General features: G+C 52.7%; 4 protein-coding genes across 12 annotated transcripts; all 4 read right to left on the minus strand.

The window, feature by feature from the left end:
• Positions 1 to 3,150: 3,150 nt before the first annotated feature.
• EIF4E2 (eukaryotic translation initiation factor 4E family member 2) lies at positions 3,151 to 32,332 on the minus strand. Of its 7 annotated transcripts, none has more exons than XM_027118316.1 (8): positions 32,204 to 32,321; positions 25,015 to 25,129; positions 23,923 to 24,057; positions 19,534 to 19,638; positions 17,927 to 18,079; positions 17,691 to 17,827; positions 8,465 to 8,544; positions 3,151 to 5,751 (listed from the first exon to the last, which is right to left on the minus strand). In XM_027118316.1, the coding sequence occupies exons 1-7, from the start codon at positions 32,221 to 32,223 to the stop codon at positions 8,475 to 8,477; spliced, it is 735 nt and encodes a 244-aa protein (XP_026974117.1). In that variant the 5' UTR covers positions 32,224 to 32,321; the 3' UTR covers positions 3,151 to 5,751; positions 8,465 to 8,474. The 7 variants fall into 7 exon arrangements, with proteins under 7 accessions (XP_026974117.1, XP_026974132.1, XP_026974141.1 ...); XM_027118331.1 differs by lacking the exon at positions 8,465 to 8,544 and adding an exon at positions 10,887 to 10,965; XM_027118340.1 differs by lacking the exon at positions 8,465 to 8,544.
• A 1,713-nt stretch (positions 32,333 to 34,045) lies between these two features.
• On the minus strand, positions 34,046 to 39,609 carry CHRNG (cholinergic receptor nicotinic gamma subunit). Of its 2 annotated transcripts, XM_027114342.1 has the most exons (12): positions 39,506 to 39,609; positions 39,169 to 39,308; positions 38,913 to 38,957; positions 38,633 to 38,742; positions 37,942 to 38,097; positions 37,075 to 37,172; positions 36,548 to 36,748; positions 36,258 to 36,372; positions 35,926 to 36,040; positions 34,991 to 35,207; positions 34,647 to 34,780; positions 34,046 to 34,363 (listed from the first exon to the last, which is right to left on the minus strand). In XM_027114342.1, the coding sequence occupies exons 1-12, from the start codon at positions 39,558 to 39,560 to the stop codon at positions 34,190 to 34,192; spliced, it is 1,560 nt and encodes a 519-aa protein (XP_026970143.1). In that variant the 5' UTR covers positions 39,561 to 39,609; the 3' UTR covers positions 34,046 to 34,189. The 2 variants fall into 2 exon arrangements, with proteins under 2 accessions (XP_026970143.1, XP_026970152.1); XM_027114351.1 differs by lacking the exon at positions 37,942 to 38,097 and having other exon boundaries at positions 34,190 to 34,363; positions 39,506 to 39,560.
• Positions 39,610 to 44,112: 4,503 nt separating this feature from the next.
• CHRND (cholinergic receptor nicotinic delta subunit) lies at positions 44,113 to 51,040 on the minus strand. Of its 2 annotated transcripts, XM_027114364.1 has the most exons (12): positions 50,939 to 51,040; positions 50,555 to 50,700; positions 50,097 to 50,141; positions 49,584 to 49,693; positions 49,262 to 49,417; positions 48,935 to 49,044; positions 47,941 to 48,141; positions 46,760 to 46,871; positions 46,567 to 46,681; positions 45,448 to 45,652; positions 45,240 to 45,358; positions 44,113 to 44,559 (listed from the first exon to the last, which is right to left on the minus strand). In XM_027114364.1, the coding sequence occupies exons 1-12, from the start codon at positions 50,988 to 50,990 to the stop codon at positions 44,377 to 44,379; spliced, it is 1,554 nt and encodes a 517-aa protein (XP_026970165.1). In that variant the 5' UTR covers positions 50,991 to 51,040; the 3' UTR covers positions 44,113 to 44,376. The 2 variants fall into 2 exon arrangements, with proteins under 2 accessions (XP_026970165.1, XP_026970173.1); XM_027114372.1 differs by lacking the exon at positions 50,097 to 50,141 and having other exon boundaries at positions 44,370 to 44,559.
• A 572-nt stretch (positions 51,041 to 51,612) lies between these two features.
• On the minus strand, positions 51,613 to 56,695 carry PRSS56 (serine protease 56). Its single transcript, XM_027114382.1, has 13 exons — positions 56,596 to 56,695; positions 55,841 to 55,948; positions 55,370 to 55,423; positions 55,064 to 55,253; positions 54,598 to 54,697; positions 54,351 to 54,510; positions 53,991 to 54,133; positions 53,582 to 53,744; positions 53,210 to 53,386; positions 52,960 to 53,124; positions 52,818 to 52,880; positions 52,358 to 52,464; positions 51,613 to 52,008 (listed from the first exon to the last, which is right to left on the minus strand). The coding sequence occupies exons 1-13, from the start codon at positions 56,693 to 56,695 to the stop codon at positions 51,811 to 51,813; spliced, it is 1,728 nt and encodes a 575-aa protein (XP_026970183.1). The 3' UTR covers positions 51,613 to 51,810.
• Positions 56,696 to 68,121: the final 11,426 nt, after the last annotated feature.

Genomic DNA, 68,121 nt, shown 5'->3' on the forward strand with positions numbered 1-68,121 from the left:
TATAGCCAAAGGGCCCGGGTGCGCTCTGGAGACCATCATTCTTATCCATCCAAGTAACTGCAGACTGGGCGAGCCCTCCCTCCCCTGCCCTAGAAGGTTTAGGAGCTCAGGACTCAACTGACCCAAGGTCAAACCCCATCTCTGCCCTTGCATGACATGCGTGACTTTCTGCAAGTTGCTGTCTTTCTGCCTGTTTCTTCATCTGCAAAATGGGGACCATAATAACCTACCCATAGGGCTGCTGTGAGACTAAGTTAACTATACACATAAAGCTATCACAGCACCTGGCACTGAGAGCGTTTAATAACTGGTACAATTTTCTACATGTGATACCAATCTCACCCAGAGGGAACACCTCCAGCATAAAGCCCACCGGTCGTCTCACGTCTGCATTTTCAAAGTCTGGGTGCATGAAGGTTACCAGCCCCACTGGACTGGGCCCACACTGACTACATTTGAACTGCAGATCCTCCGGGAGGCCTTCCTTCCTCCCTGGCCCCCCAGGACGCTAGAGCTCCAGTCAGTTCTCCCACCACACTCTGCACACCTCACTTGCTCCAGCCTGAGCTCCTCAAGGGTACAGCCCCAGACTGCCTATTCATCTATCACCATAGCCGCAACACTGCCCAACCACTGCCCCCCACCCCCGCCCCGGGAGGTGAGTGTTTGTTGGATGAATATTCTGAGGACAGCAGAAGCCTCCTGTGGGCTCTGTTCTCTTGGAGCTGACACATCAGCTAGCTGTACTTCTATGAATTGTTGGAACGGAGATGGGTTATGTGTCCAAGATATTTGAGCTTGAGTCAAAATGATCTTGGAGGTGAGCTCAGTGTAACGGTCACATGGAACTAAGCTTGGGGGGATGTGACACTTAACACCAAACAGGACTGTAGCCAAGGGGAAGTGGACCCCATGCGCAGAGATATGAGATGAGAAATACCAACATTGGGGAAATCCAGGTGGCCAAAGCTCAAAGAAAAGAAACAGGCCTGGATTCGTTCCATTGCCCTTTGGCAAACCGTGAAAGTCGATGCATACTCGGGATGTGGATTTGCATTCCTTGCCCATAATGCTTTTCCCATCGTGACCATCTGTGGACTAATGGAATGCCTTATTCACCAGCATGGTATTCCACATGTTACTTTTAATCGAGAAACTCATTTCACAGCAAATGAGGTGAGGCAGTGGACTTGTGACCCCATGACCCACAGGTTTTACCTCCTTCACTACCTTTACATCCTTCACTACCCAGTGGCAGAAGCAACTGGGTAAACAGATTTGGAATGGCCCGTTGAAGACTCAGTTACGGCGCCACGTGTCCTGAAAGGACAGAGGTGTCTTAGAGGTTGCAGTATATGCTTGCACGAGTCTCTCCCATAACCAGAATCCATGTGCCCAGGAATCAAGGAATAGAGGTGGGAGAGGTTCCTCTCACCAGTCCCCTCAACAAGGAGGTCTGCGCCTACCAGGGGACACAGAAATGGCTCCATTGGACTGCAAGTTGCCGCTCACCCGGCTATTTTGGGCTGTTCAGGACACAGAACCAACAAGCGAATAAGGGGATTATTCTACTGCCTGGGGAGCGTCCTCAAAGGGAAACCTGGGCGCTGCTACACAGAAGGGGTAGGGAGGACTGGCCGGAAGCCAGAGAGGCCTCTAGGGCCTCTTAGAAATAGCAAGAATGAATGGAAAACTGTAGTAAATAAAGGCTGGATGATTAACTCAGATCTTTCAGGAATAAAGGTTTGGATCAACCATACCAAATCAAGAATCCTGACCAGCTGAGATCCTCGCTGAGAGCGAAGGAAATAGACTCCGCAGTGGAAAAGGAAGTTGTAAATAAGTATCGGCTCCAGCCTCATGATAGTTACAGACTCTATACATAGTCTGGCTTGCTATGTGTAAACACACACATAATTTTCCTCTTTCCTCGTTATTTCATGCAAGTTTGGGGGAAGTTTTTCCCCTTTAGTTTCATTGTTCTAGGTTCTATTCAGATGAGCTTGTGACTGAACTGGAGGAATCAGCGTAGCCCACAGACCCACGCTCACTGCTGAGCATTATATTTCCTGTTTGGGGAGCGGCTAAGACCGTCTTACAATTAGTTAGCTGTAAGTTGGGCAGAAACCGAGTTGCTTTTGTAATACTACTAAAGTCCAAATATGTGTAGAAGGGTATGGATGGATGCTGAGTGGCTAAAGGGGAGGACTGTACCAATGATTAAGCCCTTACCTCTGTTTCACACTCACTGTTTTTAACTGTTTTTGTGATACTGGGCATAGAACTGGACACAATTCTACTTTGCCAGCTGGCAGACCATTGGATTCCCCCAACACGGTGCACTTCAGTGCTGGAGGAAGGAAAAGGGACGAGCTCCAGCCTCGTGGAGCTCTGCAACAGCAGCGTGTTCCCACAGCTGAAGCCAGCTGCCGCTCCCAACAAGCTCAGCCCCGCTTCCCTCCGCCCTCAGACACCAGCACCAGGTGAGCAGCTTCCATCCTCAGAGGCACCTCCTCCTGGAGTCGCTACTGCCTTGGTTTTTTAGTGTCTCCTTTAGGCCTTTTTAACGACTGAGTCAACAATTCTACCATGTTGTTAAAATAACATGCATGTTTTCTGTCTCCACTTGGACTGTGACTGATATACATGGAAAGGGAATTTCTATATATTGAAATGAAGTCTCAAAACTACAGTTTTAAATCTTCCATCAACAGTCACTGAGGCTCTGCATTAAGTTTCATTCTCCCGTGCTGTTTCACATGGGCACTGGTCATTGGAATGCCCCACATGTCCATTTTTGGGCTAAATAAAACATTCCAAGCTAAGGCCTGGGGTGATTTCTTACTTCCAAATCTAAACCTTCCTTTGAACCCCCTTCCACTCCAATATTCCTCATCCCGAATTTAGAAGAATTACAATTAACAACTATTTTGATATTAAAAACGTAAATTGCTATGGCAACGATTAATGTCAATTAGAGGACAGTTTTATGATACACTTATGTCAATGATACTGCAGCATCCGGACTATCCCACATTATTTTGTTCTGGAACGCGTTTAAAATGAAGACCCACGCACCAAAGGGCAGAAGCAGTAGTAACAAACTACCCGTGTCCCCATTTCCACTGCATTCAAGAGTCCACAACCAGGTTCTTGATGTTCTCCATTTATTACTGCAGTACACAACTGCTCTGAAAGTGCAGCACTGACTCACTCCTGTCACAGCTTCTGCGCCTCCACTGGCTAATACCTGGAAATTCATTCTTGGATTATCGTGGACCACAAGCTTCTCTCTGGGTGGGAAATTATTGTCACTGCCAACATCACAGGGAAACACACACAGGGATAAGAGGGATAAGATGTGAATAGAGGGATGTGAATAGAGGGATAAGATGAGAAGAGCCCTGGAGAGGAGTGGGGACCAGTTTCTGAGGGGTCCTGGAAACAGCCTGCCTGTGCAAAGGGGACAGTGACGCCCCACCTCCCAGCAGCAACCTGATACGTCTGCTAGGTTGGCTCTGGCACACCTTTTCCCCTTCGTCTTTACAACTGGTGATACCGTAACCGTGTCCTATCTCAGTGTAGCAGAGGCGCATGGAGTCAAAAAGAATTGAAAAGATCTCGCAAGCTAACGTGGAAAACAGGTGGTCTGGAAAAACTGACTCTTCAATCCCCGATTTAAAGCTGTTAGGCAGACCTGGAGAGCTCTAGGGGTAAGATGCTGCCTAGCAGAAACAACTCTTGTTCTAGCCAGTATGTGTTTGATGGGAAAAAAATAGCTTGAATACTGCAAAGAAAAGGTTGGTGGGGGAGGCATGTGCAGCTCTAGGAAACACAAGAGATTAAAACATCTGAACAAATGAGATCAAAAAAAAAAAGTAAACAGAAATATGGACAATACACCATAGCACTCGGCCTGACGAAACCCTCACTCACGAACACGTTATACACATATGCACCCACACTCACACACTAATAATAGTCAGGCAGATGCCCAAAGGAGGGCAAATCCAAACATCTGCTCTCTTTGGAATTTTTATGGCAAATCTGAGTTTAGGCAAAAGTGAAGACCTCTCTGGGTCTAAACTCAGAAGGCCGCCTTTGCTCCCCATTGTAGCCAATGTTGCTCCTATATTTGTCTGAGCCCTTCACAACTGTCCGGGCACTAGAATTTAGTCTTCATATTCCTGGAGTTTAAGTCACTGCTAGATCTTATCTAACTTCACCTGTAATGGAAGCACCTCCCTTTTGGCTCTACACTCCCCTGTTCTTTCAGGAAAAAACATCCCAAGACAGTGGTAATTCCAGGGTGTTCAGGAGTTGGAAAGTAGGAAGACAGTAATATAAATACAATAAGGAAATGCCTGTTACTCTCATATGATTTCTCTGAGACCAGGTGGCTAAGGCCCCCTGGCCTGCAAGGACAGGTTTTAGGAGAGGCCTTAATTTAAGGTACTGCGATCTCTGCTCACAAGAGCCAAGTAAGCCAGTGATCCTTGGAGGCTGCCGTAGGACTGGTCCTCGGTACTTATTTCAACCCTAGGTGCTCTTTGACCTCTCTGATTTCAGTCCTTCTGGAGTCAGATCACCCAGCTTCTCTGATGTGTGCCTGGTCATTTTCAGAGCCTGGCGGCAGCAGCTGCAAGGTTTCTGTCCGGGCATCCTGGATCAGCACGCATCTGCTAACACGTACACCAGGTGATGAGGACTGAAAGTAGGTTTCTCCAACCACTGAAGACAGGTATAGCCGTGCAAAGAAAGCCATCCATCATGGTCAACTTTTCTTCAGATGTCCCAGTTTCCAGATCATAGAATTCACCATATTGTGTTAACACCTGGCAACAACCAGCTTTTGCTTCCCTTCCTCAATCAGAGGCATGCAAGAACCCACAGAAACAGGCTGGACACACAGGCCCTGCTCATATGCGGGAAAACGGTTTCAGAAACTGCCCTCAGCTCCTAATCCTGTACTTGGAAGCTCTGTTATAACCTAGCTCCTCATTAAACTGGATTCTGCTCTGGTTTAATTTATGAAGTCATACCTTCTAAGTCGCCTCAGTGAAACCAGTGTAGCCCACTGGATTAAACTTCTAAGTGCAGCAGTGCCTAAAAGGAAAGAGTCCCACAGGAGGGAAGACTGGAGGGCATAAGGCAGGAGACAATACAAAATCAGTAACACATTTTCTGAAAGTGGTGGGCTTGGGGGAAGAGGGGCGTGAAATAAACAAAACGTCCCAATAATTTAATGGCAGGTCTAGAAGACAGCATTTATAGCTATTCCGGGACTCTCCAACAAAAAGCTTTTCCTGGATGCACAGACATTCATAATACTGATCACGCTCAGTTGACAGCTCTGGCTTGTACACGTGGTCACGACGCCCTTTGTACAGCAGAGGAGAGCACGACAGGGTGCCCGGGAGGCATCTGGACAGCACACAGAAAAAGGAAAGGCTGAACTCCCCCAACAGAACCCCATTAAAAAAAAAGTTTGTCTATTACAAAGTCACGTTTTCCATTTTTTCCGCTTTATAAAGTCAGCGATGCTGGAGGGTGTCTAGCGGAATCCGTCCTCCAGGAATGAGTGCAAAAGGGGAGCACGAGGCTCAGGGACGTCCCCTCAGTGAGCAGATGGAAGGGCCAGCCGGAGACCTCCCATCCGTTTCAGACAAACACACACATACAGAAAAGGATTATTGCCAGCTTGTGTACTTTCACAATGTGATTTTTGTATTTCGAAAGCTTGAATTGTCCCTGAAAGAAAAAAAATGGGAGAAAAGAGAGCATTCAATACACAGGTCATCTCTAGGCAACACACACACACACACACACACACACACACACACACACACACACACACACACACACACACACACACACACACACACACACACACACAGGGAAACCTGGCCTCGGCAGCTCTCGGGCCCTCCTGACACCCCAGGACCTTCCTTCCTTGCTCATCTAATGCCAACACAGCAACCTGCCTCCCGAGTCCCTTCAGCCACTTGGACTCAACTGGTTGCAATTACAAGAGGTCAGAAACAACCCAAACGCGTGTGAACAGGGGACTAAATATTAAAGGGATACTGTGCAGCTTAAAAAAAATGAAAGGAAAAGAAACTCTCTACTAATATAGAAAGATCGCCAAGAGAAACTGAAAACGTTAAGGTGCAGAACAGTGCGTGGACTTGATATGCTGCCTCCTGTGTGAGTGAGGAAATAAGGCTCATATCTGCCTCAAGGAAGTCATACGTAATAAAACGCTGTTACCTGGGGCAGTGTGGTGGCAGGGGGGACACTGGAAGCTGGGCAGATGGAGAAAGAGTGGGACGCAAACCTCTTTCTCTCTTACACACAAACACACACTCACGCACATGCATTTTTAAAAAAAAATTGAACGACAGATTGTATTACATATTCAAAAAAATCAACCAAAAATCCCTTGGTTCAAAACTTATAGCTGCTTATGAAAGGATATTCTAAGAGGTGAAACCTGAGTACACTTTACTTTAGAAACTTAGCACGTGCACACACGCGTGCGTGTGTGTGTGTGTGTGTGTAACAGATCTTGTGATGTCTTCTTAGTTGCCTCCTACTGGATGCAGACAGGTTCGGCCGCCCACTAGTGCCTCTCCTGTTCCAGCCTAGAAATCCAACAACACCTTAGCAGTTCGCGTCGCCATTTTAATCCCCAATCTCAGGGCTGGAAGGGGCTTTAGCGGTCACTGCATCTACTGCTCTGGCCCAGTGCTTCAGACTTAAACTCGTCTGAAATTTTGAGACAGAAAAATTCTCATTAACCTGATTTTGGAATGATTTCTTCCATTTAATTTTAATGGAACATTCTAGAAGCTTTGGTTTTAACTGACCTGTCTTAAAATTGCTACAATTGATTGGGTATCTGGCAATTGGTCCAGAATGAATTAATACTGACGAAGGAATATGCAGTTTTCTCCTGCTGCTGGCTAACAGATTCTCCTCCACGATGGTGGCAGGCTGACAGTAACTCACAGCCCTCACTACACAGACAGTAACTGCAGACAAGCACACAGAGAGGGAAACTGGATGGAGCTGGCGTGGGTGAACTCTGGCTGGGAAGAAACTGATGTTATCTCAAAAGCCCACTGGTATTTTTGTAACTGACATACATGACCATGCAGCTCAATGATCAATGCTATTGAGAATTTCAATGACTTCCATCTAAGGAGTTGAAGACTGAACACAAAGAGAACTTAGTGGGGTAATCATCTTTTTAAAGGGCCTTTCAAAAGGGCAGACCCCACTGAGGGGCCGCAAGACGCTAACAAAGAATAAGAATGCATCTGATCATAAGACAGAGAAAAGCAGGCGTTAACTGAGGTGTGCTATTTGAGTCCCCTTAGGGACGCTGTGCTGTGACAGTCTGCACAACGGAGGACACCTCTAATAACAAAGAAGTGGTTAGGAAGAAGGATTTGCTGCTTCCTTCTTCCCCTTTGATGCCATCTCTGTCCCTACAGATCAACTGGATCACAAAAGTCTACCAGCAGGGAGACTAGAAAGCCAGGGGTGCGGGAAGGTAGAGTCAGAGAATCTTCTGACTGTGGGAGAATTATCTGTCTTATCTGGAGTAAGAGAGATGGCAGGCAAATATCTGGACTCAGCCCTTTCTGCTGTTTAGTGATGTAAAGAAGAGAATCTTTAGGATTAATCATCACCATACGCAGGCCACCTACGTTCTGGAGAACTCCTGCACTGTGCTGGGGCTGGGCCAGAACAAACCCTCCCGGTGGCAGGTAAGCTGAAGGGCTCTATAGCACCTTCCCACTAAGATACGTAATATTGATTCTAATTCTGTTGCCACAGATCTCTTCATAGTCAGAAATCTCTAAAAAGTCAGAATCATTCTAAGGTTTATTTGTAAAATGGAAATGGGGAGTGACAGAGTAACAGAGCCAGGAGAATCCAGCTGAGTTTTTCCAAAAAGAGTCTGATATAAAGAAAAACAAAGAGCAATGAGGGTGGGCAACAGGCTCCTGACAATGACAGGCTGAAGCAGGCGGGTGGCAGCTGGCGGCTCAGGTCCAGCCTTTCTAAAAAAAAAAAAAAGTGGGTTGAGAAGAGCTTGGTGCCAAATTTAGTCTGAGGAATGTGTTCACCTCAAACCAGCTGGGAACTAATCCTCAGTTATGTCCCTCACCCCAGGCTGCAGGGCACAGAGAGATTAGGAGAAAGAGAGAAGGTAGACAGGAAGTGGCAGAGGCCACAATCAATTTTTCTTTTTTTTTTTTTCTTTTTAAAAGATTGGCTTCTCTTCTTTTAAAAGCAAACTAAAATTTAGACAATCTAGACTGAGCTCCGGAAAGCTAGACCCTCCAAGCACCTAGCAATGTGCAGACTATTGGGAAGGTTTTTGGGTTTGGGTTTGTTCAATGGCTTTCAATGATGTAACAGATCATTTAGAAGGAAATGATAACATCTTTACATCACGGTCTTCAGGGAATCATTCTCTGGCTATCCAGCTGTCCGGCCCAGGCCAGCTCTGGCTTCCTCCTCTCTCCCTCCCTGCAAAGCAAACAAAATTGCAAACCCCCTAGGTTTACTAGGGCAAACTTCAATCTCTCATCTCTACCGAGTGACCACACCAAGTTCATTCTCCATCAAGAGAGATCACTGCTTCTGTGCATGTCAGCCTAGACATGCAGGGACCCAGAATCTACCCCACCCCCCAACCGCCCCAAACCAGCAGCTAACTGGGACTTCTACTGAAGCCATGGTTAAAAGGGCAATGTTTATTTGTAATGGTAATAGAGGTCAAATGACATACTCCTAAAATATTAGCAGCCACATGTAACGTCACAAAACATCAGATAAATTGAGGAAAAGTATTTGTGGTTCAAGAATTATTTAAATAGCAGTTTTTAATTTCTTCATAGATAGTGATCTACTTGGAAGGGAGGAGAGGGAGGGAGGACAAGAAGGCTAAAGTTTGGGGCCTCTAGAACGTCAGCTCAAACCACCACAAGCTGGGTATGCGCATCTCCCTGGAACACCCCTTTTACCACTTACAAGGTTAAATCAATAAAGGTGAAATATGAAGTCTTTCTCAAGTCTGTTAGGACAATGAAGTGAGTTGGGTTTTTTGTTTAGACTCTAATACTCCTCTCATTCTCCCAAGTCTGTGCTCCAAGGAGAACACCTAACCCATGAATGCTCCCTTCAATCTGCCCTATAAAAAAGATATTGGGCGGGGGGGCAACAAAAAGAACAAAGAGACTACAAAACAGCAATTATGCAACTTACGCAACTATATGACTTTTCAAAGCAATTCAAAGATCTTTTCCTGGGGAGTTTAGTGTTAGCTGAGAGGAGAGGGAATAATTTTACGTCTTCCATTCTGTCTATTCCAGTTTCATTTTAAAGCTTTTTTTTTTATGGAACCTAAGATGCTGTTGAATTTTAAAGGCACCACCATTAAGAGGTAAATGCTGCCAATTAAACTACGACAAAAACTTTTCTTATCACATTCACTGTAAGCACCCCAATTTTAGGGACATTAAAAGCAAAAGAAAAGGAACCTTAGAATTAACTATGGTAATGCTGTTACAACACGTCCACTATAGCACCAGAGGCCTCTGGGAATGTAACTGGTTTATTTTGAGTATCTGCTGCTTTCCAGCCTACACATCAATGTATCAGTATTAGAGCTGATACATGGTTTTCATCCATCTCAGAATTCTATATCGACTATACAGAGAAACTCTTTAAATTGCAATTTTGAAAATCTAATGTTATCATCTAGAAGCTGAATTTATAATAAAGGAATTAAACTATTGAAAAAACAGATATGAGTGGCATGAGTGTATAGGAATTCTGGGACTGTTTATTACTCAGACCCCTGGCCACCCGCTTCTGTCCCTCACAGTGTCATGCCATCTCTTTAGCCCATTTGAGGAATGTAGGTCTCCTTTTCCTGAAAAAGCCTCCCTTCCTTCCCGGGAGAGGGGAGTTCTGAAGCAGCTACTACAGCTGACATGTTCTTTTCCATTTTAGAAATTCTCCTTTTCTTAGGGATGGGTTTGGGGCGGGGACAGTTACTGTCCAGGAATGTGCTCTCGGGTCAGGCACGTGGAGATACCGTCCTTTTATCCATTCCTCTCATCCAGAGTAAATTTACCCAATTCAACTCCTTCTGCTAAAGATACAGACATGGACTTGGAACTCCCTTAACTGAAATACAAATATTCTTAAAGTGAATGCTTCAGTTGACCCAGCCTTCGATATCCTAGGGTCTCTCTCTGCCAGCAAACACGTGGTGGTCTAGCCACAATACAACCTGGAACTGTGCCTCCTACACAGCCCTGACATCTACCCCCAGTTCACTTTAAACGCTGAAACTCAGAAGTTCCATCACTTGTTTCCTCACAACTGACAAATACCACCAGCAAACGAGACATACCTCTCACCTAACCCATACTGTGGCCTGTGGAACTGTCCTATTAGTCACAGGACACTGTCAGATGGCTTAAAAATGGCCACGTCCAGGCAAAAGAAAATGGATCTCTGGGCCATTTCTAATCATGGAATGTTGGCATCCAAAGACACCAGAGACATGTCAGTCCGTGGAAACTCATTTTCCAAATCAGAAACAGAAGTGTAGCGAGGCTCATCGACCTGCCCAGGGCTTCACCAGGAGACATGTGACCCAGGCAGGGTAAGTCAGTGGCTTTGGACTCAGCGGTTTCCTCTGAGACTGTGGCATCAGTCCATGAGGAGGGGCTGAAGCAGGCTCGATGCAGGCAGAGGCAAGCCTGGGGACAAGTGGGGAGAGGGCATCCCCTTGGGAAGAGGGTCCTATGGTTGAGAGGTATGTCACAAGGTTACAGAGAAGGTAGACAAGGCCCTACCCTGAGTGTGAGAGACAGAGGGGGAGCGTCCGATCAGCGGCCGCTGCTGTTCACCAGGCCATGAAACTCCTCCCAGGCCCTGGCAAACCAGAGACAAAAAACACAATAGTACATTCAGATCAAAGGCTTTTTAACAAAGAGAGAACAGACAAGATAAACCCACACCCCATTTCAGATACCCTCAAGGTCAAGTGGAGCCCACCGATACCTGGAAGCACAGCAGTGAGGTTCCCCTCCTAGAGTTTCCTCTCAGCTTAGCGGGGTGGCCGGCACCTTTCAGGGGCAGCTGGCTCGTCTCCTGGCTAAGTCTGGCCCTTACTACTCCCTAGAGGATTTGCACGTTCTTCTAGCCACTCCTTCAACAAGTCTACAGGGGAGACCAGTGAGGTCAGAGCTAAGCTCACCCACCATGGGAGACACCTCCAATTCACTGAGGCGAAGGGCAGCCGTGCTTTCTGCCTTGGGGATGTGAGGACAGGTGGCAGAAACTATCTTTCTTCATCAGGCCTCACCCTGACGGTAAAGGCAGGTACCCAACAGCATTACAATGTCCAAAGACGCAATGAGGAAATTACACCACTTCATCTGCTTTCGTATTTCCAACCTTCTGACCCTTCTAAACTCAGACCCAAATTCTTATCAGGTTACGTGTTTCTGATAATACCCAAGTAACTATTATCTTAAAATTAAGTTGTATTATGTCACAGCAGCTCAAAATTTCCAAGGGCCAATGCTCAACCCAACTTTAATGCTTATTAACTTAATTTAGAAATTGGAGTTAGAAAGGGATAAGAAATGTGACTGAGGGTAGAGTCTCTTGGAATGATGCTCCACAAAGACCAGGGCCTTGGTGACTGCTGGCCAAAAACCAGGAGAAAGCTAGATTCCCTGTGTATCTGGAAGCCCTAACGCACCTCAAGTTTTCTGAGAGGAGCTTATGTCCTTCCTGTTTGCCTTAACCATTTTTCAGCCACTTAGGGACAAAGTGTCAGGTAACTTCCCTGGGAATTATATATAAAATGGGTAATTTGGTGCCTTTAAATCTAAAACTCCTTACTGTCAATTATTCCATTCTTGGTTTAAAGGGGTGATATACCCATGGTGACAACATATAGGGTTTAATGTGCTAAATTATTAGCTCACTGCAGGTTTAATATTACGACCACTAAAATATATTTTATCAGTAGGTCTCCTACAGATAGCTTTTCTTTTTTTAAATAGGAAGGGATTAAATACAGAGACCTGGCACAACAAATTCATTCTTCCAGGCAATATTCACATCAGTTTCATTAGTATTTCCCTCTTGTAAACAGCAGCATTTATAAGTTAATGATGTATCTCTCGGAATAAGAGATTGATCTGAAGTTAATGGTTTCTTCAGAGAGAGTACTGCCAAAATACTGATACAGGTACGTTAACTGAAGGAAAATGGAAGAGCACCCAATAAGCATGCCAGTCTTTATCAATTCACAAACTCAGTTTCCACAGAAAGACATCTGCTTCACAGCTCCTTCTGGAGAGATGGTAATGTGATGAACTTTGAGAGTCCACGAGTGATGTCAGAAGGTCATTTCACTCTTCACAAATGGAGATAAGGAGAAAGCAAACTCTGACGCTTGGGCAACGACCCAGGAAACCCCTCTCTTGCTCTAAAGGTGAGACTTAAATTCTATTTAAGCAATTTAGGTGTCAACAAGAAATTACATGGCTGTGTTGAAGCTTCACCTCATTTATCCTTTTGTTTCCAGAAAGCCCTACACTAGTCCAAACAGAAGTTCTGTGTCAAGAACCTTCAGAAATATGGATGTCAGAGTCCCCTCTAATCCAGTTTAGTATTAAACTGCCCTCCCATTTTCTTCAGCAGTATTTTCTTCATATGTAAAAACTTCAACATGAAGAATGTGGGCAAAGAAGTTTCCTCATATGGATTCAGTGGAGATAAGATAGCTGGTCAGAGTCACTGGTACAATCGCTGGTTCTCACAGGCCAATGCTTGACTAAGAGGCAAATCAAACGCCTAAAACTAGGTGCGAATGTTCTAGCTATTTTCCATCTGGCATCCCAGGCATACTAGTAATATTAAAACTTGTTTCTTTTAAAGGTAAAGAAAGAACAAGTTAAATGTTAAAACTGTCATGTAAATTGAATTTCTTAAAAACATATTCTTTTTTAAATTACCGTGAGATTAATATAGCCTGCAGGGCATTCTAAACAGATTCAAATGACAGGATAACCATGAGTCCTTTAAAGACCACCTTTTGCCAGCTCACTTACCAGAAAGCAAACTCTGAGAGCAGAGATCTCATTTCTGTGTAACTCTGTACTTGCCCCTACTCTGGCCCAAATCTCAGTTCACAGCCTTGCACTCAGCTGGCCCTCATACTCATGGACGAACTTGGCCTCCTGCTAGTCTGGGCTTTACCTTGAACATCAGCATGGGGGAACATTTCACAAATGCAAAGTCCAGCAATTATGCTGGTATGACCCAGTGCCACCTGGCTATGATTTAGCCATGGCAAGAGAAGGGATGGTTGCTTCTTGCCTACGAAGTTCAATGTTTAAATACAATGAAATCTAGATGTGGTGAAGTCCCCGTGATTCGACCCATTTCTCCTCTAGAATAAATGAATAAAGAGAAGTCACCTACCCTCAGCTCTCTCTGCAGAGGGGCCTGGTCAGTCTTCCCAACACTGTGGCCCACTGAGTGCAGCTGGCCCTGTCTTCCCTCTCCCATTCCAGGCCAGAGGCACGAAGGGACTCAAGAGACTACTCCAAAGAGAAATTTCCTCACAAGAGGCACTGCTGCTCTATATGGCTCTGCGCCCCAAGTCTTATCCTGTGGTCCCGTGATTCTGGGTTGCAAGTCTGGCTGTGTTATGAGATTGTCCTCAAAGTGGCGGATACAGTGAATCACTTGATGCCTGCAAGGACCCAAATCTCTGAAATCTCAGCTATGATTGGCCTCATTAGAAAGAGCCACACCCCTGAGCTAACACTCAACTGAACCAGTTTCACAGTGGGACCCACGCACCCTTAAGGGGCTAACTGTTGGCAATAAGCAAGGGTACGAGGCAGCAGGCAGCATCCCCTCTGCAGCAAAGCAGCTCGTCACGCCCTGTGCACAGCATCAGCCTCTCGGGAGTGCAGCAGGAAAAGGCCACAAGCAGTGTGATCAGGGGAAGCCTGGGAAAACCAGATAGTTGAAAAAGGACACCGGAGACTGGACTGAAACAGAGCAAGGTGGAGGTACGCTTGACTGAGAAATCTAACCCACCCCTAAAGAATTCCCCTCACCATTTCCAGGAGCCCTAATCTCCAGAGCAGCTGGGAGAGAACTGCGGCTCTTTCCTCCTCATTTCCCCGAATTCTCAAGTCCAAGCAGCTCCAGTTCCTTGGCTCAAACAGAGCCACACCTGTGGGAGAGCCACAAGGAGCAGAGCAAAGCAGAACAGTTCCGGTTTCTGCTCAGATGTGGCAAGGATCACAGGGGTCTCACGGTCAGTTTGGTGCTTTCTCATCAACTCTTACTTTGGAAGGTGACATCAAGCTCATCCCCTGGACCAGTTACATTAGCTGAAATTAACGTCAATACATGTAACATTATAGTGGAAGGCAAGAGGGAAAGGGCCATAGAAGGTAATTCTTTGACAAACGCTGAAAACAGAGAGAACAGGCATTTCCATACATCAACAAGTCTCCATCTTCTAGGTCCTTCACCCAATTTGGGGTACGTAACAGAAAAAAGCAACGACACCACACCTCCAGGAGGCTGAGCCCAAGGCGCTCTAGTCCCAGTGTGTGTTCTGTGGGATCCCAGGCCACGTGGAGCCCGATGGTCAGTGAGGATGGTATAGCTCAGGGCGCTGCCGCCATAATGGAAGCGCACAGCCACTCTGGCAAACTCCACGTTACGCCCACAGCCACCTTCACAGGCGCGATCAGGCAACCTGGCCTAGTGCGGGCAAGTGTTTCACTTCTGGTTTTGGTGGTAGCTCCTCAGAAAGCCTAAAGTAACGTAAGGCTTGCTGAAATTCTACATGCAGGTTAGGGGCCTGAAGGCCGAGCTGCAGCACATACATGCCAAGCCACGAAGCACATGAGGGGCTGGTATGTGCTGTGTGTGGTCAGATGCCCTAAGGAGCACACTCAAGCAGGACAAAGACATCTCCCCACCCCAGGTCCTGATGCACAACAACCCTGGGGACTGGGAGGAAGGGAAGGGCTAGAACCTTGAGACCGTGCAAGCAGGGCGAGCTCAAAGAGGAAGATGATCTGGCTCTAAGGGGACAGCAGAAGGGAGAAGGCTGGCAAAGAGCTTGTGGCTTGGGCGGCTTTAGCACAGTGAGTAAACCCCATTAACACAAAGCAAGAAGCTCTATACGTACAGCCGCACACAGACGGAAGCAGGGCTTTACCTCCAAGCAAGAGATTTCTTTGAAGTAAGACATACAAAGTCAGCAAAGCAAAGGCCAAGGATCCCCCTTTCCAACCGTACGGACTTTCAAGCTGAATTCTAAGTCAGAAATCACTCTGTTCTGGTCATCGGCATGACTAGATGGAAACTAAAATTCAAATACCAAAAAAATGGGGTCTCATTTTGAGAGCTAGATATCACCTCATTATGTCGGACCTCAGCAGAACTGGAACAAAATACCATGTGACGTTATACAATGGGCTTATGGAAATGAGGCTGCGTTCCCCGGATGGCCCTCCGCGGAGAAGTCTGTGCCATTCCTTAATATGGTGACAGTCAGTCTGAAAGGCCACTTCTTTGATGCACCATAAAGAGCAAGAGCATGAGACAAGCTAGTTTAGCACCATTTATTAAGTGATCTCAGCTGTTGTTGTAGCTGCTGCGTGTCAGCCTGTTCTTAAAACATAAAATGCTCTTCCGGTTCCTCTTGTCCGGGACAGAAGGGTCTTCCAGGTAGCGCGCCAACAGAGCAAGAGACTCCGACGATGCCAGCTTCAGTGACGGTGCCATCCAGAGAGGGAGAGGGTCACGGCACATTCAACCGCGGCTTCCAGAGGTTTTGAAAAAGGAGCCTTTGGGGGCCCAGCCTGCCTGGCATTCTAGTGAAAGTGCAAAATGTTGGCACATTGGGAGAGAAAGAGAGGGAGACGCGAGGAAAAGTAGCATCTAGGTATCAAGGAGGGCTTTCTGGTCCCTGCAGCTGCAGGGCTGGAGTACTAGGCAGGCCTCTGGATAAGGCAGCAAGCAGCAGGCTAAGGCAATAAGCCCCAAGGCTCTCCTAGACTCTAAGGACTTGTACGTGTTTCTACAAAAGTCAGGAAGAACTGCTTCAGGGTATTAGAGCGGGAGAACAGTGGAGAGGGGAGAGCTGAAAAATACCTCTTTCCCTTTCCTATCCAGGTGAAAAGGTTGCTTCTGGGGGGGATGGGGGTGGAGAGCATTTGGGAACCTTGAATGTAAGAGTCCTAGAAAAGGTAGGTGTGGGTCTCTCCAGCCTAGACTGAGTCTGGCTGGAGGGCAGAAACTACCTGTATTCCAGAACAAAGAATAGGAAAAATCTGCCTAGAGAAAAACAATGCTGACCCAGGGACTGCCAAGGCAAGCAATCAGGGTCATGGCTAGCTAATAACTGTTGGTGGCGACAATGAGCCACACCCAGCCATGTGATACAGACCACCTCCTACAGCAGCATTCCCAATTAAAAACTGGCGCTTAGCTAGTTTAAGCCAGTTCCACCCACAATACGATCTGTAAATTCAGGGGAAAAAGATTCCCAAATGGTCTGCCTGCTGAACACCATGGCTGGGCTCATTACTAGTAATGTTTTTAATAAGCAGGATGATGATATTATTACTAATGATGACGATGAGAGCAATAATACTTGGCCCTGTAAGAGCATTCTCCATCTGAGGACCTTCAATTACAAAGATTAAATCAGCCTCAAACAACCCTGTTGGGTAAAGCGCTTTTATCCATTTTACCGATGGGGAAACTGAAGCAGAGTGGCAGAGAGACTTTCCAAAGGCACACACTGATATCAGAGTCAAAGGAGAGAACTAAGCCTCCAAGTCCTGACTCCTAGCTGGCTCGCTCTCCCTCCAGTTGTGAGGAAAATCTAACAGCCACTCCCCACAACATTTTCATAATAACCTGGATTTATTTATGACATTCAATCACTGAAGGAGCAACCCTAGCCAGTGATTCTCATTTGTGGACGTCCAGCTCCACTTCCTTGAGTCTTAGGTAGACTGCAAAGCTAATTTCTCCTTTGGCATCCATGCTCCCCTTAGATTCTACTCCCACAAACACGCTACTCTGCTTCCTCTACGAGTTCAGCTCTACACACAAGGAAATGGAGTCATCACTCCTGATACGAAGTCGATTTCCCAGGACAAAGAAAACAGACTGAAGCTAACAGGTTAAAAAGACATGCAAAAGTGGAGTCAGGGGCAGACAGGGAGGAGGGCCTTACTGTTCAGTGAAATTATCTTAAAAATCAGCAAGAAAAAGAAGAGCACTTTGTCTTTCATTCTACGACAGTGGTTAGTGCATGAAAGACAAGACAGCCTGTGTGAGTAAGGCAAGCCCAGGCAGTGCAACTGGGATTCTGCAGAAGGGCTCTCTCTCATGACAAGCACCCCACAGTGTAGGCGGACAGGGGACCTTGCCAGCAAAGAACTGCTACAGGTGGCCAGAAGCACTAGGGGAAGACTGGTCTGTCCCTTCTCCTGAAGTCAGTCTCTGTACGACCACATTCCTCTGGGCCCAACTAAGGACCTACGTTTGCTAAACTTAGGGACACGCCCCCCGCAAGCCCCCACAACACATACTTGATGCTGTCGGTGTGGGTTTTGTACTCCATAATGGTGTTGGGAGGTAGGTTAAGCACTCGCCGAAGCGTATCCCGGATGCGGGCTGTGGTGGCTTGGTCGCTGGCAGTCTTATTCCATATTGAAATAATGTCCTCCTACAGGAGGAACGACAGAAGGAATCATCAAAGCAAATCGGAGGCAGTGAGAAGAGTAAAGGCAACATGAGGAGCAGACCTGCCCGTAGGGTGGCTTACCTGAAACCGGACAGAGACCACAGCCCCACAGATCTCCTCCCCAACCATGAACTGTTCCCCCAACATGGCCAGGATGAGATTCTCCCAGCAACGGGATGCCAAGCCCTTCCGCAGCCGAATAATCCACTTGCCACCATTTTTATTTGCATCATCCTGTGAAAAGAGAGAAAGCATTTAAAGTTAAAATATGGTTTCACTGCTCTTTTGCTTTAGGGCCAACGATCCCTTGATCACTAAGAAGTCTTGTTGCTTCCCAATTACTCAACTCTATAGGAAAAAATGGCCAAACGGACCCTTTAAAAATAATCCTCTCTTGGGAATTCCCTGGCGGTCCAGTGGTTAGGGCTTCGCACTTTCACTGCCGGGGCCCCAGGTTTGATCCCTGGTGGGGGAACTAAGATCCCGCAAGCCGCGGCGTAGCCAAAATGATAATATACGCCAAAATGATAATAATAATCATCATCATCCTTTTTCAGAACTACATCAAAATGAAATGTCAGATTTCAAACAGATTTCCTTACTTCATTCGCCAGAAGTTTATCAAGAGTTACCATGTCCCAAATACAGACATGAAGCCACAGTCTCTACCTAGATCCAGTCTAGTGAAGAAGATAGACAAGAAAATTAATTCCAGCAGTACAGTTTGACAAGTACTGCTGTAACACAGATATGCATAGGAAGTTCAGAAAGAACATGACAGAAACACCCAAGAAGAGGAAACCGTTTAAGCCGGGTCTTGAGGGACACAGGAGTTAGCCAGGTAAAGCAGGTGAAGGGCTCTGCCGGCATTGGGAAGAACACGGCAGTGTGCAAACTCTGATTGTGAGACAGAGGTGCAAAGAGGAAGGTCTAGCTACAGTGAAGGGAGGACTTAGAGATGATGGGTGACAAGTCCTGAAAGGTAATTAGGTGCAAGATCGTGTGTGCGATGGAGAGCTGCATAAGATTTTTAACTGGGGTATGTGTGGGTGATCCCGTTTGTCTTCTAGAAAAACACCCTGGCATCAGAATAGAGAAGATGGGTTACAGCAAAGAGATCATAGAGCTCAGCTCTGGGTCTCCAGTTGCTGCCCATAAGCTTATTTTTACTCACTTTAATCATATGTACCCTATGGTAATATATTACACACACACAAAACCAGTTCCATGGGAAGAGTAATTTTTAAAAATCCTTTAATGTTGTTATAATACCATTTTAGTGATAAAACAATCTTTGAAAACCATCCACACAGACAAACAATGGAATCAGTGCCTTTTCCTAGAGGTCCCATTTCCAACGGACCAAATAGTGACGCAGCTTTCAGAGAAGACTTTAAAATACTTCTTTAGAATTAAAATAAATTTTTAAAAAATTTTTGGCAGCACCGTAAGGCATGCAGGATCTTTGTTGCCCGACCACGGATCGAACCTGCACCGCCTGCAGTGGAAGCGCACAGTCTTAACCACTGGACTGCCAGGAAGTCCCGAGAAAACTATAAAATACTTTTAATTTTGACATGGCTTTAAAAAAAAATTTAAAAATTAAAAAAAAAACCAACCAACCAAACAAAAAACCCCTAAAACAAAAAACTTGATCAGAAAAGCAGTCTGAGGCTTTCAGTCCTCACCTCCCACATGGGTTTAATTCCTTCTTTGAAGAGATGGAAGTCACTGTGGCCTGTCAGGTCCCCGGGACGTACCATGTGGCTGTAAAACCTCCAGAACTGCTCCACCTGCAGTGAGAAGACAGCAGAGTGAAAAGAGGTTTCTTGTGCTTCTCTGAATGAATGTGAGATTTATTTAAGAGAAGAGCATAAACACGGAAGACACTCTGCTAGAGGCTCTAATTTCTGGAGGTTAGGTTTTCATTTGGGGGACTGTGTGGGAAGGAGGGCATGTTAGAGGAAAGCATACTGTATATTTTGATAAAAGAATAATGTAATATTGTTGATACAAGAATAAACTCTTTAGGTGAGAAATGCCAGCCTCAGCTAGGAGCCTTAGTTGGTCAATGTCAATACATACTCTCCTGCAGAAATCACAGGATAATCATCACATGGTGTAAGAGGACCTTGTTTTTACACAATAAAAACCACTTAAGTCTTGAGACAGATTAAATGCCACATAACCTCAGTCTGAATGTATTTCTTTAGAACCAAATCACTTAAAAAAAAAAACAGTATTATTAACTGTGTGAGTTAACTAGTCATTGTGCTGTACATTACACGCTCATGACTTATATTTAAGCACTTATATTTAAGTGCATGACTGCACTTTTTTTTTTTTTTTTTTTGCGGTACGAGGGCCTCTCACTGCTGTGGCCTCTCCCGTTGTGGAGCACAGGCTCCAGATGCGCAGGCTCAGAGGCCATGGCTCACGGGCCCAGCCGCTCCGCGGCATGTGGGATCTTCCCGCACCGGGGCATGAACCCGCGTCCCCTGTATCGACAGGCGGACTCTCAACCACTGTGCCACCAGGGAAGCCCTGTAACTGCACTTCTTTTTTTTTTTTTTGCGTTATGTGGGCCTCTCACTGTTGTGGCCTCTCCCGCTGCGGAGCACAGGCTCTAGGCGCGCAGGCTCAGCGGCCAAGGCTCACGGGCCCAGCGCATGTGGGATCCTCCCGGACCGGGGCACGAACCCGTGTCCCCTGCATCGGCAGGCGGACGCCCAACCACTGCGCCACCAGGGAAGCCCAAACTGCACTTCTTGATCGAGGATGTTAACCATCAAGTATAGCATTAGCTACAATGAAATACATTTTATTTGTTTAGTTACTGACCATTAAGTGACAGAATCAACCACATGCACTACTCCATACCATGGTGCCCTTGCTAAGGCCAGGACGGTCCAAAAACCAAGCAGGACTTAGCCTTTCACTTAGGGTTTAAGTCCCATTTCTTAGCTAGAGATTTTCTCTTTGCTCCTCCTTCACAGTCCTGTTAGAAAATCAGACATATTTCTCTATAAAATGTATGCTTATTTATATTCAGCATGCCATTTCTGTTTCTCTCACTAGTGATTTGATAGGAGAGATTACTTCCCTATTCCTCTGCAATTCATGGAGAATAGCTACAAAGTACTGGCCAGTGAAGTGCACACTTTAGGAGGAAAGAGAAAATGTGGAACAGTCTGAAGAAACAGTTGGTATTTGCCAAGACACTGCTGGCTCTAAATTAAACATGAAGCAAGACTCCATAATGCGCAGCTGAAAATGGGTACCAAGCAGACAGAGACTCAGGTCATACTCCCAGATATGGATAGCAACTGAGGAGAAACAGACCTCAGACTGTGTGAAATGGCTGTGCCTTCCATTCGTCTAGAGAGCAGGAACACGGGAAATGTCTCAGGTTACAAAGAAATTAGGAATGAATGCCATCTGTAGGACTTCAATGCAGTGTTTCATCTCAGCCACTGCCATGCTTAATTACACGCAGTGATTTGGGACAGTGAGTGGTCATATGCATACAATGAGCAATAATCTTTTCCGACCCTAACACAGTGCAAAGAAATGAAGTATGCCTACTAGAAACCATGGCTCATTGTGAATGAGGACTTGAGGGGGTGCTGGGGACAAAGTACACCAACCATTCTCAATCCTCCAATTGAGCATTGCTTTATTAACCGTTTGGTCTCCACCAATCTTAAAGCCATCCTATATAATCTCATAGCCAGAATCCTATATCCAAACCATAAGAGAGATGAAATAGTAAGCAGATCGAGAAATAGTATTAAACTTTTATCTTTTTTCCTTCTCTTAAGGCAATTTTCATTTTTGGAACTCCCAACTGAAACCAAAAAAGTAAACATTTAGACTCAGAATACGAAGTGCAGAAAAGACCTCAGAAATCATCTCAACTACCTTCTTCATTTTATAATTGAGGAAACGGTTTCAGAACTCGCTCTAGCCCACAAAGTCAAGCAGGAGAACAGATGGCACTTGTGATCCCCACGTCCAATGCTTACCTTGAAGTTACCTTAACTTCAAGAACTTTTTAAATGTTGTCAAACACTAGGATTGAGGACAAATGGGAAATACTGCTTTGGCATCACTGGTTTTACAATGTAATTATTTCTTTGTGAGGAATTTAATATTGTGAGGCATCTCCCAATGCCTTGAATTACATGACACTGGTGAGTATAAAGAAGCATTAACCCAAGATGATGCTGATGACAAACTGTTCAACTCAGTGTATACGCCCAAAGAAAAGAAAACAAAAACCCTCCTTGAGCAAGTTGGGTAAATTCATATATACCTTTCTTAAGAGGGAAAGAAAAATGCTAGAATAGTTATAATTATGCTAAAATAACTGAACAAATTCCTGAACGAAAACTTCCTCCCCAGTTCAGTTTCTTCTCTGATCCTCTGAGTGCTTAACCAGTTGTTTACAACATAATGGCTGCCATTTAACCTGTAATGTCTAGCAAGCCATCAAAATTTCTGTGGCTTCAGGAATGTTAAGGACTACGTGGATATTTTTAAGTTTAATTCTACTGTTTTCTCTGCCAAGAATTCCTTCCTCTTCTTATCACATGTTCAAATTCTTTAAATTCAATCTCAAACCCATCTCCTCCCAAAGAGGCTTTCTCCAAGCTGAAATTAATTCCTTCCCTCTGCACTCCAAGTGCACTCTAGCCATGCCTTTCTTACAGCACTTCCCACTGCCTCCCTGTACTGGAAATTCCTGGGCATGTCTTATTTCCCTAAGGGCAAGGTTTTTTATTCATTTTAGAACCCTATTAGTGCCTTGAATTCATTCAACATTTCTTGAACCAAGTATGTACCAGTGCGCAAGCTATTTTTAATAATTCAAAAGCCTAAATTTACTGGTGGTAAGAGAGCACAGGCCAACTAAAACAAGATCTTTGCTTTTGGCTGAAATTATATCAACTCAGCATAGTAATCAGATGATCTGATTATCAGTTATATATGCATATCTGATTAATAATAAACAGATAAATATAGCTGCTTCTAGTAAACAAACATTTTAAAAAACTGGAGCCTCTTGGCATGCATTTTGGTATATGGAAGAGTAAAAGAGTATAGGCTTTGGAAGGTGGTTTTTACAGCCTACCCAACTTGAGTTTCAATACTGGTTCCTTCACTTAAGTAAATTATCACAGACTTGAGACTTCAGATCAGATACTTAACCAAGCCTCATTTTTCTTATTTGTAAAATATGGATAACATCACTGACCTCATAGGGCTATCATAACGATCGAAGGAAATCACACGAAGTGCCTATTATTGTGTCCTTCCTCTTTACTAATTTATTGTAAAATTTATTTTCTATTATAGTTTTCTTTTCCAGTGTCTGCATTTTAAACAGGACAAATACCTCAATAATTTCAAGAAAATAACAAATCCTGCATTTGATTCGGCCCAGAGATTGACTGTACTGCACCTACAAAATATATAATAATCTTCACTGAATAAGACTGGTTTTAGTTGCAGACAGCTTCTCAGGGTACACAACTCTAGCTACCTGTGAGGGAGATAAGACAGAGTGTGGGCTCTCTGTACTGACAGTACCCACAAAAAATAGACTTCCTTTTCTTTCTGAACACAGAAAAAAGATGCTACTTTATGCATAATCACTAACATATCCGGAACCCTAATGGGAGATTATTAAACACAAAAACTCTAATTTTATTCTCAACTTTATTGTCAAGCTTCATGAGAACAGACACCACGTACTATAAAATTTTGTATCCCTCATGACACTTTGTGCACAGTAAGGACTCAATAAATATCTACTTAAACAAGCCTGTATTTCTGTATTGTCCCCTTCTGACCAGTTCCACAATTCACATACTTACTGATACTGACGTATGTCACCTATGGACGTGTAATGAGAAATCTAAGAACGAGCCAATTTGACTTCAGAGACTCAGGTCAGTCAACTAAGGAAACCAGAATCCTAAGTATGTTACCAGGAGGGTATATATACACAACGATGTAAACACAGGCATGAATGTACTACCAAGGCTCGCTACATTAAACCACCCAGTACTCACAGAGGCAAAGGTGCCAATCTGTTTGATATTCTGTTCGTAGCTCTGTGAGCTGGTGGGACGGCCAGGGGTTCTCCTGGAGTACCAGAAAGTGTAGTTATACTGCAGGGGGTGCTCTGCTGGCCCAGGGACAACAGCCTGTGAATTAAAGAAGGTGTGTTAATCTGGGCATTTTTCACATGCTCTGAGACTGAGAAAACATTTTACAGTGTCACCCCTTACCACCTCCACACTTAAAAAGGATACATCCTCAATTACCTACAGTGGGCTCAAGATTCTGCTGACACAGTAAGTTAGTGGTTAACTGATTCTAAGTTCCTGTTAACATTTTCTCTGGTCTTAATGCTTTCGTAACTTTCTAATTCCTATCATAGATATTTATGTTTGTATCTTATCTCAACATATTCCCAGGCCAAGTCGGCCTCCTCTATGACACCCTATCACTTACTGGCTAATGACGCTGGGCAAGTTGCTTAACCAGTCTGTGCCTCAGCTGCTTATCTGCAAAGTGGGGAAAATAATAACTACCTCCTCATGGGGCTGCTGCGAGGATCAAATTAATTAACAGAGGTAAAGTGCTTAGCACCATGCCTGGCACAGAGTAAGTACTCAATAAATGACAGCTACTAGTATTACTGGTACTGTTAAGTGTAAACTCCTTCATCCACAGTCTCATTCACCTTTGTGTCCTCTTAGCACCTAAAATGCCTGCATCTGGAAGGTACTCAATATTGTGGGATAAATCAGCTCACACTATTACTAACTAAATAGTCAAAAATTCTAAGTGATGTGCAGGATTTGAAATACTGAGCAGCAGCTTCTGAAGCAATTAACATCCTTGTTAAACTCCAGGGTTTATCTCCCCTACCTCAGGCTAGGAGAATGTTGGAAAGCAAGGCAGCATCTCAAGATCGTGTGGCAAGGGAAAAGTTCTAAGTCCCAAAATGAACTCCAGTGATTCAACAACCTTTTTTGAGAACAAAATCAGATATTACAAAACAGGATGCCATCAAGTTAATCTGCATCTTCCAGATTTCCCAAGATAACCAAGTCTCAAGTCCAAAGGCAACCACATCTATGCAGCACAAAACTCACCTTCCTCTTGCTGCTGCTCTGACTCCTGTCTCGTTCCGTTTTTTCCTTCTCACCATCTTTCTGTGTGCTGTTTTCTTCATTCTGATCGTGGTCCCCACTGTCGTCATCTTTCAATCTAAATGGAAAGGCAAAACAATGTTACTCCATGACTGAGCTGATTCCTGCTTATCTAACAAAGCCACCAGGTCAAATGAACTACCAGGAAACCAACCCCAAGTCACTTAAAGATACAGGCAATGAGGTGCACATGAGATGAGAGACGGCAAAGAATGCAGAGTGGCAATTAGGAGGATTAAACAAAAATGAAACTGCCCATCAGCTAACTTGTGAATTCCAGAAAGCTCCACATTCTAGTTTTCTAAAAGGCTGTGCAAAGAAGCGAGAGGTAAACGGTGAAAGGGATTGTTTTCTTTGCCAAAAATAGTCAATAATGAGAAGAATTTCTGGATTAAATAACTGCTTTGGCATTTCAAATGAAGCTAAAAAACTTACTTTTCTTTCTTGCCACTTCTTCTAACCATCTTTCCTACCCCTCCCCATTGCTACTGCTTTAGCTTAGGCCGTCTTCCCCTGTCATCTCAATTACATCGCCACCAGCATGTTCCTTCTAAATGCAAATCTAATCATTTAACTTCCATGCTTAAAACTCTCAACTGTCCCTTGCCCTTTGATGTCCACCATGCAGGATAAAGTACAATGAAACATAAGATCCTCTAGAATCTGACTCCTGTCAACTGGCATCCTCCTTCCCTCCTCCCACCTCCCCAAGCAACCTATATTCCCACATCTGTGTTATTTGCAAACACTACCCCCTCAGCCTAAGGTACCATTCCTCCCACATCTGTTTTTCCTACTAGAGGGGGCCCTTAGAAGTGTCTTATTAATCTTTGTATCTTCAGCATCTAGGACAAGAAGATGCTGCCCTAACATGTAGCACCAGAAGATGCTGAATTGATGTTAAATGAAAAGAAAAAGAAAAGAAAGGAACGTCTTCTTGCCTTTTAAGTCAAATGTACTTTAGGTGCCACTCTTTCAGAAGCAGTGAAACCACCCTAAGTGTTGTGTAGTGGTTTGCTATGATTTCAAATCCACTTATTTATGACTTAAATGAAGGTATTTTAATCCACCTGCTTATGACAAAGACAAAAAAAAAGTTGTTTTTAGAAGTAAAGTTGTTTTAATAAAAGAATGAAGTGTGTTAGGATGTCATCTCATCTGCTGTCATTGTTAAGCACTAGCAGCTCACTTGCCGAGTGGCACCGCTGGGGCCTTATCAATAGGAACAAATAAAGAAGGAACTACAGTGAGGGGACACTTAGACTATAAATGCTGAGAGTTGTGTGAGGAATATCCAAGCGTCTCTGTCCGGGCAAAGCTATCCTTTGCTGATCCTGCTCTCTGAAGATCTCAAGCCACTCACTCCTGGTTGGCAGTGATGTTAAACCCTGCAGCAGTCTCAGGAAAAGAAGGGACATTAGTTCCTCCTGTGGTCGAGGTGACTCCTTTAGCAGTGGTGACAAACCATGTAGCGGCCCCACAGAGATCAGCCTGCCCGTCAACACCAGTGCTGTAGTTTCCTAGCGATGTGCTCCAGCAACAAGTGACTTTTATTTTTGAGCTGGCAGCTGGACTTCAGCTGCTGGTTGGCAAAGCCATCTCATCCAGTACCAATTCATATAAAGGTACAACTGAACTACATCTGGACTTTATTCATCTTCCCTTGCGTGGAACAACAGTGTGATTAACCTATCATTGGTCTGGAGTATGGTATGTTATTTCTTTATTAGCTTAATAAGGGGCATCTGCATGCTACTGGCTTATGAAATTACTGTAATTCCCACAATGAATCTGTGGTAAATAAACTACTGGCAAAGAAAACCTGTCTCTGAGCATAATTTGCCACCCCCCAAAACACAATACTAAGGCTTTCAGTGAACCTAAAGTTCACTAGATCCAGACAAAAAGATAAATGGAAGGTGAATTCACAAAGATAGTAAGAATGCTGTTTAGTCTAGAGCTGGACCATTAACTTCCAGATCTTTTCTGAAATCACTTTTCCGGCCGTATCCAGTCAAATGGAATCTGGCAATTCTCAGGGAAGGTACCAGAAGTGGTCAAATTGTAACTCAGATACAGGAATACCTCAGAGATATTGTGGGTTTGGTTCCGCAATAAAGCAAATATCACAATAAATTGAGTCATGCAAATTATTTGGTTTCTCAGTGCATATAAAAGTTATGTTTTCACTGTACTGTAGTCTATTAAGAGGGCAATAGCATTATGTCTTTAAAAAGTATGTATCTTAATTTAAAAATAGTTTATTGTGAAAAAATGCTAACCATCACTAATTACACAGGGTTGCAATAAACCTTCCATTTGTAAAAAAAAAAAAGAAAAAGAAAATAAGCGGTATTTGCAAAGTGCAGTAAAATGAGAGGTATGCCTGTATTACCTTATAGATGCAGAAACATGCTGCCAAGTTTTTTGCACTGTTTTTCTTTTTGCCCATGAATCCTCAGTGCCTACCACATAAAAAGTGCTCAAATGTTAAAATGGATGGGCTAGGCATGGGCTGGGGTGCCTGCTCTGCCCACTTCACAGCCCTAGCTGTAGGATATACTCCCGAGATCGTGCATGGTGCCATGACCATCCCCAACCCCACCCTGGCCAAGACATGACTGTGAAGGAAGGGCACCAGACTAAAGGGTGGCCCAGCCTGGCCAATAAACGATGCCTCAGGGGCTCGCTCAAAATTATGAGCCAATTCCTCCCTCGGCTTTTCATCCAGGAGATGAAAGATCATATGGATTCAGGAACTAGGGAGTCATATGAGTCTCATACAAGAAAAGCCATGAGGGAATAAAGACAACAAGCAAGAGCACAGAAAGTCAGTAGGGGCAAAGGGAATGAGCAGACGAGCAGAGAGTGGAAAGGAGAATGGTTCTGTCTGTGATGCTGCCATCTCTTTGGCTTGGTTCACCCTCCCTGGACTCCTGGGAGACCTAATGGTGCTTACAATGCCCCTTCCCCTTCATTAAACTTGAGTTGGTCTGGTTTCCTTTTCAAGAGGAACCTGTCTAGCATGCAAGTCCCACAACATTTACAAGCATACTGTGTGTTTAACAATACCTATGGAGGGCTTCCCTGGTGGTGCAGTGGTTAAGAGTCTGCCTGCCCATGCAGGCGACACGGGTTTGAGCCCTGGTCCGGGGGGATCCCACATGCCGCGGAGCAGCTGGGCCCGTGCGCCACAACTACTGAGCCTGCGCTCTAGAGCCCGCGGGTCACAACTACTGAGCCCGTGTGCCACAACTACTGAGCCTGCGTGCCTGGAGCCCACGCTCTGCAGCAAGAGAAGCCGCCGCCATGGGGGGCCCGCGCACTGCAACAGGGAGTGGCCCCTGCTCCCTGCAACTAGAGAAGGCCCACGCTCAGCAATGAAGACCCAACACAGCCAAAAATAAAATAAAACAAAAAATAAGAACACCTATGGAATACCTGACACGCAGTCTGACCTCAGCATGGTGCAACCAACTCCTTTCCCTCCAGTGGTCAGCCTACTTGCAGTCCCCAACCTCAGCCCTCTGTTGTGTTCATCACCTGGTCTCTGCTCAGAGAGCTCCTCTTCCCCTACTTAACTTGTCCATCAGGATTCAGACTAAGGACACTTTCTCTCTTTTTTAAAAATATTTATTTATTTATATTTTGGCTGCATTTGGTCTCCGTTGCTACCCACAGGCTTTCTCTAGTTGCAGCGAGCGGGGGCTACTCTTCGTTGCGGTGCGTGGGCTTCTCATTGCGGTGGCTTCTCTTGTTGCGGAGCACAAGCTCTAGGCGCACGGGCTTCAGTAGTTGTGGCACACGGGCTCAGTAGTTGTGGCTCACAGGCTCTAGAGCGCAGGCTCAGTAGTTGTGGGGCATGGGCTTAGTTGCTCCGTGGCATGTGGGACCTTCCGGGACCAGAGCTCAAACCTGTGTCCCCTGCATTGGCAGGCAGATTCTTAACCACTGAACCACCAGGGAAGTCCAGGACCACTTTCTCTTGAAAATATTTTCTGATCTCTCTCTAGGCTGAGTTGGGATTCCCTCTTCTGAACATCCCCATATAAACGTTTGTACTTGTCCCAGCTGTACTGTCATGGCCGGTTTTTTGTCTCCTGATTAGGAACATTTCATGAGTTTTTTAAAAATTGCTCAGGCCCAAGAGAGCTCCTAATTCTCTTCTTTAGGGCATACCACAGGGACTCACATCATTTCTCTCTTCTCAGTTCCCAACTCCCCACTATATCCTTTGGGGTCCTTTCCCTTCAATCTTGGTTAAAGAGGGGCACAGTCACCTCAGCATCTTACATTTTTCTAGCCCCAAGCGAAGCATATAAATGCCTTTCTTTTTAGTGCTTTTGCTGCTAACCACTAGGAAACAGAAAAATAACAAAAATAATTATGCCAGAGAAGAAACAATGCTACTGTGATCCCTGGACCCCACCTCCCGACTCCCTTCTAAGATAGTAAATGGAAACCCTAATGGACCTTCATCTTATGCTGTCATTTCTTGAGGGTGGAGCTAAGCAACCACTCTGCTCTCTGAGCCTACACTTAAGGCAAGGCATTCGCACCCTGTCTTCTGGAGGCTACTCTTACCAGCCTGAAGCTGGATGTGAAGCAAAGATACAATCCAGACAGAAAAATCAGTGCTCAATACACTTAGGCAGGCAATTAGCATCTGAAGCTGTCCAGGCTGAGTGGCACCTAATTAGCTCACCAAGCTTCTGCCCAGGTATGTCCTCATACTCTAACTAGACGATTCACTGCAGGTAGGAACTTGGTCTAATTCATCCTTACATGTCCAGCATCAGGCAGTGGCAGAAAGCAAACATGTTTAATGAATGGATTTCTAAGATCAAAGCAATACGAGGCAGACTAGGATGAATGTCGAATAAGTGGTTCGGACAATAATTAAGAATGGACCAAGGCTAAGAATAAAGAATAGGGACAAAATCAAATATGGCATCTAGATTTGAAAACCAAGCTCAACACCGTAGGGACTGAAGTATAGTGAAAGCATCTTAGGCTTTTATATATGAATAGGATCAATGGCAATGGTAGCTAATGACTTGATGGGGGGGTGGGGTGGCGGCTATTAGTTTAGGTCCATAGAAGGCCACACAGAAAAGGAGACTAGAGCTCCTCTTTAATCTGAGCCCGTCAGATTAGACTACAGTACTCAACTCCAGGCACTGGACTTTTAGGACTCTGGCAAACTGGAACATGTCCTTAGAAGCCATGTGGCGAAGAATGCAGAGACCAAATATGCAGCCGTGGTCTAAAAACTGCACACTTTTTTGCATGAAAAACAAAGGCAACAAAAACAAAACTAAGGGCTGGAGTGCTGTCTTCAATTGCTAATTTCGAATGAAAGACAGCTTTGTTTTTTTCCTGCATAGCTAGAAGACAGATGTTCAGTATAATGAATAGTTAACAATTAGAACTAATTAAAAATGGCCCAGGTTAATTTTCGTCAAGATGTGCTTGAACAAATGTTAAACAACAAATCCGGGTTCGAATCTCACCATATGGCCCTTCCCGTTGCTGTGGGCAAGTTATTTAATCTCAGAGTCTCATTTTCCTTATCTGTAAAAGGAGGTAACATGACCCCCTTACAGGGTTGTTAGAATTAGTAGAAATAATATGTGAAAAATAGCGAAATGCCCGTGGAAGCCATTACTGCCACGTTTAAATTAGCTACTGCGAACCTCCAAATGATCTGGGTAGGGCTGGGCCAGATTACGCATGAAGTACCTCCTTAAAGTAAAATTTTGATTTCTTCAGTTCGGCGGAGAAGGAGGTACAGGGTTGGCAGAAAGCTCCTCTGAGGCAGGACTTAGATCTTAAGTTAGGAGTTGCAGGGCTTACGACTGGGCAGGGGGTGGGGGGCGGGAGCAAACTCCCAAAGACTTTTTTCAAGTAGCAGAGCCCTCTCAGCAACCAGGAAGCATTCCTGAGGAGCTGCCAGGAGTGCGGGAGTCCAGGACCTTGGAATTTGCATACCAGCACTCAAGGTACTGGAAAAACTCCAATTTCCCATGGGCAACAGTGGGTCACAACCTAAACTAATAGTAATTCCACTTTACATTTATATCTTAAATGTAGTACTTTATATCTTAAAAAGATACTTTATATCTTAAAGTACCTTTAAGCATCACCGAATGTGATTTGATCCTTATCACACTCACTAAGGCAGCAGAGCACTAACAACTAATGCGGTTTGGGTAACAGAGGCTCAGAGACTGGGTAACTTTTCTAATGTCAAATAACTGGGAACTGGTGGGTCTGAGACTGGAAATCTAGGTCTTCGGAAAAGAAGACAGATTTACTGGACTACTAGAAGAAAAGCCAAAACATAATCTACCTCCAGATACAATCGCTGCAGGGAAATATGCAAAAATACTTTGCATTTCCTTTCTGCACCTCCCAATTGTTTGATGCTGGAACTAGAAATCAAACAGATAGGATACATACAGAACTGCAGGAGGAGGCAATAACAAGTATACCCGTTGGGCAAGAAACTGAGCAGCTCTTGGAGAGTGTGTTGGAAGAGGGGAAAAGGAGGGGGAAGAGAACGGAAGCAGGAAGGAGTCTCGGGAAGACGAGAATTCCGTAACTGAACAGCCACTGCGCTGAGCGCTGCAGCCACGTTACCTCATTGCATCTTCGCAACTCTACGACATGGGCTCTGTTACCGTCCGCACCTTGCGAATGAGAAAACTGAGACTCTGGAGAGATGACCTGCCTAGGCCAGAGGGAGTGTGTGAGAAAAGCTGGGCGCAGAAGCAGAGCAGCCAGGCTGCGGAAACACCCAAACCTCCGGTCTCCGCCCCTCCACGCAGCTGGCAACCCGCACCCGCCCGGCAGGGTGTCCGAAAATCTCCTTCCAGGCGGCACGGCCACCTCCTCCCGCCCGGACCCCGCACTTCGCTTTGGGTCCATATGACCCTGGGGTCCCTGAGACCCCTGCATCCCTCCTCCCCAAACCCCTCCTTCCCGCCGGCCGCCCAGGCCCGGCCGGCCCGCAGCCCTAACCAGGAAGGAAGGCCGGTGCCGCAGTTTGCGCCGCCGGCGGTCGCGGCGGGGGCGGACGCGAGGAACGGTTGGGGGAAGGGGCCTCGGGAGGCGGCCACGCGCCACTCACGCGTCGAACTTGTTGTTCATCCTCTCGCCGCCGCCGTCACCACTGCCTCACGGAGTGACTTCCGCTCCGCCAGGTCCTTCCGCCTAGGGTCCGACCACTTCCGGTTGCGCGGGGCGCAGCGGAACGTCGGCGAGCTGGCCGGGCGAGGGGCGGGTACGCCAGGACGCAGTAGTCGGGCGGTTGCGCTGAGCTGCTCAGGTTCGGTGGCCACGCGGGCTGCGGGCCTCGGCTCTGTCCCTGTTCTTGCCCGCCGCCCGCCCGCCCTGCCCAGGGGAGCGCGTGCTGACCCCCTCCCGCGGCTGGCTCCGAGTAGCTGACGGCGCAGACTCTGGATTCACGGCTCCCGACTCCGACCCCGGTGGGGCTGCACGGTCCTGGACTCTCTCTTAAGCTCCCTGAGGCTCTTTCTTCTTTGGTACTGGCCATACTATACTGTAGCACCCGCCTCTTCAGGTTGCCGTGTGGATTGAACGAGATAATCAGTTTCAGGCGCTAGACACAGTAACCTTTCATAAGTGGTGGCTATTGTTAATCTTTGCTTACTTGTGCCAGGAGCTACAGAGCTGATCTCCGCCTTCTGAGGCAGTCAGATTGAGAGAGTCACTCCAGGTGACTAAGCTAGTAGAGAGGCTTACAGGAACCAGAGATGATCCCACCGTCATTAAATTGCCTGACACTCCAAATACACAGCAGCGCGGGCGCCACACACACACACACACACACACACACACACACACACACACACACACAGTGGAATAAATGAAATGAACCTGCTGGTGATTGATCCCCAAAGCCAGCAACCCTGTACTTGGGGGAGGTCCTCTCCCCCGCAACAATGTACCATTGTCAGGTCTTTATGTGACACTTTAACATTTTTTAATCACTTTCACCCGCACCTTTGATCCTGTGATGAGGGGAGGTAGGAACTGATATCTGTGCCCATATTTACAGATGAGGAAACAGGCTCAGGGAGCACAAATGACTTGCCCAAGTTGTCTTGTCACCAACAAAATTCAGGCCCCAGTTACACTCTCAAAGCATGGCCTTACTCCCCGCCCCACCCCCACCCCGAAAGACCCCGGCCCTCGTGTCCTAAGTGGGGCAAAGGGAGCCTGGTCAGGGTCTCCTCCCAGCCTCCCTGCCTCCCTGCCTCGCTCTTCCTTGAGACCAGTGCAAATTCCCTGGCCTTTGAGAAGAGAAGGAAGAGGCATCCGTTTTCCAGGCCATAGAACTTTCTTAGAACTGTCTAAGATTGGGTCAGTGTTGGGAATTGTGGACTCCAACCCTTATTTAGCCATCATTGTTCTGGGACGCCCCTCTTACTCTAGGCCCCAATTTGCCCATCCTAAACATGGGGGAATAGTGATTCTTGCTTATCCATAATGCTGTGAGGAGCTCTTAATAATGAAAAAAGATAATAAAACTCATAAAATGTTTGGTGATCGATGGCAAAAAAATGCATCTGAATAGAAAGGTCACTGGTGCACATGAGTATTGGGTGCGTACAGCCCCAAGAAAGTAGGCAGATGCCAGCTGGAGTGGGCTCTGCTCCCCTTCTTTCGCTAGAGCATTGGCTGCTACGCTTCACTTCTCTCTTGACTTCCCTCCTTTAGGAGCCTGCAGGGAACTTGTAAAAGGGAAGGGAGGCCCAGGCCTGGAGGGATAGGACCTTGCCTAGTTGGGGATAAGATAAAACAGAGTCCTTAGGGCTTCAGAAACGATGGGAGTTGATAACACTTTGCTCAAGTGAGGGGATTGCCAGGAATAGCAAGCCAGTGCCATGTAGATGCTGACCCCACTAACACACTCTGCCAGCATCCCATTCGCAACCACTCCAGGGCTCCAGCTCTGTCTTTTTATTTCCCCAGCTTTTCTCAGGAATGGTTGGCTCACATGGCCCCGAAGGGTGCTTCCCAAAGGGCATACTCATGACCTCAGCAGCAGAACACAGCCGATAAGACTCCACATGGCTAGCAACTGGTTGGCTCAGTCAGACGAGGGCAGGTAGGAGCGGGGGTCTCCAGGGAAAGGCAGGGCAGGCATCCTGTTGTAGTGGGCCATGAGGAAGATTCCAGCAGTGCCACAGACAAAGAGCGAGAGCATGACCAGGAAGCAGACGCGGTCCAGCACTCGGCCCACCAGGAACCACTCCTTGTTCCCCTGAGGGTGAGAGGCAGGGGATGAGATGACCAGCGGTGGCACCAAGCTGGATCCCTGTACCACCCTTGGCCATCCAGCAGGCCTCTGTTCTTCATTTCCTTGAGCCCTTCCCACCTACTTCCAGGCCTCAACCTGGCTTCTTCCACGGGCCCCTGGCCCCACTCCCAGTTCCACTTTCTCCATCCTATTGCCCTACCATGGCCACACCACTCATCCTGCCCCATCTCAGGTCCAAGTCCCTCACCAGGTACTCAAACCCCACGCCCACCCCCGACTGGCTTACACTGTCAAAGTGCCTCTGCTGGTACCGGGCGCAGGCAATGAGGTTGCAGGCTTCCACGCAGGCCTGGATGGCTGGGGCGGCCTGCCTCAGGCTGCCACACCACTCCTGGCTCTGCCCTGACTCCGGGCCTTTCTCTGTGGAAGAGAGAGAGAAAGGTTTGGGAGTAGAATGGAGGAGAAACAGTCTGAGAAAGTGGCCTCTCCTTAGAGACCCCAGCCCCTCTCCCCCACAACCTGGACACTTGCCCAGCACTCATCTGCTGTGCCAGGCACCTTGGCCAACAGACCCTTCGTGTCTGAAGTCCCTGGGCAGGAGTGTCCCCAGTGTCACACCCCCTGTCTCACCTAGCTTCTCCAGCGCTGCCCTTACTAGCCCATTGCTCTGGTGCTGCCGGAAGAGGAGTTCACTGCGGGGCAGGCGGAGGGCCACCTCCTCCCCGGCTGTGATTGACCACCGCATGGAGGAGCCATTCCGTAGCCGGGGCCGGGCGTCCTGCACAGCCGCTGGGGCCAGCAGGCGAACGTGCATCCGCAACAGCTGGGGCAGGAGCCGCAGGAACACCTGAAGAGGGGATGTCATGGGTGGCTTAGCTTAGCGGCCAGCAGACCTTCCTGGGTGATTGGGCGGCCAGGCTTGGCTTCGGAACAGAAGGTGATGGTTGGCATGAAGGGCTCATGTGCTGGGGGCCCAGAGGCTGCACTTCAGGGGCAGTGGCTTGGCCCCGGTACAGCTTACCTGTTCCACGCCAGACACTGAACCTGGGCCCCCAAACTGTTGTGCACATCAGAATCACCAGGGCACTTGTTGGAGACACAGGTTCCTGGGCCCCACCCCTGGCCCAGGATGCCTGGGGTAGGTTGGGAATCTGCATTTGTAACAAGGGTCCCAGCTGACTGCTGCAGATCACACGGGCACTGGAGCCAGCCTGCCTGGGCCAAATCCTGCTTCCTCCACTTTCTAGCCATGCGACCTCAAGTAAGCTATTTAGCCTTTCTGTGATTCAGTTTCCTCATGTGTAAACTGGAGATGATACTAATACCCACTTCATAGGGGATTTATGAAGATTAAGTAAGTTAGTATATGTAATACACCTGCCACATAGTAAGCGCTTGGTGTTATTATTGATCCATTTGGGCACGTGCTTCTAGATGCACGTGGGGCAGGTTAGCTGCTGAATGCGGCAGGTGAGGAATATGCCCAGAGACAGGAGTGCAGGGGAAGGTGCACGTAAGCGGAAAGGGCAGGAGGATGCTGGAGTGGGCGGGGGCGGGGAGCTTGCCTTGCGGACCCCTCGAGCCATGGAGTGTGTGTGTGGGGACCGCAGAGACACGTTGAGCACGACCACAGCATTCACAACAATCAGGATGGTCACCACCAGGAGGAAGGTCAGGTACCTGCCGGGGTGGCGGGGGGGCAGGCAGGAGGCGGGGCTGGCCCTTCAACACTCCACCCCAGAAAACATCCCCACCCGCAGTGGCTGATTCCCCCAGATCCCTTGGGGTGATGGGCTGGCACTGAGGATGATGGGGATGGGGGTGGCAGGAGGGCAGTACCCTGTGTTCCTGAGAAGGGAGGGGAGGAGGTGGGCGCAGGCATGAGGACCGGCCTTACTTGCTGATGAGTGGCACCGCCTGGGAGGTCTCGGGCACCTTCTTGGCCACAAGGAAGAGGAAGACAGTCTGGGCCAGGAGCACGTTGATGGCGACGGTACACTTCTGACCACCCGCTGCCCATGACCAAGAGGCCTTCAGAGCGGATCTCAACCTCCCCACCGTGGGGCACCCCCCTCCCCACAAGGAGTCCATGTCCCTGGTCCCAGGTCATGCTGCCATTCTGCCCTTCCAGCTACCCCTTGTGCCGCCGGCCGGGGCCGTGGCTCCCCTCCCACAGGCGCTAGGTACCCTTGGCAGGAAGGAAGTAGATGAGGATGGCCACAGAGGAGATGAGTACACAGGGCGCGATGATGTTGATGACGTAGAAGAGGGGCTTGCGCTGGATGAGCAGGTAGAAGACGACCTTCTGGTGGCCGGCCTCCTCGGCTGGTGCCGCCTCATCCAGCAGCATCTTGGCTGGCCGGTGCCGGATGGCCCACTCTCCATTTTCTGCAGGCAGCAGGCTGGGGTGGGCACAGGGAGTGCGGGCGGGCAGATCCCTGCAGCCCGTGTGACCCAGCTACAGGGCAACCAGCATGTGGCCAAAGGAGCGCCATCGAGGGATGGGAACAGTGTGGGAAGATGGATGCTTGATCCCCCTCCCACCCAAACTGGAGTAATGATCATGGGGAAAATCAGAGGTTTGCCGGGCCTTTAAATCTATGTATTTTGTGGTTTACTGTAGTTTTCATCTTGAGTTACATGGGAGGGGGCGTGATCTCGGCCTGGCCCTGCCCGCACAGCCAGGTCCAGCAGGGGCCTTGGGTGGAGGTTACCTGTGAAGGCCTCGGGGTCTATGAAAATCCACTCGATGGTCTGACCATCTTCCTGGCTCAGCTGCAGGTTGATCTCGTTGGTGCCATAGGTCTGGGACCTGGGAGATGGGGAGGGAAAGAGGATAGACTTGAGTGTATGCAGACTCACGCATGAGGTCACATAGACCATCACCTGAGGGCAACTGTGGGCTGCTTTGCCTCAAAAAGTGCAGCCAGGAATTTCTGAGTTCTCCACAAAACCCTGGCACGAGATGGGGCAGGGGCGGGGAGTCAGGCTCTTTGGGGTCTGGGGAAGTTTGAGTTGAAGGACCAGGAGACTGCAGTTCAGTGTGCTGCCCTGGTGGCAAGAGCCCAGGGCCACCCCGTGTTCCTCCCTCCCACCGTCTCCAGGGCAGGAGGGGCCGATGGTGAGAACAGAGGAAATACAGTGTGCACCTCTTGGGTCTGCTTACTGAGGAGGGTCTCAGGAAGACTGTTCCTCTAAAATCCGGGGAGACCCTCTCACAGACCCCCTTTCCCCCATCAATGGACGAGGATACTGAGACAGCGCCGTCCTCTCTGTGGGGCTGTAGGGCGTAGTGGTCTAGTGTGGGTGTGCATGTGTGTCGGCATGTGTGTGCCTTCTCGCCCACCCATCCCAGTCACTGATGTCTCTCCTCCGGGCACAGGCAGGGAAACTGAGGCAGCGAAGAAGGATGAGTGAGGGGACCGAGGCTTAGCAGGGAGGGACACGGGCATCTTCAGGCATCTGGGCCTGAGACAGACGCAGAGGCCCCAGGGAGGTGGAGCCAGGCCCCTGGGTCCCCACCCGACCAGGGCCCCTCTTAGAGCGGCTCCCCAAATCCCCACCCCAGCCAATGGCCTCACTGGAAGATGAGGGAGCAGTTCTGCCAGTCGAAGGGGAAGTAGGTGACAGAGACGGGGCAAGAGGAGCGGAAGATGGCGGGCGGCAGCCAGTACACGCAGCCGTCGGGAGACACGAGCACGTTGCAGTAGAGGGCCACCTCGAATACGCCGTCCACGCTGCGCACAGGGCAGGCCACGTGTGGATGGGGCCCGGGGCCACCAACCCTTCCCAGCCCGCCACACCCCTGACCGGTCTCTCCTCCTGGCCTGGGGACCACTCCTCCCCCGGCCCCCTCCCCGCCCCTCTTCCCCACCCCCTCCCACACCAGGCTCCCTCGGCCCAGCTCCTAATCGCTGCCGCTCTCCCCTCCCCCCTTCATTAATGGTCATGGCAGCAACTGACAGCAGTTAAGCTCCCACAGAGTGCCAGAGCCGGAGGGCAGCCCTTCCTGCGCCTGTCCTGTGGGCCCCCGAGAGAGCTGTCCTCATCCCTACCCAGGCGGCCCAGCCCGGAGGCGGTGGAGCCAGGTCTGGGGTCAGGTCTGCTGGCCCCGGGCCCTACCCTTAGCCCCCGCGCCCCAGTGCCCGCAGTGTCCCCGGGCTGCACCCTCTGTTCCCCGGCCTCTTTCTCCCAGAACACCCTTGTCCTGCTGGGCCCGCCCTTGCGTCTGTCTGTCCGCCCCCGCCCCCCACGCCCGCGCCGCCTCCTCACTTGTTCTCCAGCACGACGTCCGGCCGCCACACCATGGTGGACGGCACCCGCAGCACCCACAGGCCGTCGTAGTCACGTGGGTCCCAGCGCAGGCGGTAGTCACACCACTGCTGCAGGGGGAGGGGTTGCCAGGCCCCCCGACCCCCAGGGGGGCCCAGCCCGGGGGGCGGGGGCAGGAGAGGCAGGGATGGGATGGGAGGGAAACAGGCAGCTGTGAGGGCCTTGGGGCCCCAGGGTGGGAGCTGCTAGAGGAAAAGAGGGTGGCAGGGCGACTTCTTACCATTTCTATCCAGACGTTGGTGGTGAGGGCCTCCTCTCGCTCATTCTGCGGGCACAGAACAGAGGGCTAAGCCCCAGGTGTTAGTCCCTACAAGACCCCAGCCTCTTGGGCGGCCCCATGGGAGTTTTCCAGCTCCCTGGTCTCCCCGGTGGGTGCTGCCTGCTCCCGGCTGCTGGCGCCAGCCCCTTCCTCTCCCCCCATCCCAGGGGCAGGGTGGGATCCCCTCCCCGCCCCCGTCCTACAGGCCTGTGCTCACCAGGGAGATGAGGTTGGTGAGCGTGAGCTTCAGGCTGACGTTGACCACGTCTGAATCATGCTTGGCAGGCCGCAGGTGGGGGACGTAGCTGTGCATCAGGTCTCTGAGCAGACGTTCCTCCTGGCTCCGGCCCTGGGCTCCTGCGACAGACAGCGCTGAGCCTGGGTACAGGGGCTTTGGGGCAGAATGAGGGGGAGGCCACGGGAGGGTGTGACATGGGGAAGTAGGGAACCGGGTGTGGCGGACAGGCTCCAGTAGCCACCCAGACCCTCCATCCCCTGAGGCCTTGGACCCCTGCTCCTGGCCTCTCCAGTCCCCAGACCCCCTGTGTCCACACCCAGATAGACAGCCAACAGTGACAGAAGGAGCAGCGGCCTCTGGCCCCTGTGCATGGTGCCACAGCTCTCTGCAGTGACAGGGGTGGGACTGCAGCTCCTCAGGACTGGGATAGAGGGATGCAGCCTCTGGGTCTCATGTAACAGCCCACACTCCCTCCCCAGCCAGCCCAGCCAGGCCAGCCCCACCAGCTGTCTGACCCCAGCGCTGTCAGCTGTTCCAGGATGGACACAATGCCGGGCTCAGGTTACCCGGGCTGGGGAGGACAGAGGGGCCCTGTCTGTCCCAACGGAGACGGTCCAGCCTCCATCCCCACTCTTAGGCTCAGCCGACCCAGTCCTCCGTCCGTATTCCAGCCGGGGGCACTGAGGACGCAGCTGGGGACAGAGGGGTGTGGGAGAGAAAGGCAGAGCGCTGAGGAAGGGCCCCGACCGAGGACGCTTCCTCCTGCCCCCTCCAGCGGGTCAGGATCTGGGGAGGCGTGAAGGCCGTTGGGGAAGCGTGTTTTGTTCCTGAGTTTCTCTGCCCTGACATCTTCATGGGTCACTCCACTAGACCGAGACACTGGAGGGTCAAGTGCCTATGGGAGAGATGCACTAGGGCCCCCAGGCAATGACACCTTAATGCAAATGAGGGGGTCAGGTCAGAGTTCTCTGGTCTCTGAGGCATGGAATTCGGGTCTGGTAAGCTTTAGAGGAAGGAGAGCCGAGGAAGATTTGGAACGCAGGCTCCAGGGAATAGGACAGCCCCTGAATAGGGGCTCCTCAGGGGAGCCTCAGTATTTATTAAACCATCCACAGATTTACGGAGTCCCCAGTGTGTGGCAGGGCAGCTCTAGGCCAGGGGGACCCAGGGATAAGCCCGAGACGCTCACAGGAACTCACAGTCCGAGGGGGGCAGGCAGGCAAGATCAAGGTCCTGGCCCCTGTAGAGTCAGATGAGGGGACCTAGAGGGGCCAGAAAACCAGCTCCATCCACGCTGTGGTTCGTGGTCAGGGGAAGAGTGGGGCTGAGGCTGATCTAGGAGCCGAGGGCCCTGCTGTCAGCTGGCCACCTGTCTTCCGACCAGCTATTCGAAGCAGACAGGTCAACATGACCCACTACGTGGGCAAGACGGAAAATGCAGGTTCCCATATGTGCCGCCCACCCTTCAGCATCCTGTGGGACAGGGTGGTGGAGGCCTCTGAGGGCTGGAGGGAAAGCACCATTTGAGGACGTGTCCCCCTCCCCGCAAGCAAATGGTGTCTGTGGCATTTTAACATGTCAGTAAACTAGAAGTCAGCCCACGTGCCCTGTCCTTGGAGATCCAAATGAGGTTAGCTCAGACCCCAGTCCCTGCAGCGGGCCCACAAGTCTCTGTTGTCTTCTCCAGGACTTTGGGGTGGGCAGGGGGATGACAGTGGTGGCCCCTGTCTTCCCTGATCTACTTCGGTCCTTGCATTCGGTCCTGCTCTGGGCTCCACACTCAGTTTTCCTGGACAGCCCGCCCCCAGCACCTGCCCCCCAAAACTTCGCTCTCACCCCGCATCTAGCTGTGTAGCCCACTTTCCCTGGAGTATACGAAGCCAATGTCTCCTTCTCCCCACTTTGCCCTCTGGTGTCCCCTGGACTCAATTCCCTCACCCGTTTCGCGGAGCAGTATCTCTCCTCCTCTCTGCTCTCCTCCAGGATGGCTCTTTGCCCAAGATAGTTAATGGCTTCTGCTAAATCATGGACCACCTATCGCCCTCCCCCTCCACCACCCCAGGCATAGGTAGTCAGCTGACGCCAGACATTTCTGACTTTCTCTCTCCCCTTCCCTACGCGTGTCTGGGACGGAAAAGGAAGACTCTGGAGACTGAATTCCCTCTGGTAGGAACTGTGCCACCTCTCTCTGGATGCACATTTTATTTATTTTTAAGGTTTTTGGATGCAGATTTTAACCCTGTTTTCTCCCCTTCTCTCTGCTCTGAGAGGTCCCTTTGGTGTTCTCAGGGGGGTGGGGCATCTCTGAGGAGTGGCAGTTTCAGCCCTGGAATGGTTAAGGGGGGAAGTATGGGACCCATTAAGAGAGGGGCCCCCAACCCTCGGGCCTCGGACCGGTAGCTGTCCATGCGCTGTTAGGAACCAAGGCCGCACAGCAGGAGGTGAGCAGCAAGTGAGCGAAGCGTCATCTGCCGCTCCCCATCGCTCCCCATTGCCCCCCATCGCCCCCCATCGCCCCCCATCGCTCCCCATCGCCCCCCATCGGCCCCCATCGCTCCCCATCGCTTCCCATCACTCCCCATCGCCCCCATCACTCCCCATCGCCCCCCATCGCCCCCCATCGCTCCCCATCGCCCCCCATGGCTCCCCATGGCCCCCCATGGCTCCCCATGGCCCCTCATCGCTCCCCATCGCACCCCATCGCTCACATCACCGCCTGAACCATGCCACCCCACGCAGCCACTGGTCCGTAGGGTGGACCAGTCCTGACAGCACCCTGGGGCTGGAGTGCTGGGGAAGTGGGTGCTGTTGGGGGACCCACTGTAACCCTGGTAACCTGCTAAAGAGGAGCCCTTGGTCTAGTGGGGCATTGGGGGTTGTCTTCTCTGGAAGGTTTACAGCCACCTGAGCAGGCTTGACACACTGAGGCCTCACTATTTGACTGTGTAAAATCTGCTGCCAACAGCGCCACCATGTGGCTAAGAAAAGCAACGACAGTGGTTGAGGGATCAGATCTGGGCCCTCTTGTCTCTGGGCACGAGAAAGGGACACCCCAGAGTTGGTGAAAAATTCCAGGGAAGACCCAGACTGCCTGCTCATCTGAAGGGTGTAAGTCTAAGCTAGTTTTCCTATTCAGAGGGGAAAAAATTAAATATTTGTACCTTGAATTTTCAGAAGGTTCATATTGGAAAGCAGAAGTAAGTAGGGTCAGTTTTGGTTTTAAATGGTTTATCTTTTCTTCAGTTCCATGGGAAGGCCAAACATTTTGCCTTCTATATACCTGAGCTCATGAGGTCACTGATTCCCTCTGAGGGACGTGGGTTCAGCTGGGACACTCAAGCCTGCATATCAAGGAGGTGAAGAATCAGGTCCTCCAACCTGCTCCAGTCCCCTGTCAGTCACCACGCCAGGCTTGGATGCAGGAGGCCCTTGTGAGGGCCCTAAGGGCCTGTCCTCAGTGACTGAGGCCCATGAATGAGGAATGAGATAAAGAACCACCCCTAAAATTTGCAGGACACATGTAACTACCTTTACTCATACTAGCAAATTTGATCTTCAAGACGCCTCATGAGCTGGACTTATCCACACTTTGCAGATGAGAAAACTGAAGCTGAGAGATGACAGGTGGTTCGCCCAAGGTCACACTGCTAGTGTAACAAACCACCCCAAAGCTTTGTCTCTTAACATGACAAATGTTTAATATCTCACACAGTTTCTGAGGGTCAGGAATCCAGGAGCAGCTTAGCTGGGTGGCTCTGGCTCAGAGCCTTTTATGGGGCTGTGATCTCATCTGAAGGCTCCACTGTGGCTGAAGGAGCCACTTCAGCTGCAGGATCCATTTCCAAGGTCACTCACAGGGCTGTTGGCCGGAGGCCTCAGTTACTTGCCATCTGGACCTCTCCACAGGGCTGCGCATCATGCCCCTGGCTTCCCCAAAGTCAGAGAGCCAACTAAGAGTGAACGAGGGAGGGAGAACAAGAGAGAGAGAAAGAGGGTGGCTGCAATGTCTTTTACGACCTGATCTTGGAAGTGACACACTGTCACTTCTGCCTCCTTCTATCGGTCACACAGACCAATCTTGGTACCGTGTGGGAGGGTATGAATGCCAGGAGGTGTGGCTCACTGGGGCCACCTTGGAGGTGGGCTACCACACAGAACCACATCCTCTGGCTCCTGCAACCTCAGCCCTTGGCCTTTGGGATAGCAGTGGCAGGGGCTCCCTTTGGGGTGGAGTTGCCAGATTTAGCCAATTAAAATACAGGATTCCCAGTTAAATTTGAATTTCAGGTAAACAGTGAATCATTTTTTAGTATAAGTATGTCCCAAGTCTTGTCTGGTAACCCTATTTTGGGGAAGAGGAGTAGGTGCTCAAGGCGACAAGCCTGGGGGGATGGCCGAGTTCTGGGGCTTTAGGATGGTGCGTGTGACCTGAGGTTGACAGGCTGACCTCTGGCCTCTGTGGATGCTGAACCTGACCCTTCCACCCCCATCCTCAGCTTCCCAGGGGGACCCAGACAGAGTGGCCAAGGCAGAAAGGGCTGGGGAAGGCCATTCTGCCATCCTGATGCTCCCAAACCTGCCAAAAGACTCCTTCCCTAGTGGGCCTGGAGAGAGAGGCATCCCCAACCTCGGCTCCAGGTCGGGCCTCAAAGGCCCAAGACTTGGGCCTCAAAGGCCCAAGGAGTTGGCAGAAGGAGGCGGCTGGAGGAGCTGGGAAGTAAAGGCCCAGGATCCCACCTGTTCCACCCCCACCTGAGGGAGAGGGAGGCAAGAAGATGTCTCTGTCTTTCTGACCCCTCACAGAGGGGTCCCAAGAGGCCAGCCTGAGTGGCATCCTCCCTGGTCCCTGAGCCAGCCCTCTGCCTCCCCACAAATCATCCTGCCCCACCCCCAGCCGATGTCCACTCTCAGCCCTTCTCCGGTGGCTCCTGGCTTTATTTGCAAAGGAACCACTGTTGAGAATTAGGGCTTCCCCCTCCCTCCCTTGACCTCAGCTCGTCTCTGCTCCAGCCTGGCAGGACCAACTGGGCTCAAAGTCTCAGGGCTGGGAATCGGTCTGCCCAGGAAGAACTGGTTGTTTCGCAGACACCCCTGTCCACACAGCTATCCACCACACCCCCTGTACCTCCCTTTCAGGCCAGCCGCCTCCCCTGGCTGTTGGGCCAGGCCGGGGAGGGCACGCCCACTCTAGATGAAGCGCTTATCCTGCTCCCGGTAGGAGAAGGGGTCCCCAGGGAAGGGCTGAGGTGGAGGCTGGTTGTAGGCGCCCTGCAGGAAGATCCAGGCTGTGCCCACCACCATGATGGGTGTCACCACAAACAGGCAGAGTCGGTCCACTGTGCGGGCTATCCGATTCCAGCAGTCCTTCTCCTGGGGGCAAGGGTGACAGAGACAGAGACAGTGGGGTAGGAAGGGCCCTCAAACCACATACTCACACCCCAAGCTGGGGCCCATGGCCTCGGCGTATCTGTGGGGCCTGCCTCGGGCTTGCAGCAGATGGGATGTGCTGCCATGTCCCCAGCAAGGGCCCAGGCCCACCTCCAGCCACAGGCGGGGCTGGTCATTCTGTCTGTCCAGGAGACAGAGAGCAGGCCCACAGACTCCCTCCCAGCCTCTCAGTGCTGCCACTAGCCTATATGGGAACCAGGAAAATATGCCCCTTTGTCAGGGGAGAATTTTTTAAAGTTGTGTGGTACTGAGCAACCCTATAGGGCCGCCTTCTAAATGTCTGGCTTTGTCTGGAGTATCAAGCTGGGAGTTGAGCAGGGACAGAAAGTGATTGGCAGCTGGGAGAAAAAAGGGACCCTAAGGGAGGTCCAGAGTGTGGCCCCAGTAGGGCAGAGCTGTGCGCCTGTGTGTATATCTGAGTGTGTGCCTGACCCCACACACTGCTATGGGATCCCCCTCCCCGAGAGGCCTGGAATCTGCATCCACTGTGAACTCCAACTAAGTTGATAGGTATCTCTGAGGGGAACTGTGCTCCCTTAAGATATGTGTTCGATCAGTGCACTACCTGAACATCTGTACACAGCAACCCTGTGGCTACTCACCTCATTGTAATTGTTCTGGTCCTTCATGTGGTTGACGATGAAGTTGGCCCCATCCACAGCTGGCTTCAGCTCACTGAAGAGCTCCTGCTGGGCCTGCTCAGAGCCTACTGGGGGCCGACCTGTGGACACCAGGCCAGAGGTGGGCATGGGGCCTGCCCTCACCCCATCTCCCACGGATGGGCTGAACTCCAAGCCATTAGGGACCCACGTGCGGTGGTGAGGCGCCGGGCCAGCCCATGACGCTCTGACTGCTTCTCAAACATGAGGTCACTTCGGGACTTCAGCGAGAAGTACTCCTCTGCCTTGGAGATGTAGCCCAGGGAGCTGCTCCTCCGGACCAGGGTCCCAGGGCTGGGCCCATCCTCTGCCGGACGGGACATGTGCAGGACCTCAGGCAGTGTCTCCAGGAAGAGCTATGGCAGGTCAGAGGGGCCATTTTACAAACGTGGGTCACCTTCACACATCCAAACATTTGTGACTCCATTCCTGGCTTGCCACAAAGTGCTTGCCAGTCTGATGCTGTCATTTATTCTTCTGATCCCCTACTGATGGACAATTAGGTTGCTTCCAACTCTCTCATTACAGCAGAAGAACTCTGATCCCCTACTGATGGACAATTAGGTTGCTTCCAACTCTCTCATTACAGCAGAAGAACTCTGATCCCCTACTGATGGACAATTACTTTGCTTCCAACTCTCTCATTACAGAGAAGAACTCATTTGTTGAAAATGAATTATATATGAAAAAAAAAAAAGTAAGAAAAATGCCCCCAACGCAGAGCTAAGACCAGAAAAGTTGCTAAAGTATCCTCAGCTGTCCCAAAAAACCAGGTGGCCCTGCAGAGGCCAGGAGGCAAGGACAGTCCCCTTCCTGGGCACCCTGCCCCCATATTGCTCACCTTCCTTTGAATCAAGGTATAACAAACACACAGTAGACTCAACAAATCTTAAGTATGTAGCTAGGTGAAATTTTACAGATGCATTCAGCCGTGTAAACACCTCTCAGATAAGATAAGAACTGTATGTCAAAAATGTTCTCTCCTGCCTCACCCCCATCAATTCCTACCCACACCCAGAGGGAACCACCATCCTGACTTCTAGCACTGAAGATTGGTTTTGCCTGTCCTTGAACTTCACAGAAAGGAAATCTTGCAGTCTCTTTAGCATCGGGCTTCTTTTATGTAATATTCAGCCTGGGGCGTGGGGAGCAGCAGGGCCACTTTTGCTGCCGGGTAGCACCCCCTGTTGTGGGTACCGCTGCGGCTTCACCCATCTCCCTGCAGAGAGGCACGTGGACGACCTCCAGCTTTTGGCTACTGAGCCCTCACCTTCTTGACTCCCTCAGAGAGCATGTGGGTGCTGGGCGTGCGGAAGTGGATGTTGAGTACGATGACACAGATCACCACGACCATGGTCACCAGCACCATGCCAAAGAGCAGGAACCTGTGGGCACAGGTGCAGCCTGGAGCCCCCGCCCAGGGCGAGGAGTGGCGGGGTGAGGCAGGCAGGGACGGCACTCACTTGCCGATGAGGGGGATGGCCATGGACGTGGCTGGCAGCCTCTTGGAGATAAGCAGCAGGAAGACAGACTGGGCCAGGAGCACCGAGATGGCCATTGACGTCTTCTCGCCACCTGGGGAGCCCATCCTTAGCTGTGACCTCTGGTCCCACAGTGGTCCCTGCACTACTGTTCACAATGCCATGGTGCCCTGGGCTGAGGAGCTGCCCCTTACTGCTAGGTGGCCTTGGGCAAGCAGCCTAACCTCTCTGTGCCTCAGTTTCCTCAACCACTAAGAGCTGGGCGGCCAAAGGGAGAGAGTGTGTGTTAAATTCTCAGATGCTGCCTGCCACTGGGTGAGAGCTCAAGGAACCCCTGCTTTCCTCCTTAGCCAATCCCCTGCCACTCAGCCCTGTTAAATCACAGACCTTCTCTGTCCCTCCACCGCACAGAAAGCCCCAGGGCATCCTCACACCCAGATGACATTCCTGCTCTCAGCCCTTTGCTCAGAGACCCCAGCCCAGCACCGCCCTGCTCTTCCCACCTGCGCCCCTCAGCGTGCTGTGCAGTGCTGGCCCCGTTGGTCTTGGGTCCATGGCCCCGCCCCAGCACTGCTTCTCGGTCTGCAATGCGCCTCGCAGCCAGACTCCAGCTCCTGCCCCACCGCCCCCCAGGCTGCACTCCTAGTCTTGTAGTTTCTACCCTGTCTGTCAGGGTCCGGGGCGGGGTCACATTTGTCTCTGGAACTCACTGTGCCCTGCTCATAGCCAAGTGACCACAGATGGCATGTGTCCTTTTCAACCCAGGTGTGTGTAGATTGCATGCCCCATGCCCTGGCTTCCCAGAGACCTTGTTATCCACCCATTGGCTCAACAGCCAGGCCCACGGTCACACAGTGGTGACCACACAGGCCCGATCTCTGCCCTGACAGAGGGACACTTTTGTAGCTCTCCCTAGGGTCCTTGGGAAGCCCATCATGAGAGGCAGAGGGGAGGTCCAAGAGGGATGGAACCCCCAGGGGTCCTGTCCACTTGGGGGATGTCTGACAGGGTCACCGAGCCCTGCCACTGACAGGCCACGTGCCCCTCGTTCCTGGACCCTGGGCAGGGAGCACCAGGATGGTGACCCCCAGGAGGAAGTGAGGGGCAGGGTGGGGGTGGCCGAGGTCAGGGGCCCTCGGGGAGGGGGCGGGGGCTGGGCTCACAGTCCGCCGGCAGGTAGAAGACCAGGTTGATCATGAAGGAGATGAGCACGCAGGGCACCAGGATGTTGATGACGTAGAAGAGCGGCTTGCGGCGGATGATGAGGTAGAAGGTGACGTCCTGGCGGCTGGGACTGCCCAGCGAGGCACTGGGGTCCACGTTGATCCTGGCCGGCCGGTGCACTATCTCCCACTCCCCGTTCTCTGAGGGTGGCACATGGATGCCTTGGGGTCGGGCCGGGCAAGGGGGCCGGGGGTGGGGGGTGGGCCTTGGGGCAGGTCGGGGGCGGTGGGGGGGGGCGCTGGGTGGAGTGAGCCAGCCCAGAGCCGCAGCCAGGCCTGTCGGCAGGGCTCTGCGAGGCTTGGGAGTGGGGTGGGGGCACGGACGAGGGTTCACACTCTGTTTCTGGGTATCTTTCCCTGGGGGTTGGGATGGAAGTTTCACTCTACAAGGGGGAAGTTTTCCTCTGGGACCGATTTTTTTTTTTCTCCTTGGGAAAAATAGAAGCTGAGACCATATGTGGTTCAAATAAGGAGGCTTGGGGATAACAAGGCAGTGAGAGTAAGAACCCTCCTCCCCGTGACGTACCAGCCTTGGGGCCAGCGGGATGTGGGTCTCCTCTGACAGACGGGGCGAGCGGTAGGGCCCAGTAAAAGACCTGAGCCTCATCACAGACAGGGGAGGGGGGCGTTGGGAGGGCGCAACATACACACCGTCAGGACGACAGCCAAAGCCCAGCCATCCCCCGGGCCCTCTGGGGGCAGGAAGGCTAACCGCCCCCTCATCTGTCGGCCACACCATCCCCAGGGACCCTGCTCAGACGGGGAAGGGTCTGGCCTGTGTGTGTCTATCTGCACGTCTGTGTCCCTGTGTGTCCACGTCCTGGGTGTGTGTATGCACGCGTGCATCTCTGGGGTGGGGATGTCAGTGTGACTGTATCCGTGGTGGGGGGGGGTTCTGAGGGGCCAGCCCGCCCAGCAGCTGCGGCTCCCGCACCTGTGAAGCCCTCGGGGTCGATGATGATCCACTCCACGGGGTAGGAGCGGCCGTCTTCCTCATCCTGCTTTAGGCTCAGGGTGATCTCCTTGGCCGTGTACTTGAGTGAACTGGGGAGGGCAGTGGGCAGAGGGTGGTCCTCAGCCGCTGGCTGGTGCCGCCGATGGGGGAAAGGCTAGCGCAGGGGGTTCACGGGTGGAGGGGGCCACGGTGGGGAGGGGAAGCTCAAATCGGGACAGAACAGGGCCCTCTGCCTGAGCGTGTTTACCTCCCTCAGCCCCTGGCGGGGTGCCCTGGGGGCAGGGGTGGCTGGAGAAGTGGGCGCACCTGAACTTGAGGGAGCAGTTCTGCCAGTCGAAGGGGAAGTAGGTGACGGAGACGGGGCAGGAGGAGCGGAAGATTGCAGGCGGCAGCCAGTACACGTAGCCTGAGGGGTAGATGAGCACGTTGCAGGAGTAGGAAATCTGGAAGGAGCCATCATTGCTGCGGGACACGGACAAGGGCCACAGTGAGTGCTGGCCAGCTGGGAGTCGGCCGAGCTGGGGAGGCAGAGGAGGGCGGGCAGTCAGAAGCTTGGGACTGGAGGGGGGCGCTCAAGACGAAGGGAGGCAGAGAGGCGGAGGGAAGCCAGGGAGCGCTGCGGCTCAACCTGTTCTCCAGCACTATCTCTGGGAGCCACACCATGTCAGGGGGCAGACGCAGGACGCTGATGTTCCCAAAATCTTCGGCCTCCCACTCCAGCCGGCTGTCTGTCCAGCCCTGGAAGCCCAGAAGAAATGTCAGCAGTGGGCTCTGCTGTTGTCCGGGCTCCCCCATTCCCCCCGCTCCCCGCGCAACCACTTCCCTGGCGGAAGACTGGACAGGGGCTGGGGCTGGGACAAAGGAGGTTGGGTAGCAGACAGTGTCTTCTAATAACATCAAGGTACTGTGACGATCTTCCCTAGGTGACGACCCTAACCCACAGAAGGCGCTATCTGGGCTTGTAGCAGCACCAGCTGACGGGAAGGCGGTCGGGCCTGGGGTTCGTCTGTAGGCAGGACCCAATCCCTCCCGGAGGACAGCGTCTGAGGCAGGCTGGGGGTCCCCAAGCAGAAGCGAGCACAGGCGAAACTGGGCCCTGCACCCTCCCCGCCCCCAGCTCTGTGCGGGCTGTTCTCCTTACGTGCTCAATCCACACGTTAGTGGTGAGGGTCTCTTCAACTTCTTTCTGTAATCAAACAGGAGGACTGTCCCCCCCGGGGCCTGCACCCTTTCCCCAGGCACCTACTCTCGGCTGCCACCCAGGGGAAACCATGGCAATGGCCTGCCCCCAGCAGTCAGGAGTGGATGGATAGACCAGGAAGCTGGGTGGGCATATGGCCTCTCACGTGTGTCATGGGTGCGAAACGGGGGCACCCAGGACTGAAGCTGGAGGGAAAGGGGCATCCTCGGCCCAAGGCCTGTGGGCAGCATGCAGAGGCACGGAGAGGCCCTGAGCATGTTTCCCAGGGAGAGGAGCTACCAGAGGCCGGGATGGGGCCTGGGCCTTCCTCCACGGCCATCCCAGGCCAGGAGACAGCCAGGCCTCCAGGAAGCTATCCCTGCCACTGTTCCCCAGCCCAGCCGTGAGGAGCCACTCACCAGGGAGATGAGGTTGGAGAGGGTGAGGGCCAGGGTGACCCCCACGGTCTCCTCTTTGTGCGCCACGGGCCGCAGCTCTTTGTTGTAATGCTTCTCCTCAAACAGGTGCCGGATCAGCCGCTCCTCCTCGTTCAGGCCCCAGCTGCCTGGGGAGGGTCGGGGACAGGGGCCCGGGAGGGACGCCGCCCTGAGGTCCTGCTGGGCGTGGAGCGGGCCCCGGGGCGGTGGCCCCTCCAGGGAGGAATGGCAGTGGGAAGTGGGGAGGTGGGCCTGACGCTGGGAGAGGGAGCCCCACGTAGGAGGGGACGGGAGGGGAGCATGCCGTGGGGGACCTGGGTAGGGGTCCTGGGGGACCCTCCAGGGAGGGGTGATGGTCACTCTTACCACACACGACCAGGGCAGCCAGCAGCCCCAGCGTTAACACGGGCCCCTGCATCCTGTTCCTCTGACTGGGTCTTGGGTCGGCCCCTCCTGTCGGCAGGGCTGGGGAATGCGGGCGGGTGGCCGAGGGGACAGGTGCAGGGTGGGGTGCGGCGCCAAGGGAAGAGGCCGCCGGAAGCGCAATCTGACACCTCGAGGCTCTGTGGCAGGCTGGAGAAACTGGGGCAGGTGATGCGGGCGTGGGGACAGGGACTGGCCAGCTGGGCAGGAGCCCTAGGACACGAGGCGAAGATCCCAGGCTGGGCCTCCCCACCGCTAGTGATGAGGGTGGGGGCCGGGTGGAGAGGCAGGACATCGGGGGCGGCACTGGTCAGCCATGGACAGCAGGGTGGTGACAGGCGGCGGTACTGCCATTTCTTGGGAGGTAGACTGATATGCTGAGATGGAGGGCTCTGGAGCCCCTCTCCAGTGTCTTTGCGACCTCTGTCAACTAACTGCTTCCAGAGGCTGGGCCCTAACCCCAAAGATCCCATGTCCACCCACCCCAGTCCCATCCTAAGAAAGCTCTGGAGTGGTCTCCGTAGATCATAAATAATGTTTATTAAAGCAGTTGTGATCTTCCGATGGTACATCTGGGAAGGTACGTTGGGCCCAGGACCCCTTCCCCCACGCCCCCGCCCACACCCAACTCTGGCCATGACAGTTTGTCATCATGTTCCCTGGACCCTCTGCAGGCCCTGGGAGCAGTAGTCCTGACCAGGGGCTGCGGGTGGAGACACGGCTCAGGGCCACCTGGCTGGGGGAACCTGGGGGCTGAGTGGGTGGTGCCCCTTCCTCCCCAGCCCTCGGCCCTGCCTTGAAGCCATCCGGGGTCCCTAGGGCTCTGCCTCCGCCAGGGCTGCCAAGCGGAAGGCCTGTAGGGCCTGCACCAGCAACCGGGGAAGGCTTTGTGCCAGCGTGGCTGGCTCCAGACCCACCAGGCCGCCGAAGACCACGTGCCGGCCCCCCAGGCCTGCCCAAACCCAGGCTCGGAAGAGCCCAGTCAGTGTCTTGGAGCCCAGGTCTGCCAGGACCTGCAGAGGAAGGAGACAACTCAGGGGCCCACAACCCCCCTCTTGGTCCCCTTCCTCCTCGCCCCCAGAAACTCTCACTCAGACCCAGCCCTTCCCCGGCCCCCTCCCCCAGTCCTGCACACTTTCTGCTCACGTGGACACCCCCCAAGCTCCTTCACTCACACCTCCCCCAACTCCTTCACACCCAGCTAGCACCCAGCTCACACACAGCCACCCTCCCCATCCCCTTCCCCTTGGGCACCACCCACTACCTCCACCCCAGGCTGCTGGGGGAGGGTCTCTCCTGTCTCCCTCCCCATCAGGCCTTCCAAGGCCACTGCGAAGGAGTCTGGGAGGCCCAGGAACCCACCTCGTGAAAGTCCATGGCCAGGCGCTCAGCGGGGACCTGTAAGATCCAGGCATGGGTGCCCTGGAGGGCAGCCAACTTCTGCCACAGGGGCTCCAGCCCAGGGCAGCCTGCAGGAAGGGGAGAGACTTTGGGAATACGAGGGGACTGACACTAGCATGGAACCGGGGTGGTATTCCCACCAGTGCCAGTGGGCAGATTTCTCCTCCTGCTACAGATGGGGCAGCCGAGGCTCAGAGAGGTTAAATGATAGCACAAAGCCCAGCATCTGTTGACACTGATGAGGGCCCAAAGTCACAAGTTCCCCCAAAGAATCATCCGCCCTGCTGCCAGGGAGGGGGAGACCGGGTCTGCCCGCGGGGTGAAACTGCTTCCCAGCTGCAGACCCCGGGAGAATCCCCTGCGGGCCTCGGCCCACCCTTGGCCTACTCCACTGGAGACCGCCGGTAGGGGGCGTCATTACCGTTCGCTTCCCCGCGCTGCTCCGACCTCCGCTTCGGGAACCCAGTGCCTGCCGCCCGCGATCCTGGGGAGCTGCAGGGTTAGGGGAACGCCTCGGCCGCGCTGGGGTGGGGCGGGGGCTGGGCTGCGAGCGCTTGGGTTACCTGAGTGCAGCCGCTGCTCGCGGGAGAGGTGCCTGGGAGGATCCCGGAGCGACGGAGCGGGCCGAGCCAGGGCCGGGGCCAGGGGCCGCGCCCCCGGGCGCGGGCCGAACAGCTCCTGGGCGCCCCGCAGTAGTTCCAGTAGGGTGTGCGCCAGCGAGCGCAGCTCTGCGGGCGCGACAAGGGTCCGAGCGGCTGTCAGACGTGGGCCAGACCCTCGGGTCCCCGGCCCAGCCCCAGGAACGGGACTGACCACATCGCCGCCGGCGCTGCAGGCACTGCTGGTGCGCCAGGCGCGCACAGGCGCCCGCGGGCCCCGGGCACAGGTGGGCGTAGAAGGCACAGGGCGGGGCGGCGTCTGCCAGCGGCTCCTCCGACGGGTCCCAAGCCAGAAGCTCCCTGCAGCTGGGCTCGCGGCTGAAGGGGGCGGCTGCGAGGGGCGTCAGGGGCTAGCCTACTCCACCCCCGCTTCCCCTCTTCAGGCCCTATAGCCCCCAAAGCCCTCCGCGGGAGAATAGGCTTTCCCGACGCGGGAGGCTGGGAGCGGGCAGGGTGGAAAGGCGCTCGTCCCAGGGCAGTTTGCCGGGCACTCTGGGGAGGGGGGGAATAGGGACGGGGCGCTCACCGCTCATCTGCTCCTGGAGCCAGTCCTTGAACACAGCCACACGGGTGTAGACCCCAGGCTTCCCTGGCTCCCCGCATCCGTCCCCCCAGGAGGTGACTCCGTACAGGACCTCCCTGGGGCGGGGGCCAGGCTCAGAACAGGTCAGGGGGCCTCCAGAGTCACCCTGCGAGGATCCGAGCCAAGAGAGAGGGCACTGCATCGATCCATGTCACCCTCAATGACAGCCTTATGGCTGGCAGGGTAAAGCAGCTCTGAGCTCTACTGGGGTTACCACTCTTGGACCCATTTTAGAGATGAGGATATAGAGGCTCAGAGAAGTTGAGTGACAGCCTGATTGTAGAAGGAAAGGAGGCCGTCCCGCCCCTGAGAAGTGGCCCACTACTACCCTCCGATCAGTCGGGGCTCATACCTGGCACGAGTCAATGCCGCCAGCCAGGTAGCCGGCACAGAGCATGCTGCTGGGGCGCAGCCCTGGCCCCAGGGCCCTTCTGCAGGTGTCGGCGCTGAGCAGGGGTACACGGGCTTCCCTCACCGCCTCAGCCTCAGGCCCATCTACAGGGAAGCAGTGGAAGGGGCTCAGGCCTGGAGGGCAGGGGTCCTGCTTCGAAGGTCTCCCTCCCCCCACTGCCCTCCTTGACTCCCCCCCACCTTTGCGAGATGGGCAGCATTTTGTGAAGACAGCTGGGTGTAGGTCAGAATTCTTACACCCCAGCCCCCCAATCTCCCCACGCACACGCGCGGCTCACCCAGGCCCTGCCCTGCCTAGTACCTTCGAAGAGGGCACCCCAGCCCGCGATGGCGCAGGCGGTGCCTGCGGGGGGCTCCTGGGGCTCTTGGGGCAGGCACACGGGGCGCGCCGCCCCTGTCGGGCTCACCGGCGTCCACAGCTGCACCAGGGCCAGGTCGTTGTGGAAGGTCCGAGGGTCAAACTGGGGAGGGGGTGGCGGCGCAGCGTCAGCGCGGGTTGGGGTGGGGTGCTGTTCCCAACTCTGAGGGCCTGGGGGCTGCCCTCTCACCTTGGGGTGGGGCAAGATGCGGTTCACCGGCACCTCCTCCGCCTGCTCCCCCCGGGGCCCCTCGGCCAGCGTCACCGTCCACAGAAGCTCGTTCGGGGCGCTGCGGGGCGAGCGGCGGGAGACACACAGCACAAGGATGCAGAGAGGTCCCCTGGAGACCCTGCCCTCCGCCCACAGGCACCACCCAGCGAGCCCGCGCGCCGGGCTGTTTCTCCGCCTGGGGGCAGGGAGGGCGGGCCCGGGAGAAGCCGCGACGCCGAGTGGGGAGAAGGCCCAGGACGGTGAGTCCCCGGAGAATCCGCGCCCTGGCTGGGCGGCCTGGGCGCCTTGAGGTGGGAAAGGGGACGGCCGCCGCCAGGGGGCAGCAGAGACCGGTCCTCGCGCTTGGTGCCCGCCAGCCGACCCCGGAAGAGCTGGACCCCGCACTGGGGATCCGGTCTGGGCAGGGGCCTGGGGCCCGACGTACCCCGCGAAGCAGTGCGCCGCCGTGAGCACCCAGGACGCCGCCACCAGGACGCCGCCGCACAGAGGCTGCCCGCCGAGTTGCAGCCTCACCAGCCAGGGCCAGGCCCCGGGCGGTGCCGCGCTGCCCCCCACAATGCGGCCGTGCGCCCGCGTCACGTTGACAGCGCCCGGGCGCCTCTCGCCACACGGCCCTAGAAAGGCCGAAGCGGCGTCAGGAGGGACGAGTCCCTCTCATCCTCACCACTGAGACCCCTCCAGGGTCCACCCTGCTCTCATCCCTGCCCGCCTCGAGCCTTTTCAGCCTCACCTGGCTCAGGTGGATCCTGGAGGAGGGGGGCTCGAGGCCCGGGACGCCCAGGTGCTGCTGAGAAACAGACCCCTGAGCCTCACGGACGGCCTTCCACTCTTCTCCAGCCCAGGCTGGGCCCGAGCCCTCTGGCCACCTCACCCGGCACCCCCTGCACACATACCCACCCCCCTTACCCTGCCCGGTAGCACTCAGGGTCTGTTTCAGCTGCCATAAACTTCTCACTGCTCAGCAAGTAAGCCCAGACTTATTTGTTCCTGCCCTCCTGCCTTTGCACACGCTGTGCCCGTGCCTGGTGTGCCCTTTCCACTCGAGGAGACCTTCCTGAGCGTCATCTTGGTTGCAGCCTCACCCAGTCTCTGTCCCCAAGAGGGGTCAAGTCTGAAGGGAGGGGGCGGGGTGGACAGGAGAACGGGCCCAGGGTGGTCAGCGCCAGCTCACCCGGGCATGGAGGGGTGTGATTGGCACAACTTCGGCACTCATGCAGCCTGTGCTGGATCTCCATCACCACCCGATTTACTGCCCACTGGGCGCTCCTCTGGGCAGCCTGCAACACTTTCGTCCCCTGGGCTGACAGAGCTGCTAGGACATGGGGCACAAGTCATGCACCGTGGGGGAAGAGCTCCTCCGCCTCGCCCCAGCCCTGTGCCCTGCCTTGGGGGACCCGGTGGGGAAGCAGGTTGGGCTCCAGGAGCCCTGGGACAGAATGGGGAGGTCAGAGAGCCCCACGGTCCCAGGCCCCGGCACACAGAGCGGACGGTCTCAGATTCTCAGCCCGAGGTATCTCTGTAATTTCAGCTGAGCTGGGCTGGAATCTTTGCAAACAGCTTTTCCTTAGAAACCTTGAAAAACAGCACCCCAAAGGTATAGATATTACAGAACTCAGGCTTACTGACACAAAATAACCATGGCCGAGTTGCCCACCTTGGGGTCCAGATAGCCAAGGGGATGCCCCCCTGGGCCCCTTCCTCCCTGCTAAACCCAGAACCTTCTGGAAAGCACGCCTTTGGGCAGTGCCTGCCGGCTCCCCTTCCCCTTCCACCCTCGTCCTCCCCTTTCCTCTCCCACCTGTGTCTCATTGCCTGGCCCCTTCTCCCAGCAGGGTGGGCAGAAAGGGCCAAAGGTCCTTGTGAGTTGGAAGGGCAAGCTCACGTCCCCCTGCCCGAGACCCACTTGCTCTGTGCTCCTCCCACCTCGGCCTCTCCCTCAGAGCAGCCTGGGCTCACCTTGCAGGGTGCTGGGGGGCACGCGCGTGTACAGTGGGTGCCCGTGGGCAGACCGCGGGTGTGGGAGGGGCAGCAGGAGCAGCAGCAAAGCCAGCAGCATGGTGGCCGGGGCCCCGGCAAGCGGCCCCGTGCTCTTTCCCCCTCGGGGTTCACCCTCCAGGCGTTATCCTTTGGCGCCTGCCCCTGGGCGCTGAGTTCTTGTTCCTCAAATCATCTGATTCTATTCTTTTACATCAAAATGACTGGCTTCCCTTGGTCTGTTCCTCACCTGGCCCTTAACTCCCAGGAGCCCACAGGGGAAATGGGGCTTGGGGGGCTATATAGAGGACAGACTGGGGGGGGACACGGGAGGGGGGCCAGGGTGGGGGGAGGGAACGGGATAGTGGGCTCGACCCTCACCTTTGAAGTCTCATCATCCGGGCTCTGAGGCCCCCCTTCTGTCAAAGGAGCCCTTGTTTCTGCGGCTCCATCAAAGGGGCCTGGACAGGCCAGAAGAGCTGACGGTTGGGCTGGGGGCCAGGCAGAGGGGGGCTGGTGGGCAGGGGCTGGCCCTGTCTCCAGGGCTCAGAGCTGGAGGGGGCAGGCGGGGGGCGGGATTCCCATCTGCCCCTATTCCCCGAGGAGTTTACAGTTATGCTGGGGGCAGACGCTCCTGGAGGGAGGAGACAGGGGGTGTCTGAGGGTCCTCAGCAGCCCCACCCCCTGAGGAGGTGCCCGAGCTCCCAGCCTCTCTGGCCCTAATTGCTTGGCAGTGTCCCTCCCCAGTGTGGCCATTTCTAAAGATGATCAAAGCGCCCTAATTAACGCAGTAATTGCCGCACTGGGGGTAGCGGGGTGGGAAGAAGCAGAGGCAGGCGGACGCTGGAGTGGCCCAGAGAGGAAGGCGGGAGATGAAAGGCCCCACCAGTGGCCCAGTTTGGGAAGGACAGGCCCCAGCCGCTTCTGCTGCTCTCCCAGACCCCCTGCCCCTGCGCAGGGCCCGCTCGGCCTGCCCAGCATTGTTCTCAGTGGCTATGACCCTGATCTGGCAGGAGGGAGTCTTCTGGAGTCTCACGGGAAGGGCCACAAACGGGCAGCTCTCCTGGGACCAAGTCCCCACCTGGGGCAGAGAGGAGGTGCTCTTCTGCCCCTCAGAGAATATCCTGGGGCCAAAAAAAGAATCCTGGTGCCCCAATGCATGCTGGTGACCCCAGGGCGGCTTTGGCAGGCCTGGTCCTTTTTCAGAATGGATCTGTCATGACATCACCTCTGTAATATTGTCTGCCCAGGTGAACGTGCCCTGGTAGGAACCTCTCCCCCCTTTAGGAGACAGAGCTGCAGACCTGCAGAGATAGCCTGGAGTCAGGGTTCCCATGGGGGTGGTGGGTGAGATGCGGAGAGTGGGCGGCGAAAGCCAGCAGCTTCTCCAACCTCTTCCTTCTGCGCCACTGTGGGCAGCAGAGAATAAGCGTGACTTTTGTTCTCCCCCCTGAAGTTCTCTTCCTACCTGGATGGCTGCGAAGCCCCATCATTCTGGTGCTCCCCAACCTCTCTGGGCACTGACCACAATGAGACTCCCACCCCCTGGAACTTCACTGGATTAGCCCACGCACCCAGTGGTGTGCTGGGGTCAGCTCAGACTGGCTCCCGAGAGCCAGCTGTTGCCATCTCTTCCCAAGTCTGCATTTGGTGACATCATGCTGGTAGCTTGAAATCAGCCAGGTTTGGAGTATTTACACCATGGGAATCAGCAGATGCTACAAATCAGAGCTCTTTTTCCCCCAGAGAGCCAGTCCTTTGGCATTTATCAGCACACCACTGTACGTACAACTTTCTCCCTCTCACCGATTACCACCACACCTCATAAAGGTGATACCTCTGATTCAGCAATGCCGTGAAAATACTGTCTGAGTGTGGATTACTGTGAGTGAATATTGTGAAGTTGGAAACTGTATTCATCAGAATATCTATACCTCTAGGTATAGATAGGATGTTTATCTAGATGGGGACCCCATAGGGGAATGGGGTTTAGGGCTTTTTATCTGTAATCTCCAAATTCTTGGCAAGAGGGTGTGAGTTCAACAGAGCCTGTATTTGAAGCATAAACGAAGTCTTGAGAAAGTGTCCAAAGGAAAACTATCTGTGGGACTTCCCTGGTGGTCCAGTGGCTAAGACTCCATGCTCCCAATGCAGGGAGCCCGGGTCCAATCCCTGGTCAGGGAAGTGGATCCCACATGCCACAACTTTGCACGCCACAACTAAAGATCCCGCACGTGGCAACAAAGATCCCGCACGTGGCAGCAAAGATCCCTCATGCTGCCACTAAGACCCAGAGCAGCCAAATAAATATATAATTTTTTTTTTTTAAAAGGAAGTCGTCTGTGGTTCCGAGAGAGAGCCATCCAGGTAAGAGACCCAGAAAGCAGAGAGGTGGGTGGGAAAGCCTAGCAGGCCTTGATGGAGGCCAACAGCTCAGAAGCACCCTCCAAGCTCTGCCCGTAGGTTCCTGTGTTCAAGATAGAGAGCTTAAGGCCTAGAGCAAGCCCCTCACGACGGAGGACACTTCCCCTGGGGAGTTCCTCCGGGAGTACACTTCTGCCCATTCGGCACCTAAGTCCCTCAGCTGCTTGGATTCTGCCAAAGCCAAGTGACCCAGGCCAGGGCACCAAGACAGAGCCTTCCCGCCCTGCCTCCTGGCCTCCCTTCTGCCTCCACTGGTCTGCAAGGAGGGGGAGGAGCAAGAAAACCTGGCGCTGCGGGTCTACGTACCGTATGGCTCCTTCCACCCCCAACTCCCCTCAGGGTAAAAGCCCCAGCACAGCCAAAGAGCAGGGAGGGACCTCACAGTACGGACTGCAATTCCGCTCAAGCCCCAGAGCTTGAGCTCTGCCTCAAGCTCCCCTGCCGCTCCTGTTCCCATGACTGGGTCACGAGCCCACCCCTCTCCTCTGTCTAGACCCCGCCCCAAGCCCAGGTCAACTTCATCCACTTCCACAGGCCACCTCTTGAGAACCACGTCTAAATCCACATTTCATGAAATGATTGTGTTTATTATTGGTGACGGGTGCACTTGTTCCTTACCTACATCTCTCGTTGGAATGTGACGGAGAGGCCTTCCGGCCACTGTCCCAGCGGTTCCTCTCATCTCTGTCATGTCACCCTCTTGTATCTTCTTTAGAGCAGTCGTTTCTCTGTTGCGAGCTGTCCAGCGGGGCTCTTGCCTCTTTCAGAGGCTCGGTCTCCACAGTCTAGCTGAGTGGGCAGCTCCCCCCTCTCCCTGCCCCACTGCAGGGCTCACTGCCGGACCCCTGTCCGAATCCCCGCTCCCCCAGGGCCCCTCCTCCAAGTGGATCAGACAGAAGGACAGGGGAGGTGGACCTTTGGGGTGACACAGTGTTGGTGGAGAGAGTGTTTCCCTCACAGCTCCAGCCAAGCGGGAAGGAGGGCTGGAATCCCCGGAGGAATCAAGGAAAGACTTGCTTAGGAATCAGGGAGCCGGGAGAGGGAGAGATTGGCATTTCAGTGCCCAGGGGAGGTCAATCCAGCCAGAGGACTCGCTGACCAGCCGGGGCCTCCCGACGTGCCGAGTGGGGAGGGGCCCACACACCCCCCCCCCACCTCTGAGGTTCCTGGTCCCTAAGCATTTACAGAGGGCCTTCCACTTGCGCCCACAGGCCTGAGGGTTGGTCCCAAGTGTGAATGAGACTGGTGGCTTCAGGCTTTGGAAGGGTATGAAGGGTGTGATGGGTACGACGCTGCCAGCTGTACCTTGCTATCACCCGTGTCCGGCAGGCAGGACCAGCTACACAGTTTGCTGGGGTCCCAGTGCAAAATGAAAACGTAGGGCCCCTTGTTCAGCAATGGTTAAGAATTTCAAGATGGTGGCATGTGGAACATTAAACCAAGTGTGAGGCCTTGCTGAGCTTGGGGCCCTGTACCCAGGGACACTGCCCTGAGGGACCCTTCCATCAGCTGGCAGGTTGGACCCCTGGCACTGCTCGTTCTCGGTGAAAAGGAGCTACGGTAGCCTTAGGGTCTCGACTCTGGTTCTCCCTGGCCCAGGCGGATCAGGAGCAGATGCCCGTCCCTATCCCAACCCTGAGGAACGGAAGGTGAGGGGAGACCCCTCGTCACCCTCCCACCCCCACTAGAGCCCCTGGAGCTCCTCCCAGGCTCGGGGAGGGGGAGAAGGAATTTTATCAAGCCAGAGCCTGGAGTTTCAACAGACAACGCCCAGGAGAAGGCTCAAACCTGGGGGGTGGAGAGTGCTCAGAATCTGGCCCCATGTTGGGAAGAGCGCTGCCCCTTGCAGTGGGAAAGTGACCTCTGCCTGGCACAGTCGAGGGCAGTGCCTGGAAAACTTAACCTGTTTCAAGTCTACGTCCTGCTGTGTTGAGATTCCCCAGTAAGCTGGTGAGAGCCATCTGCAGTTGTGAGCTCGGTCCTTTGATGTCTGTCTGCTGCAGGGAGCTAGGGCTTTCCATCTCATCCCGGTGGTCTCCCCAGCACCTGGAACAGAGCCTGACACACTGTATTTGCCGAACAAATGAAGAAATGATTACTGGCCCCTGTTCTTGGTCCAGGGACTGGCACATTCAACTTCCATCTGTCCAAAGCAGTCCTGGGTCCCTGGGTACCCCTCCTCCCCTGTCATCAGCCCCCTTTCCACGTAAGGGGTGGGGCCCGGACTGTGGCCCATTCTCCATCAGGCGCACATTCACTCTGCCCATTCCCATCCCTCTCCCGTGGAGTGTGGGTCAGGGGCAGCAAAGCGCGGTCAGGAGCTGGTAGGAACCAGCACCTCACACAGATATCAGTTATCTCTGAACTCAGACAGAAGCGGCTCGGGGGGGCCACCCGGCCAGCAGGCGGCAGAGCTGGGTTCTCCCCCTCTCCTGCTGCTACTCTGCTCTTTCCTCTTTGCCTCCTTGTTTTTTCTGGGACTGGGGGCAGGATAACGGTGCAGGCTGTGGGAGGGATGCAGAAGGGATTCAAGGCTCTGTAGGTGACATCTGCAGCTCCTGCTTTCTCAGCCTCCCCTCCAGGCCCCAGTCTCCAGCCTGGGAGGGGAGCCGGCCTTGTCTGCTGACCCTTCTGCCCTGAGTGCCCTCTGAGGCCACAGCTGCTCCACGTCACCCCTCCCGCAGGCAGGGGCAAAGTCTCAGCCCCAACCTCCCACTTCAAGATGAGGGAGGGAGAGAACCTTGGACCTTTTTGTCGATATCTCTGGAAACCCCCAGCAGGCTCTTGATGTGGGCCAGCCCCGCAGTCTCCCTGCTGGCACGGAGCCCTCTCTTGTATTCAGAGGAAGATGTACGGGGGCCCTGGACCTCTGGAAATGGTGAGGAGAGACCCGGGCACTTGCCACCCCGGGGCAGAAGCTGCCTCTTCAGGTCTCTACACTTATCCTCTGGGGGAGGATTTTCCGCTACCTCCCCCATCAGGGTCCTCCGTGCCATGGTTGTGCTCGCCCCTCCCCCACCCTAACCACCCTGACCTCCTGGACCATGCCTGGACCAGGGGAGTGGACAAAAGGGCAGCCAGAGGGGGACTAACCCAAGAGCTGACCGGGCCACCTTTGAGAGCAGTGTCCCAGGACATGACGGTGGGATCCGCAGCTATGCCTGCCACCTCTGCTGGCCAAAAGTGGCTGGCCAGGCAACAGAAGCGGCCACGAGCTGGCTTCTGACTCATTGGAATGTGAGGAGAGGTTGAAGTCGGGCTCTCCTTGGGATGACAGGCTGCTCCGACCATGATTCTGGTCTCAGGCCTGTGGTTCTGACTGTACCTCTGGGTGACTTTGTTGTTGTTGTTGTTGTTGTTGTTTTTCCGGTACGGGGGCCTCTCACTGCTGTGGCCTCTCCCGTTGCGGAGCACAGGTTCCGGACGCGCAGGCTCAGCGGCCATGGCTCACGGGCCCAGCCGCTCCGCGGCATGTGGGATCTTCCCGGACCGGGGCTCGAACCCGCGTCCCCTGCATCTGCAGGCGGACTCTCAACCACTGCGCCACCAGGGAAGCCCCTCTCTGGGTGACTTTGGATGAGGCACTTTCCTGTCGCGAGCTGGATTGTGTCCCCCAAAAGATGTGTTGATGTCCTAGCCTCCGGTACCACAGAATATGATGTTATTTGGAAATAGAGTTGTTGCAGACGTAATAGGTTAAGTGAAGGTCACACTGGAGTAGGGTGGGCCCTCAATCCACTACGTCCTTACAAAAGAGAAGAGACACACAGGGAGGAGGCCACATGACAACGGAGGCAGACACTGGAGTAGCTGCAAGCCGAGGATTGCTGGCGACACGGGAAATAAGAGAAAGGCATGGAACAGATTCTCCCAAAGAGCCTTTGAGAGAGCATGACCTTGCCAACACCTTGATGTTCTTGGCCTCTGGCTTCCAGAACTGTGAGAGGATAAATTTCCACCCAGTTTGTCATAATTTGTGATGGCAGCCCAGGAAACTCATACGCTGGCCTGTCTCTCAACCTCTTGTTCCCAGTCTGGGAAATGGGATAATAACGTCCATCTTGCTGGGAGGATTAAAAGGACACCTGTTAGGCTTCCTGCAAAGGGCTGGCAGGGATTGTCATCACTGTTCTAGATCAGCACCTTGTAAACGCTGGGAATCCGTAGGAGGCTGTCTCCCTGCGTGAACATGGTGAGGACTCAAGGGCCTGATCCTGAAAGGCAGCAAGGGAGATGTTGGCGCCTAGAGAACTGGAGAGAACGGGACGTGGGGAAGCGGCAAGGGGAGGAGCTCTCCAGGTCCTGTGTGGCCCGATGCTCAGAGGTTGTCTGAGTAGGGCGGTTCCCCTTGCCCCGCGGGGCCTTCCTCAGGCATTGCCTGTCCCTTCGGCTCGTCAGCCTTACTTACTGGCTGCTCTGACTTCTCTCTCCCTTTGGGCTGAATTTGAGTTCTCTTTTGGCCGCACTGCACAGCTTCCAGGATCTCAGTTCCCCCGATCAGGGACTGAACCCGGGCCACGGCCATGAAAGAGCCGAATCCTAACCACTGGGCCAGCAAGAAACTCCCAGGCTGAACTTGACTTTAAAAGGGAGAGGGAAGGGTGCTGTTTGGGGGTGGGGTGCTGAGTCGGGAGCTGCCCCCTGCAGGCTCCGTGGGTCTCGGAGAATGGGCTGGTCCTGGAACCTGCACCCAGGGCTCTCTGTGGTTGGAGAGACCCCTGGCTTCTCACCCAATATTCTCGGCAGGGGCCACAGGCATGGAAGCATCCAGACCGCATTCTACATTCCCCCCAATTCAGAATGCAGCCTTTTGTATACGCCCCATAATCCTGGCAGTCTCCATCCTTTCCCAGCACCCTTTCCTGCCAGCCTCTTCCGAAGTGCTTGGGAGGAGAAAGGGGTCATCCCCACCACCTCCCCCAGGCTTCGTCCAGCCTTCTCCAGTGGGGCCAGCCCTCTACCCTGGTCACTGGTATCCTGCAGGGGATGGGGGCGTGGCTCTGCTTTTCCATTTTAATCATGGACTCCAACATCTTTGCTTCTTCATTTAGTGAGAAAAGTTGGAGAGTTAGGGTGAATTTTGCTAAAAGTACCAGGAAAACAGAAACAAAGAAAATACAAAAGCTCAGGTTCAGAAGAGTCCGTAGAGTATTAGGTGTTTTGCTACAGACACAGCATCTGCCAGGATGAGCACCGCTGTAGGCGGGCTGCGGACTGGGTGGTTCACCTCTCAGGTTGAACCCTACGAAATCCATCAAAAGGGTCCAATACACTCAAAAGAGCTGCTGCAGCTTTATCTTAAAACGTCAATATTTCCAACATGCCCGAAATTACATCTTTCTCACCATTTAAACACGATAGAAACCTTTAGGTAAGGAGGGTCCATGGAGGCAAATTTCTTTTAAGTTAATTATGTGTGAAATTTTGAACACCAATGTTCAACTTTGTAATTAAAAGACTGCAAACCATTCCACAATTCTACCTGTTTCCTCTCCTTTTTTTTTTTTTTTTAGCTTTTGTCTTTCTTCTGTGTCATCTCTCTCCATAGGTTTTCTTTTTCTTTTCTCAATCTTGCTGTCAGCTGTGTCTCCTTGAAATTTGCTAATTTAACACCTTCAATTTCTACTAAAATATTCACATTTCTCCCCCTCCTACGTGAAAGATTCTCCCTAATCAATACTTTTTATTCCCATTCCTTTCAAATCTTTTTGTTAATATGAAATGATCTTTTTAGAAAGCACTGCGTCTCTGATAAAGACATATTTACTGGAGTTATGTGGTTTCTTTCAACTTCCTTCCCTTTATTTTCTTTTGTTAAAATAGACTAAAATTAAATTTAATAAATTATATATAAATATTCAATCAGATCCCTTCTCATAGCAATATTTCTATCTATTTACCTCTCTAAAGTTCTACCTGTATCAGTGCAAAAAGAGATTCTGGAAATGGTTATTATTCATTAATCATGGCTATTTCTGGTAGGAAGATTTATTTTTGTTTTGCTTTGTACCTTCTTTTTTTTATACTTTTTATGTTTATAAATTTATTTATTTGTTTATTTTTGGCTGCATTGGGTCTTCGTTGCTGCGCGCGGGCTTTCTCTAGTTGTGGCAAGCCGGGGCGACTCTTCTTTGTGGTGCGCGGGCTTCTCGTTGCGGTGGCTTCTCTTGTTGCAGAGCACGGGCTCTAGGCACGCAGGCTCAGTAGTTGTGGCACACGGGCTTAGTTGCTCTGTGGCATGTGGGATCTTCCTGGACCAGGGATTGAACCCGTGTCCCCTGCATTGGCAGGTGGATTCTTAACCACTGCACCACCTGGGAAGTCCCGCTTTGTACCTTCTTCTTTGTGCTTTCCCACTTAGTTTGAATTCTTGAAGCATTTGTACAAATGTAAAACATGAAGAATATAAAACCAAAGTGCAGGGCATCAAGTAGAAATCTTATCAATGATACAAAATTTGTTAGTGCAGTATTTCACCCTCTAAATATTAATGTGGAGAACTGGTCGACGATAAGCAATTTCTTGTGGCTCAGTGTATTATAACGTATTAAACCTTTAATAATAACTGTTTGAGGCAGGCATTATCAGACTCAATTTACAGGTAAGGCCACTGAGGCTCAGAGAAATTGAATGACGTGGCCAAGACCACATCACCAGAAACTGGAGAAGCAGAGATTAAAAGCAATTCCACCTGCTGCTGAAGGCCACTCCCCTGACCACTGCCCAGCCCAGTCTCCTGAGTCCAGGGGTGCCTCCCGGCTGTGTCAACGTATCAGGGTTTGCCGAAGGTTCTTGACACAAAGGTCAAAGGCTCTTCTTGAAAGGGTGGAGGGTTTGCCTGGCCGTGCTGAGGCGGGGGAGGGGGGGGAGGCAGAGCAGCTGTGATGCACGTGGGGGTAAGTGTGGGTGTCCACAAATGGCAGACAAAGCAGAGGGTGGGAGAAGAGAGGCCTGGAGGCGTCGGAGAGAGGTGGAAGACTAGAAACCAGGGCCTCAGATGCCACCAAAGCCCGTCCAGCATCCATCTTGCACCCCTAGGTTGGTTCTGCTCCCCTGGGCCCCTGAGGTCTGGGAGACCGAGTGCGCAGTGGCTCAGCCACTCTCCGAGTCTGGTTACCACCCATGGAGAAGAAGGGGGAGCACACATTCACCAGGACCCCCCTGCAAAGCCTCACCCCCTCCAGTTGAGCATGTCCAGCCCCCTGCCCAGAGCTCCAGGCCCCATCACCTGGGGTCCAGTGGAGGCTGGCAGCCAGGGCAGGGGACCAGAGGTGGGGGCAGCATAAATCCCCCCGAGGCAATGATGGCAGTGAACGAGGCACAAGCAAGGCGCTTTGCCTGCCACAGTCCTTCCCCTGCGCGCGCATGCACACACACACTCACGCACGCACGCACGCCGAAGTGCAGCCCATTTGCAGGGTAATGGCTTTGAGACGGCAGGAGTTCTCTGCAGCGTTAGCGGCGGCCAGGATGGGGTGGGGTAGGGCAGGCTGAGGGCAGGCGTCCTAGGCTGAGACTGGAGGATACCAAGGGAGGAAGCAGGCCCCCAGGGGTGGGACCTGGGCCCCTGGAGATGCTGCAGAGGAGGGACGCATGGGTGGGATGCAAAGGGCTTGGTGAGGGCCAGGGCCAGGTGGATGGGCCCTGCCCACTACTGTCCGATCCTTTCCTTCCTGTGTCCAAGGCCTGTAAGTGGACAGATAACCAGGGGCACTAACTCAGGACCTGAAATCACAGCCAAGCAGCCCCTGTCTCCTGTCCTGGCCTCAGGGTCATGTCCGCTATTCAGTCCTGGGCTGCTGCATCCTGCTGACAGATGAGAGGGGCCGAGGGTGATGAAGGGACCAAAGGGACCCCCAGGAAGGAGGACACGTGTTGTGGGTGCGGCAAGGGGGTGGCAGAGTTGGCATTAGTTGTTTCCCTCCATGACTGTCACGGGAATCAGGCCTGGGTTGCCCAGCAGTGCCAGGGAGGAGGGGGTTTGGGAGGGAGGACCCCTTCCTTCCCCAGATCAGGGAACTGAAAAGAGCCGTCACCTGGGTCTTCAGAAAAAGCCTCTGAATGGCTGTTTCAGGGTGAGGACATCGGGGCTAATCTTGTCCTGTACCCCCTTAGCCAGCTAGCCTTGGCAGGAGCAGCAAAGCCCCAGTAAAAACAAGTAGGGCAAGCTGGACCTTCCAAGTTTCTTGGGATGCTGAGGTTATGGTGATGTAGAGGTGGACTTGGTCCCTGGGGTACCTCGTGTCCCACCCTAGGGCTCAGGCCTACTGTAGGGGTGCTGGTGAGACATGCCTGTCAGTCTGACAGTAAAGCCGGGCGCCGTGACTCTGGCGGCAGCAGAGCATCCTGCCCACCTGCGGGCACACCCAGATGGCATTTGCTGAAATAAATTGCCGGAGAAAATAAATCCTGCACACACGATTAATGGGAGGCAGGGAGGCAGGCAGCCGCCACAGAGAGCCGCTGGGGAGCAGAGGGACAGTCGGGCACAAAGCCAGCGCAGCCACGGGGCCTCCAGGAAGGGGCTCTGGGGACTGCACAGCCGCCAGGGTCACTGCGGCCCTGGCATCGCCGCCAAACAGGGGGTCCAAGCCTGCAAGCTGACAAGGCCCCAGGGGCTCAGACAAGCCCCCGGCTTGGCTCTCCACCGTTTCAGGCGGTGCGGTGGGGATGGGGAGATCCTGAACTTGGAGACCCCGTGACCCAGACCTGACTGTCCCTGGTGGTTGGGGGCCCCCACGGGCCAGAGGAAGGAAGACGTAAAGCCAAGGTCTCAGGAAGAGGGACAAGGGCTGTGGAGACAGGACTTCCCTACTGACCCGCTGTGAGTCCTTGAGCAAGTCACCTCCTGGCTGAGCCTCAGTCTCCTCATCTGCTCAATGGAGCTATAGCACCTGTGCCTAAGGTGGTTGAGAGTTGCACCTGAAGCCATCCACGTAAAGCACCTACGAGGATGTGGGGCACACAGGGGACCGTCCCAGCCAACAAAGGGGTAGTCAGCATCTCTGACGTGCCCGTGCTGTGCTGGGGACTGGGGTATAGTCCCTGCCCACATGGAGCTTATAGGCTGGTGGTAGGCAAGTG

This window comes from Aethalodelphis obliquidens, unplaced genomic scaffold (assembly GCF_003676395.1).
Source record: "Aethalodelphis obliquidens isolate GAN/ISIS:26980383/991018 unplaced genomic scaffold, ASM367639v1 scaffold2, whole genome shotgun sequence".
Taxonomy (NCBI): domain Eukaryota; kingdom Metazoa; phylum Chordata; class Mammalia; order Artiodactyla; family Delphinidae; genus Aethalodelphis; species Aethalodelphis obliquidens.

Bases quoted from the DNA above. Each gene is read 5' to 3' on its own strand.
- EIF4E2 (XM_027118305.1), bottom strand. From the start codon at position 32,223: ATGAACAACAAGTTCGACGC. The intron at 24,058-25,014 runs GTGAGTTTTGTG...TTTAATTCACAG, and splicing joins AGAGCAGCAGCAAGAGGAAG to GCTGTTGTCCCTGGGCCAGC. The intron at 17,828-17,926 runs GTAAGCCACCCT...TTCCTCCTGTAG, and splicing joins TGGTCTCTGTCCGGTTTCAG to GAGGACATTATTTCAATATG.
- CHRND (XM_027114364.1), bottom strand. From the start codon at position 50,990: ATGCAGGGGCCCGTGTTAACGCTGGGGCTGCTGGCTGCCCTGGTCGTG. The intron at 49,694-50,096 runs GTAAGGAGAACA...CTGGGCTTCCAG, and splicing joins CTAACGTGTGGATTGAGCAC to GGCTGGACAGACAGCCGGCT. The intron at 45,359-45,447 runs GTGGGTCCCTAA...TGGTGTCCACAG, and splicing joins CCGGCGCCTCACCACCGCAC to GTCGGCCCCCAGTAGGCTCT.
- CHRNG (XM_027114342.1), bottom strand. From the start codon at position 39,560: ATGCACAGGGGCCAGAGGCCGCTGCTCCTTCTGTCACTGTTGGCTGTC. The intron at 38,743-38,912 runs GTAAGAAGTCGC...CTCCCCCTGCAG, and splicing joins CCAACGTCTGGATAGAAATG to CAGTGGTGTGACTACCGCCT. The intron at 36,373-36,547 runs GTACCTAGCGCC...GGTCATGGGCAG, and splicing joins CTACTTCCTTCCTGCCAAGG to CGGGTGGTCAGAAGTGTACC.
- PRSS56 (XM_027114382.1), bottom strand. From the start codon at position 56,695: ATGCTGCTGGCTTTGCTGCTGCTCCTGCTGCCCCTCCCACACCCGCGG. The intron at 54,698-55,063 runs GTACGTCGGGCC...CTCGCCCCGCAG, and splicing joins GCGGCGCACTGCTTCGCGGG to CGCCCCGAACGAGCTTCTGT. The intron at 52,465-52,817 runs GTAATGACGCCC...CCCTTCCTGCAG, and splicing joins GCAGCGCGGGGAAGCGAACG to GCTGCCCTGGGCTGGAGCCC.